The sequence below is a fragment of the Terrapene carolina genome, unplaced genomic scaffold, assembly GCF_002925995.2.
Source record: "Terrapene carolina triunguis isolate 2854851 unplaced genomic scaffold, T_m_triunguis-2.0 Scaffold838, whole genome shotgun sequence".
Taxonomy (NCBI): Eukaryota; Metazoa; Chordata; order Testudines; family Emydidae; genus Terrapene; species Terrapene triunguis.
Genome location: NW_020665189.1, coordinates 7,345,366 through 7,417,454, shown reverse-complemented (window position 1 = coordinate 7,417,454; position 72,089 = coordinate 7,345,366). Strand labels below are relative to the sequence as shown.

At 47.3% G+C, this 72,089-nt stretch overlaps 1 protein-coding gene across 1 annotated transcript; it reads right to left on the bottom strand.

The window, feature by feature from the left end:
* Window positions 1-26,286: 26,286 nt before the first annotated feature.
* ETF1 (eukaryotic translation termination factor 1) lies at window positions 26,287-65,497 on the bottom strand. The gene is made up of 11 exons (XM_024206156.3): window positions 65,461-65,497; window positions 65,266-65,373; window positions 42,433-42,608; window positions 41,140-41,279; window positions 35,897-36,035; window positions 34,654-34,844; window positions 33,963-34,092; window positions 32,533-32,688; window positions 31,833-31,897; window positions 30,301-30,448; window positions 26,287-28,457 (listed from the first exon to the last, which is right to left on the bottom strand). Exons 2-11 carry the CDS (start codon window positions 65,349-65,351, stop codon window positions 28,375-28,377), a joined length of 1,314 nt encoding a protein of 437 aa, XP_024061924.1. The 5' UTR covers window positions 65,352-65,373; window positions 65,461-65,497; the 3' UTR covers window positions 26,287-28,374.
* Window positions 65,498-72,089: the final 6,592 nt, after the last annotated feature.

The following is a 72,089-nucleotide window of genomic DNA, read 5'->3' as shown; positions in this document are numbered from 1 at the left end:
GTGCAGAAATGGCCAGAATGTCAGGTAGCCGTAACTGGCTAACGCCCTCCCACCACACTCACACTCATCCCTCTGTTGCACCAAACTGTCACAACAGAGAATCTGGGCTTTTATTACATTGGCTATGGCTGCACTTCTAGCTGGGAGTGTAATTCCCTACATGGCTCTCTACACTCCCAAGCGGTGCCTCCCATATCTACACTGCTATTTTTTAGCAGTGTAGCATCTTGCTGCCTCCCTATTGCCACAGCCTTTCCTCACGACAGCAAAGGGGGCAGCCGAAGCCTTTCCCTGGTGGGTGTCACTGCCATATGCAGCTACAAATGTGGATGCAGCCTGCCTTTCACTGCAGCATGTAGTTACACGTGTAGTGCCTGTACTCTACATGTCCCCATAAGTGTAGACACGGCCCTAGTGAGCTTCAGTAACATCACCTTACACATCGCCTCTGAATTTGATCCACTAAATGGAGATGAGCCAGTTCTAATAAACAAGGCAGAAGCGGAAGATCAGCAAGGATCAGATCATATCAGGATTGAAATGTAAAGGAGGGTCTGCAGAAAGGTCAGTCACACACATTGGACTTAAAGAAAGCAGATGTTTAAGGAATGCAAAGTGAGCTACAGCAAATTGGATGGAATTTCATGCCTGCAAGAAACATGAAATGCAGAAGAGGGAAGTGTTTACGATCCAGCTGGGGAAGATGAAATCAAAATCCAACCCAGTCAAATAAAACAAAAACCTATCAAGGGACTAGAGACTTAAGTGGCCAAGTAGGGAGGTAAAGACCAGCATGGAAAAGACAGAGGGCATTTCAACATATGTTGAAGCTGGGCGAGTTACAAAAAGAGACATCACGATAGCCAAACAATTGAGGAAATACATTAAGCCCAATTCACCCTGGTGCAACTGTATGGATTTTAGTGGAGTCATGCCAGGAATGAATTTAGCCCTTAATGTTAAACAAGCTCTTGTTTAACATGGCTGCTACTCTGAAAGCTCTTGTCTGAGTGTTTCCCATTTTCATTTATTTCTCAGAGCTCTAGGCATTTGCACAACTTAGAAAATATCTAGTCACGAAAGGGTCAGATTTACAAAGGGATTTAGGTGCCTGAAGATGCAGCAAGGCATCTAGTGAGATTTAGAGAAGTGTCCGAGTCCCATAGATGTCAATGGGAGTAAAGCACCTGCTTAGGTGCTTTTGAGTATCACACTAGGTACCTATCTGCATCTTTAGGCATCTAGATGTCCTTGAAAATCTGGCCCAAAGGGCATAAAAATGTAAAAAGCCCCAACCCACTGAGCTAAGCCACAGAATATAGAAACAATCAATTCTCTTCTCCCTCTACATCTCAACACCAAGACCTCTCCCCTTTCCTCAAAAGCCGGAGGAAACAGATGGGCTCTACAGTGCGTCCTGAATGGCAAGAGTTTCAGGTTTATTTGGAATTAAGCCAAGAATGAGTTCCAAAGTCCTGGGCCCTATGTAGAAAATACCTAGCAGCAGCCACCTCCTTGTTAGAGGCACCTCTGCTGAGGCCAATATCAATCATAGGGAGAGGGGACCTCCCAAGTAGATAGGACACAAAGCATTTAAGACCCATAAACAGAACTCCACCAGGAAATCAACTGGCAGACAGTGCTCATGGAGATGCCACACTTCACAAACAAGCAGCCATGTTAGTCCAAGTCTCTGAAGTCTTAAGGTGTAGTCCCATGTAGAGCACATCAGGTTCAGATAAGACAGGCATGGATGTCATGGGCATACGGAAGGCACCACAATCCATGGCTTCTCACTACAACTCCCAACCTAGGAGTCTGCAGTGCCCTCAGACAATAATAAAACTTGGCCCTTCCATAGCAGTTTTCACCCAGGGACGTGAAAGTGCTGAACAAACATTAATTAAGCCTCACAACACCCTGAGAAGGAGATGAGCCTTATCCTTCTTGTGCAGATGGAAACACTGAGGCACAGAGTGGTTAAATAACTTTCCCAAGTCAACACAGCAAGTCAGTAGTAGAGCTGGAAGTAGAAGAGGAGGTTACTCACCAGTGCAGTAACTGACGTTCTTTGAGATGAGTGTCCCTGCAGGTGCTCCATTCCAGGTGCTGGTACATCCCTGCGCCTTCGCTCGGAGATTTGTACAGAAGTACCCACACGGGCCACATGCACACAGTGCCTGCCTCATGCGCTGCTGGTGCCTTAACAGCGTGTGTGCAGCCGTGATTCCTTAGTTCCTTCTCTACAATGGAGACCACTCCAAACTCTGAAGTAGAGGGGAGGAGGGTGGGTAGTGGACAGGTAAGTAACCTCTAAGAGAGAGAGAGAGAGATATGTCCCTGTGGGTACTTCACTCCAAGTGACTGAAAAGCAGTATCTCTACGATGGCAGGGACTTCGAATCTGGTAAGAAAGCCATGGACAGCACAGCTCTGGCCATTCGAGTGTCAGTCAAGGGTCCCTGAGTAAGGGCGTAGTGTTTGGCAAAGGTGTGCTCTACAGCCCAGAGGTGGCAGCCTTGCAGATATGGGGAATGTTACATAGGAATACAACAGACATTGACACAGATCTGGTAGAGTGTGCCTTAATAGAAGTTGGAGGATGTATCTTCTTTAATTGGTAGCATAAACAGATGCAGTCTGATATCCAGTTGGATATTCTCTGGGTGGATATCGATTTGCCCTTAGATCTCTCTGCAATTGAAATAAAAAGTTTAGGGGAAGCCCTGAATGGCCTAGTCCTAGCCAAATAAAAAGACAATGCTCTGCGCACATCAAGTGTGTGCATTGCTGTTTCAAAAGAGTTTGCATGCAGTTTAGGAAAGAAGATTGGTAAATGGATAGGTTCATTACGGCGGAAGGATGAATGTACCTTTGGGAGAAATTTGGGATGCGTTCAGAGCGTGCCTTTATCCTTAAAAAAGATAGTGTAGGGTGGGTCAGCCATGAGAGTTCCAAGTTCTCCTACACATCTGGCAGATGTAATTGCCACTAAGAATGCAGCTTTCAGAGATAGGTGTAGTTGACAGCAGGATGCTAGTGGTTCAAATAGCTACTGTGTCAAACATGTGAGGAGCAAGTGGAGGTCCCAGGGTTGAGTAGGTAGTCTGATGTCCGAGTACAGGGTCTGGATGCCTTTGAGGAATCTTTTTGTGATAGGGTGGGTGAAGATAGTGGTGTCACTGATCTTCTGGTGAAATGCTGTGATTACTGCCAGATGTACCTTTATGGAACTGAAGGAGAGCCCAGATTGTTTGAGCTCCAGAAGGTAGTCCAGTATGACTGGAAGAGGTGAGGAAGTAGGAGCGGATTGCCAGGCAGAACACCACGCTATGAACCCAGACCATTTATGGATATAGGTGATGCATGTAGGTTGTGTCCTACTGTGTAATACTACAGTTTGCACCTGCTCGGAGCAGCCTAGTTCTTTGTAGGAGAACCATTGAGGAGCCATGATTTGAAGTGGAGCATTCCTATATTTGGGTGGTGTAGATGGCCCCTGCATTGGGACAATAAGTTCAGGAGCGGGGGAAGGGAGATTGGCGGACAAGTGGACATTGTGTTAGAAGTGGGTACCACAGCTGTCTGGGCCATGTAGGGGCTATCAATATGATTCTGGCCCTCTCTGTCCATATCTTTAATACTACTTTGGAGTGGTATCGGTGGGAATGCGTATAGTAGGTTGTCATTCCATCTGATCGTAAACACATCACCCATGGAATGTTTCCCCAGACCCACTCTGGAGCAGAATTGGAGGCATTTCTTGTTGATCGCGGTAGCAAAGAGATCCAGTTGTGGATAACCCCAGGTTTTGAAGATGTTGTGTAGGATGGTGTTGTTTATCTCCCATTCGTGGTTGAGTGGGAAGGATCGGCTGAGCTCGTCCGCTGTGGTGTTTTGTGCACCGGGCAGGTATAAGGCGGAGATATCAATATTGTGTTGGAGGCACCAATTCCAAAGTTTCATAGCCTCGGTGCAAAGTGAATGGGATCGGGCTCCCCCCTTGCCTGTTTATATAAAACACAGAAGCAGTGTTGTTGGTCATGATCCTGATCTTTTGGTTCTTGATGAGTGGGAGAAAGTGGAAGCAGGCGTTGCGGACCACTCAGAACTCTAGAAGATTTATATGTAGTGAGGTCTCTGTAGGAGACCATAGTCCTTGAGTGGTATGGTGTCCCATGTGTGCCCCCCAACCAGTGAGGGATGCGTCTGTAGTGATTATAATTGAAGGAGATTCCTGTAAAAATGGGACCCCGGAACAGAGGTTGTATGGTCGAGTCCACCATATGAGTGAGTCCTTGATATCGGTAGGCATGGTGAGAAGTTTGTGTAGTCTGTGTACATTTGGTTTGTAGACTGTGGCTAGCCAACCATGGAGGCATCGCAAGTACAGGCATGCGTTCTTGACCACAAAAGTGCATGTGGCCATGTGGCCTAGAAGTTGTAGGCAGTCATGAGCTGTGACCTGTTCTGCAGTTTGGCAACCAGATTCTTTATGGTGATGAATTTGTCAGTTGGAAGAGATGCGAGGCCAGTTGTGGAGTCGAGGTGTGCACCTATGAACTCCAGATGTAGAGTAGGGATTAATGTGGATTTGTTTGTGTTTATTTGCAGGCCAACGCCCTGAAGGCAGTCAATGGTCATGTGTGTGGATCAGATGGCTTCCTCACGAGTTTGCGATTTGAGGAGGCAATTGTTCAGGTAAGGGAAGATTATTATTTCTTTTTTCCTGAGATGTGTGGTAACCACCATGAGGATCTTGGAGAAGACACAGGGTGCTGTTGAGAGGCCAAAGGGTAGAACCGTGTATTGGTAGTGGTTTGTTCCCAGAACAAATCTAAGAAAACGTCTGTGGGCAGGGTGTATAGTTACGTGAAAATAAGCATCCTGCAGGTCGAGAGCTGAAAACCAATCTCCCTGCTCCAGCGCTGGAATAATGGTCATTAGGGTAACTATTTTGAATTTTTGCTTTTTGATGAACTTGTTGAGTTGCCTGAGGTCAAGAATGGGTCGCCATCCCCCACTTTTCTTTTCCGTAAAAAAATAATGGGAGTAAAAACACTTTTCCCTCTGCTGATTGGGTACCCACTCCACTGCTCCTATTTGCAGAAGAAGTTGTACCTCTGGGTGGAGCAAGTGGTCATGAGAGGGGTCCCTGAAGAGGGACAGGGAGGGGAAGTGGGTGGGGGGTATGGACACAAAAGGGATGGCATAGCCCAATCAGATAACCTCTAGGACTCATCTGTCTATAGTGATGGCTCGCCAGTTGTTATAAAATGGGAGCAAACGGTGACCAAAGGGTTGAGTAATTAGTGTGAGCGCAGGAGTGGGTGGGAGGTCTTCTATGTCCTCGACCAGGGCTTCAAATCTGTTTGTTAGGTGGAGGAGTTTGGGATCCTGCTGATTGTGGGGGGAGGCGGCGTTGAGGCCTAGGTCTCTGGCATTGATGCTGTTGCTGATCGTATGGCCGTTGTTGTTGTTGTGTGTACGCCGGGTATCGCGGGCATTGGTAAGGCTGATACCTATATTGTCTCTTTCTAGAGGCTGCTGTATGGATGCCTAGAGATCTCAGCGTAGCCCTGGAATCCTTCATGGTGTGCAGAACCTCATTCATCTTTGCTGCAAATAATTTCTCATCATTGAAGGGGAGATCCTCCACAGTGTTCTGTATCTCACGTGGGAAAGAGGAAGAGTTGAACCATGAAGCCCAATGCATAACAACGGCTGTACCGGTGGACCTGGCTGTGGTGTCCGCAGCATCAAGGGCAGCCTGGAGTAACGTGCAGGAAATTATTTGTCCTTCAGAGACCACTGCCTTAAATTGCGGTCTCTTTTCTTCTGGAATATTGTTAATAAATTCCATTAATTGCCCATAATTTCTATGGTCATATTTGGCTAGGAGGGTGGCAAACTATGCCACACTGAATTGCAGTGTGGAAGTTGCATAAACCTTGCAGCCAAATAAATCCATTCTTTTACTGTCCCTGTCAGGAGTAGTAGACCAGAAATGCTGCTTCTTGTTTCTTTGGTTTGCCGCTTTCGCTACCAGTGAGTTTGGTGCTGGATGTGTGAAAAGAAACTCTGAGCCCTTGGAGGGGACATAGTATTGCCGATCTGCCCTCTTGCAGGTCGGGGGTATAGTGGCTGGAGTTTGCCAGATATTCTTGGCCGGGTCCATGACAGCTCCATTGATTGGGAGGGCAATCTTGGAGGAGGCCGCAGGTTGCAAGATGTCTGTCACTTCATATTGAGTCTCTGACACCTCCTCCATAGTGATCTTGAGTTCACTAGCCACCCTTTTAAATAGATCTTAAGAAAGGGTAAAAGAAAATAAAACTTATCTGACTAAAATACTATACTAACTGTACTAACAAATGAAGTATGCGAAAGCGAGAAAATGTTGAGCAGGACTGCTGAGCTCCATCTCAGGCCGGGGCAGTAGAGAAGGAACTGAGGAGTCACGGCCATGCATGTACTGTTAAGGCACCAGCAGCGCGTGCGCAGCCCATGCGGGTACTGCTGTACAAATCTGAGCGAAGGTGTGGGGACGCACCAGCACCTGGGAGTGGAGCACCCACAGGGACATCTCTCGAAGAAGAATCCAGGATTCATGACTCTTGACTAAAGTTGGTTGGGAATTTTCTGTCTGAATGATTTTCTGTCAGAAAAATGCAGTTTCTGCAAACTTTTGCTGAAATAGTTTGATTTTTCTTTTGGGCAAATTAAAAATAAATATTTTGTTTTGTGGCAATTTGAACCAAATCAGAATATTTTGTTCTCTGAAACTGACCCAAAAGGTTTAGTTTCTAATCTATTTTCCTATAAGCACATTGCCTTATGGGAGTTGTAGTTAAGGCCCTCATTCTCTAACCAAGCTGCGTGGTGCAGCATGGGAGATGTAGTCCAGCCAGGGAACCTGACCCTTAGGGAGAATCACTCTTGAACTATACTCCATAGGCATCGACTCCGTGGGTGCTCCAGGGCATGCTTGCGGTTCGGGGTGGAATTAGGTGGGAGGAGGCGGGCAGGGTTGGAGCAGGGGCAGGAAGAGGCAGGCGGGGGGGGGGGGGGGGGGGGGAGGGGGGGGGGGGGGGCAGGGCCTGGGGCAGAGCAGGCTGTTGAGCACCCCCTGGCCCGAAGGAAGCCGGCACCTGTTATACTCCCATGAGACAATGCACCACAATGGGAAAATGCTGCTTTTAATGTTGAACAGACTATAAAAAATCTTGGCTAAGTTCAACAAATTGAAATCAAACATTTAAATTTCAGAAATGTCTAAACGTTTCATTTCGTTTTGAGCAAAATGAAATATTTTGGAATTTCTGTTTTATGTAAAATTTCAATGTTTCATCCCAATTTGGGACAAAAACCAATTGTCAGAATTTCCACCAGGACAAAAATTATGAATTTTGCTCCACTCTGCTGACCCATACTTTAACCCACTAGGCCACTCGCCCTGCATTTATTTCACAATTGTTTCCATTCCAGGTTTTACCCACTTATTGATGACCATCTGATCATGGAATTTGATAGCCTATTTTGACCTGATCGTAATTTCCTTCTGTATTATTTCTTCCATCCATGAAATGAGTTTTATTATGTTTATTTTTGTTTTTAACCCCCACCAAGCCCGTGTGAAAAGAAGCAAATGATTTCATTTTATCATTCTCTCTCGCTAGTCAGTAAATTAGCCTCGACATTTCCTGAGCGCCTCCAGGTGAAGTACCACTCGGGTTTGCCATCAGCAACCAACAAGAGAAGAGGGGCAAGCAATGAGCAGGAGTTGCTGCTGAGCACTACTCCCTCTCATGCTGCTAACTGTGGTCACTAGAGACAGACAGCTGTGCTAGGAGCTGTGCGGGGCAGCTGCAGGAACAGGCAGAGGGAGGGATGGGCAGGGAGTGGAGTTTGCTTACTGTAAGAGGGTCTGGGGAGGAAAGAGAGCACAGGAGGGAAAAAACTGGAGGGAGCTGGGAAGGTCGGCAGGACAAAGGGATGTCCGGATGGTAAACCTTGGTCATGCTAAGGCAGGGGCATGGCCATGGCCCACCCACTTAGCATCCAGGCCCACCCAAAGTTGGGGCAGAGCCTCCCAATCCACTGGCTGGGGACTCCTGATCCTAGCTCAGTGTCCAGCTGTGTCCCTCTCCTGCTGGTCCCGTGTGCTGATGCCCTGGTCTCCCGCCCCAGCTAGGGGTGTGGCTCAGGGGAGTGGGTCTGGTTCCGGGTCCATAGCGGATTAGCCACTGGCCCTGGGCCAACGGGGTCACCCCAATCCGCTCCCCCTGCCCGGCGCTTCTGCCAGGGAGTGGGTCGGGGCATGGGAAGAACACTGGGCAGGGGGAGTGGGGCAAGCCCTGTGCCTCAATCATGCTCCCCAGCAGGAGCGCCAGGTGGGGGAAGCGGGGCAAGCCCCCATGCCTGGATCTCACTTCCCCGGCAGGAGGGGGGGCTGCGGAAGGAGTGGGGAGGGACCCCCAGTTGTCATAGCCCAGCCAGGTCCCCACAAAACCTATTCTGCATCTGTCATTGCCCGCCCACCTGAAAGCTGGGACCACCCAGTTTTCCTGTTGTAGCTACACCACTACGCTAAGGGGATGTTTGTTTCTTTGTTCTGGGGGGGGGGGGGGTTTCACCTTTTTTTAATCTGACTATGCTTCAAATTGTCAAGGTGAGAAAAGTCCAATAGCCAGACACTTGAGGCAGCATCCAGCCCCTTCCTCCCTCCCTCTCCCCCCCCCCCAAGAGAATCAAGGGCCTGCTATTGTCACCTGATCCCCTCTAGCCTGTGTTTGTGATGCTGAAGGACCAGCATTCTAGTCCCAGCAGCCCTCCTCCCAACTATGTATGGTAAGTCTCACACCACCTTGTCAACCATGTCAACCAACACATTCTCTCTTCCCTTGCTAGAGTTCAAGTGCATTATACAGTATGCCATACACAACGTATTATGCTAAGGAACATTGTGTAGATAGTTAGACTGCTAGATTCTCGAGACAATTAGTAAACAAAAGCTTTGTTAAGCAGCAGCTAAGGTTGGTGCAACAATGGAGTTCTTCCAAACCTAGACAATCTCATTCTATAGAACAATTCTTCTACCTCAACGGTATGAAAATCTGGAAATGAACAGCAAGCATTTCACTCTTGCCCACAGCCCCCCACCATTTGCTGACAACTACTGTACTTAGGCCAAGATTCTCACAAATGACTGGTGATTTTGGGTGCCCAACTTGAGACCCCCTGTAAGGAGCCTGATCTTCAGAGAGCAGATGCTCAGCACTCTCTCATTATCAGGGCTCTTTAATGTATCTAAAGTTGGGCACCCAAAATCACTAGTGTTGCTCTTAGATATCCTCTGTTCTGCTTCATTGAGGGTAGGACCTTGGCAGAGTGCATGGTGCTCAGAGCAACATTAACTCACTATCAGTTTTCTGATAGTAACTGCCTTTGATTTTTTGAGTATAGCATTTGCAGTAGTTTGGCTTAGACCCTACTCCTCACACATTTGTTCAGACCATACATCCCCTTTTTGGAGCTGGAGAGGAGAATCTTTTGTTAGTGTTTCCCAAAGTCCAGAGGACATGCACTGATCTCTTGGTTGTCCTCCAGAGTCTCACCTTTCTTTTTATTTTTTTAAGTAAATCTTTCACTGTTATAATTGCAAAGAAACCTTGAAAACATGATGTGTGTGTAACCAATGCAGTGCTTGTCTGCCTGAGTTTGCAGAGAGCCTGAAACAATAGCTGAGGAATAAACTACCCCATTCAATACAATGGGTGTTAACTTAGATGACAATGATCAAACTTTGCACACCAACATTGTTAACTATTTCACTGCTCAAAGGACATAGCAAAGGAGAAGAAATGGGTTATTCTAGAAGGAAGTTGATAAGCTGGAGAGAGTTCAAAGAAGCCCCACAAGAATGATTACAGGACTGGGAAACATACCTTATAGTGACAGACTGAAGAAGCTCAATCTATTTATCTCAACAAAGAGAAAGTTAAAGGGTGACTTGGTCCCAGTTTTTAAGTACCTACATGGGGAACAGAATTTTGATAATGGGCTCTTCACTCTAACAGACAAAAGGTTTATCAAGATCCAATGGCTGGAAGTTGAAGCTAGACAAATTCAGACTAGACATAAGGTGCAAATTTTTAACAGTGAGGGTAATTAACCATTGGAACAATTTACTAAGGGTTGTTATAGATTCTCCATCACTGGCCATTTTTTTAAAAAAGATTGGATTTAAAAAAAAATCTGCTTAGTTCAAACAGGAATTAATTAATGAATTTCTATGGTTATATACATCAGACTAGGTGATCACAGTGGTCGCTTCTGGCTTTATGATAGATGAATTAGGAAGATGGACACAATCTACTGAGAGGGTACGTCCAGACTACCCGCCGTATCGGCAGGTAGCAATCGATTTATCGGGGATCGATATATCGCATCTCGTTAAGACACGATATACCGATCCCCGAACGCGCTCCCCGTTGATTCCGGAACTCCACTGGAGTGAGCGGCGGTAGCGGAGTCGATGGGGGAGCCGCGGCCGTCGATCCCACGCCGTGTGGACCCCAGGTAAATCGATTTAAGATACTTCGACTTCAGCTACGCTATTCACGTAGCTGAAGTTGCATATCTTAGATCGATCCCCCCCAGTGTAGACCAGCCCTTAGTGACTAATTATTTAAAAACAGGGGAGGCTGAAGCAGAGTGCTCTTGGTTTCATCTTCCTGAACGTCAGCTCAGCTTTTGGGAGTTTGGGCAACACAGTTCTACACAGAATCCACTTTTGTACCACTGCTTATCTTCTGTGTGGGACCATTGTTACAGCATCCACACCTTGTCACAGGTTTTAACTCATGCACAGAACTGAGGCAGGCTTTGTAGTAAGCTTCCTGGCATGTAAGCCACGGGAACATATAGCCTTAAGTTTTTCTTGAGTTGCTGAGAAACTGGATAGTTCACCTGTTGGGCTGGTTCTTAAGATGGTTAAATCCCCATGCAGAAGATCACAAAAAACATAAATATACAATTATTAAAATGAATAATGAAAGAACTGCTTGTAAAAGAAATTGTGGCCAGCACTTAAAAAGCAGATGCAGAGGGGGCTTGTTCCTCCTTGAAACGAGATAAAACAAAGGACAAGAGCAGTGTGGAGACTTAATCTAGTGCTATGCATCCTGGTTTTGGAAGTGAACCAACAGAGCAGCTTATTGAACTTCTGGAATTAAAAAAATATGCTGCTGCGTATGTTAAAAAAGAGGAGATCTAGCGGCAGCTGCTGAGCAGATTCAAACTCAGAAGAATGATCCCCTCTAGGTTTGCTTGGAAAATGCCAAAATACCTTGTGAGCAAGGAACACAACTGGCAATTGCTAAATTGTCTTGCAGATCTCTGACTTTGAAGAGACCCCAAACCAACCTGGCTAGCCCCCCCAAATTACCTCCCTTCCAGCCAAGTGAATCCTGTGTGCCACATCACCAGAGGATGCTTAGTTACTGCAGATTTTATTTTTATATAATCAGCTACAATAGGCAAAAATCTTAAGTAGCTATTATAAGGTATCCCCAAGGATTCCTGTATAAGTGTTTGACTTTTAAAAGCCAGCCTCAAGTAGAACCCCAACTTTTGCTGCTCACCGAAGATAAGCTTCAGCATATAGGGTGACCAGATAGCAAGTGTGACAAATCTAGACACTTTTTCAGGGGGGAGGGATGGGGGAAGTATAGTTGACGTGTACAAGACAAAGGCCCTAATATCAGGACGTCTGCTATCAGCATCCAGTGTTCGTATTTTATTTGTACATATAGTCTTGCAAAATTGGCAAGAAAATGTACCAGCCAGGGCAAAAATCTGCTAGCCCATCCCAAACATCAACACACAACTGGCCCCCATATATACATGCATACCCAGACATTGACTTTCTCACAAGCATGTGCACACACACAATTCAATAGGTGTTAAAGTGCTTGTTACACTCCCAGACTAGGGGCAGTTTTAAATTTGTAGTTTTATTTAACTTAGTATGAAAAACAAACACACCCAGCTTGCATACGCCCCATTGCTTCTCAGGTCTTTCAGGGTACGTCTACCCTGCAATTAGACACACGTGGCTGGCCCATGCCAGCTGACTCAGGCTCCAGCTAAGGAGCTGTTTAATTGCAGTGCAGTGCTTGGGAGACCTCTGGGACCCTCCCATCTCACAGGATCCTAGAGCCCAGGCTCCAAGGCGAGCCCGGATGTCCACACCACAATTAAACAGCCCCTTAGCCTGAGCCCCGGGAGCCCATCAGCTGGCACACACCAGCTGCGGGTGTCTAATTGCAGGGTAGATGTACCCTTGGAGCACACCCAATTCTGCTGCTACAACCAGAGCTGCCCGCTTTGGCCCCCTCAGCAGACCTTCAATCCTTAAAGAGAGGGCACAGGTAAACCTGACCCTGTATAACACACACACCCCTTGCCTTGCACACTCTACTCAATCCCCTTGCTCAGCCAGACCCTGATTGAGTCACCATTCACACCCCCCCCAAACCAAATTCCTCTACTCTCCCCTCAGACCAGCAGTAGCTCTTCGCAGCTGCCTCCTCTTCCCCAGCCAGGCCTGGTCTCTTCCCCTGTGCCAGGTGCCTCTGTGCTCCCCCTGGACACCCCAGGCAGCACCACGGCAGCAGCTGCTGTGGAGAAGCCCAGGGCTCTAGCCCTTCCTTGCTTAAGGTGGGGGCCATGGGAGTTGCTGGGATCTCTTTTCTTCCTTTCCCTGTGCCTGGGTGGGGAATGCTGTATCTGGTCATGCAGACTGTAGTGTGGCAAAGCAGCAGCTTTCTGGGGTTTACCTTCATCTGGCTGGAGGCAGGAAACAGGCCTGGCCCAAGGGAGGGGAGTTCGGAGGAGCCCAGATGGAGGATGCAGCCAAGGTAATGACAGATGCCCCTCCCTGCTGTTGGGGAGTGGAGACAGAGTGAGTGAAGCTCCCCCTATAGGCCGAGCCGCATAACCGCAGCAGCTGCTGCATTGGTTGTACTCCATTTTTTTTTTTTTTTTTTTTTAAGTTTGCAACCGAAAGTGGCAGAAACTCAAAGGAAGCTGAGGCTAGGTCTACACTACAGCGGGGGTCCGACCTAAGATACGCAACTTCAGCTACGTGAATACCGTAGCTGAAGTTGCATATTTTAGGTCGACTTACCTGGCTGTGAGGACGGGGGAAAGTCGACCGCTGCCGCGCTGCCGTCGACTCCGCTGCCGCCTCTTGCCGCGGTGGATTTCCGGAGTCGACGGCAGAGCGATCAGGGATCGATTTTATCGCGTCTTCACTAGACGCGATAAGTCGATCCCAGAAAACCGATTGCCTGCCGCCGGACCCTCCGGTAAGCGTAGACAAGCCCTGAGATTTTGCAGGACTGGTTCTGCTCACCCAGGGAAGCATCAACTGAGCAGGGTTTCACAAAGCTTAGCTTATCCTCATTGCAGAACGACTGGTCACTGACACCTAGTCCAGGCGGAGATTCAGGCTTAAAATACAGTGGAGGAATATACAATTATGTGATATCCGCACGAGTCCAGGAGCTGTGAATGTATGAGTCAGGGCTACTCATAGTTAGGGTTGCCAACTTTGGTTGGACAAATTCCTGGAGATTTCATCACATGACCATCTTTAATTAAAGATTAATGTTTAATTCCTGGAGATTCCAGGACAATCCTGGAGGGTTGGCAACCCTACTCATAGCTGCTCCAACTTGGTGCTGTTGAGTGAGCCAAGAAGAGCCACACTGCAGCGTGCTCCCTAGCCACTCCCTCCCTCTGCTGACAAACTAGTTATGGGGCCCCGTTACACCACAGGAGCAGCTCAAAGGGGCCCCAGTGAGACCATCTAGAGAGCAAGAACACCCCCATTAGTGACCATTCATTCCACCAGGTGAGGGGACTCGTCTCCTCCCCAGCAAAGCAGGGATCCTGGCAGTTTGAAAGCTGCACACAAGAAGTGTTAGCAAAAGGAAAGAGCATCAGAGGTCTGGAAAATGTAGGGTGACCAGACAGCAAATGTGAAAAATCAGGACGGGGTGGGGGGTAATAGGAGCCTATATAAGAAAAGGACCCCAAAATCAGGACATCTGATCACCCTAGGAAAATCCCAGGCACTGGCTGGCCAGCAAGGGGGTCCCATCATTTATAATCGTAACACAAGGCTGTGGGCCAAATTGGCTTGGAGATAGCAGGCCCAATTCTTTTGATTGATTTCAGCGGAGCTGCCCCTGCCCTGTTCGGCCTGTATCTTGCAACATTAGCAAACCTCGAGTGCTATAGAACAACAAGAGAGCTTTGTGGGACAGACACCTGCTTCCTGGAATGGAGACACGTCTCTTGTGGGTGTCCACACTTTGAAATGCTTTGCTTTTAGAGCTGTATCTTTGGCCCCATCCACCTCTATACCCTTTTGTTTAATTGTATTCTGGATGCTGCTTTTCATGGAGCCTTTCCAAAGTGGCTTAATCCATCAAAATCTATCAAAGTCATATCCACTAATGTTACATCTCAGTGAAGAGACCAGGACCAATTTAGCAGCCCTTGGGAATGCAGCAAAACAAATTAAGTGCTCAAAAATTGCCTACTAGTGCAAAAAGAGAGAGGCACTTCCTCTAGGAGAGCAGCTAATTGGAACCATTCAGTCTAGAGACCAATCTGTTTTTATGTCATGGTTGTTATTTACATAGGATCTTTGGACTTACCACACCAGGTCAGGTTGTCTAGGCGGTGCTCCTGTCTCCAGCAGCTTCCAGTGTCTGTTGTTTCAGGGGATTGCAAAACCAGCACTAACCCACATTACAGCTAGTCAGTGGGGGCAATTATCTACATGGTGGGGAAACAGGTTCCTGAGCTTGGCAAGTGATCAGCCCACACCCGACTATACGATTCCAGACTGTGGCCCATGTCCAACTGGGGCTCTGCCGAGCACTTGCTGGTGTGGTTTGCAGAGAGCTGGCTGCACTGGTTGCTTACCCGTCTCTTGATTTGTCTTTGGTCATAATGCCTCTGCTCTGTAGTTGCCCAGTGGAGCTTCAGCAACATCCAACTATCAAATCACAAACCACAGACACCAAGAAATTGAATGATAAAACAACAAATCATGTCCGAACCCTCAGCACTATATTAAAAACAGATACTGAAGACAAAACCCTCACTCCATGGACTCCTCCCACTTCAGTTATTTACTCTTTTCAAAAGACTGAATTCAAGTCAGTCAAATGTCAGTTAAAATTGTCAATAAGGAAATTAAGAGCTTCCTAAATTAGGGACTGACTTGCCCAAATGCAATGTCTCCAGCACTGCTTGTGTGGCAGAGCCTACAGCCTCCTTTGCAGGGCCAAAGGAGAACAAATCAGGCATTTGAGTCAGTAGGGGCTAGCCAAACCAGAGACAAAGGGCTTGATTCTCAGTTACACTAGGCCCCTCAACACTGCCACCATGGTGTAAAGGGGCCTTAGTGTAAATGGGAATCAGACAGTTTTAAATAGCCTCATGACAAATTAAGCCCTCTGTATTAGAGAGGTTTAATTGCATGGCAGCTCTGTTGGCACAACCCCGCCAGTTCAGCTGTCATCCAGAGAATCTTACCAACAAAGTAGAGATAAAACTTCTATTTCTATTGTAACAACCAACCCAACAGAAGCTCCCTCCAGCAGTTTCTGGACTTAACTGAGCCCCCGTGAGACGCTCCTGAGTGTCATGAGGACGTGCTGTTCACTCGGGGGGGAGAAAGAGCGGAGTGGATTGAGAGAATGCCAAGGCCTCTTGCAGGGGAGAGCTGGGATGGTAAGGCTTGGCTGATACAGACGGAGTAGAAATTTATGTATCGGAGATCCAGTCATTCATGTCCCTGACCAGAAGAGGCTTTAGCAACAGAGAGGATGGAATCTGCCTTTCCCTTTACCCCATGTTCCCAGAAGGGATTAGAGAGCAGGCCAGCCAGGTTATTGCTACTGCTTAGCATGTACATGCTCATGTGCTGGTTCACTAAACTGCTCTAGATCATTTAAAAACCAAGCCTGAGACCAAACCCCATTGAACACCACCTATTCCCAGTCCATGTACGAGCAGGGGACATGGAAAAGGGAGGTGGAGCATTAAAGGGATTGGTTTAATGGGAACACCGGCAGTGAGAGCATGTAGACAAAAAATAAATAGATTTAAAAAAAAAAAACCAGGCATTTCAATATCCTGTTCCAATGTATTGCAGGGAACATTTTAGTTCTGAATGTTCATAAAAAACAAGTACTCCCTCTGGTGCCCTGCAAGATATTTCAAACACTCTCCAGTGACCAAAGCATGCTGGCAGTTTCTGCATAATGCTTAAATTCAATGGATCCCATATTAACTTACAATATAAAAGCACTGGCAACACTCTGAGCTAACATGATAATCCAGAAATTGACTAATAAGGAGCAGACTGATTTGATAAAGGACAACACAAACAGTTAAGCTTTTCTGGGGCCTGACCATATTTTCATCTGGCTTTGTACTGTACCTTGCAAAATAGGGGCCTCTGGCTGCTCCTGTAGTACAAGTACTGTGGATAACATACTGAATTGTGATTCAGAGTCTCTACTTTCCTTGGTGCTCACAAGACCCCTCAGCTGGTCAGATCATTACACCCGCTGAAGGCATGTGATGACCAGAAAACATGTTCAAGGGCCAGCATGAGTTCAGTTTCATTCTAGGGGCCTGAATCAAGACAGAGGAAGTGATTCCTCTGAAATGCAGGGAGATTCCACATTAAGCTGTGTTTGGGGGAAGTGAAGCCAGCAGCACGGCCCTAACACTCCCTCTGCTCCCAGGGCATGGAGGTCAGAGACCCGTTTCAGGATTAGACTTGGGCAAAGGAGAGCTGTCTACATCAGGCCCAGGACTGTGGCATTCGGTTGCCACAGATGGTGTCTCACAGGAGGTGAAACCACAAGGTGTGAGGGGAAGGGGGGGTGGGGGGGAGTCCCTTATCGCCAACATTTTGTTTTGCTGTAGATGCACGGTGCAGGATCATGCAGTCTCACACCTGGGTCTCCTCCACCCATTGTTTCCAGTGTGGTTGCACCTGGGTTCACTGGAGACTCTGCAGAGGAAGAGTAACTCAGACAAGAACAAAGCCACGCTGAGAGGATGAGTGCACACACAGCAGAGTTTAATACCCACTTAGTTCTGTGATTAAAAATACAATCTCGCTCACCTATGGCATTCTATCCACAGAAATACAATCAACAGGAGCGAAAGCCCGAGAACACTGAAGTTTCCATGCAAAAGGCATGGAACTGGGTGTTCCAAGGGTGTTTATGGAGCATTAATCTGGGTCAAAGAGGACTGCTGCTGCAATGGGTTGAGACTCTCATGTAGAATAGGTGCTGCCTTGCATTCCCAGCCATTGCGCCTCATCTCCCACTTAGCCTGACAACCAGGTCAAACCAGCAGTAGGGCGTTCACATTCAGGCGAGGAGGACTGGTATCAGGCAGGAGCTGGAGCACTAGGTCTTCTGCGTGTGGCCAGGAAGCAATTAGTAGAGGAGCCTACATCAGCTGGTATTTGCCTGTGCAGCTTCCTGAGGCGTTGACTCTTATGACGGTACTTCCCAGCTGCCACAAAGGTGAGTCTGTCTGTCCAGACTCCACCTGGATGACTCGTGGGAGTTCCCCTCTGCTCAGCTGAGGATACTGGACCTAACCAGGCAGTGTTGTCCTACTTACCTGCTCAGTATTTGAGGAGAAAATATTGAAGTTGGTTGTATTCAGCACTGGAGAATTGCCATTGGGTGGGGAACAGGAATGTCGAAGGGAGATTGCTTTATGGCAGCTGCATGCAACTCACGCAGCGTCACGAACACGGGAAAACTCAACGAGGGCTGGGACTGGAGAGGGAACAAAAATAGGCCCTTGAATAGACAGAGGCCCGCCAGCTGTCTCAGCCACAAAGGAATGTTCTCTTCTCCTCCCTCTGGCTGCTTAATCTTACCCTTCTACCTGCGCACCCAGCTGCCTCTGTTCAGTGCAGTGCTGCTCCATTCCACCTCTGCCATCTAGCTCCTAGACCATGGGTGGCCAAACTTTTCAGCCTGAGGGCCACATCTGGGTATGGAAATTGCATGGCGGACCATGAATGCTCATGAAATTGGGGGTTGCAGTGTGGGAAGGGATGAGGGCTCTGACTGGGGGTGCAGGCTCTGGGGTGGGGCCAGAAATGAGTTGTTCAGGGTGTGGGAGGGGACTCCAGGCTGGAGCTGATGGGTTCAGAGTGCGGGGCCTCTGGGTGGGGATGAGGGGTTTGGAGGTGGATCGGCGCTGGGGCAAGGGATTGGGGCATGGGAGGAGTTTCAGGGGTGCAGGCTCCAGGCAGCGCTTACCTCAAGCAGCTCCCAGAAGCAGCATGTCCCCACTCCAGCTCTTATGCAGAGGTATGGCCCAGGAGGCTCTGCGCACTTCATCCGCACGCACCGCCCTGCAGCTCCCATTGGCCGCAGTTCCCAGGCAATGGGAGCTACAGAGGTGGCGGTTGGGGCGGGGGCAGCGTGTGGAGCCCCCTGGCTGTCCCTATGTGTAGGAGCCAGAGGGGGCATATGCCACTGCTTCCGGGAGCCGCGCGGAGCCATGGCACGCACAGAGCGGGGCAAGCCCCTGACCTTGCTCTCCAGCTGGAGATTGAGGGCTGGATTAAAAGGTCTGACGGGCCACATCTGGGTATGGAAATTGCATGGCGGACCATGAATGCTCATGAAATTGGGGGTTGCAGTGTGGGAAGGGTTGAGGGCTCTGACTGGGGGTGCAGGCTCTGGGGTGGGGCCAGAAATGAGTTGTTCAGGGTGTGGGAGGGGACTCCAGGCTGGAGCTGATGGGTTCAGATGTGATTAAATGTACCGCATCTTGTTGACACCTGCAGTGGAGTACAAACTCTGAAGCCTTCTTCTGGAGAGCAATAGCCCATCAACTACATTTTCTAGGATCTGACGGATTTGTGCTGATCTCATCTTGATTCTTCTACTCTGCGCTATGAAGTCAATTGTTACTCAGGGTTCGTAGATCAAGACTAGCATAGCCAGGTGTCCTTGTGGAACAGACTGTCTTGTTTGTTTCCATTCAAATATCCATGCTGTTGCCAGAGTCTTCCTAGACCCACATACTTGAAAAAGACAAGGACTTCTAAATCATCCCTGAACTGGAAGATAAGTGGTTGATTTAAGGATGCTGCCATCAGGCTCAAGTACCAAGTTCTCCAAGGCAATAGTGGAAAGTGGGATGCAGGCAGAATTGGATTTTGATACTGCCTTAAGAGTGGGTGAATGTGTGAAGTAGGAGTCCATCTTTATAGCTCCCACAAGGAAGCATGAGGCAGCCTGGCTTGAGCAGGCCACATGTGGCCCCTGCACGTGTGTGGCGGGAAGGCAGCTAGAAGGGATTAGGGAAAGCTGTAGGTATACTGTTGCCTGTAAGAGGTGACCATGAGCCATTGCAGTCACCTCTGCTGATGGGGAGAGGACCAATAAGGAACAGCTCATATCCCCAGCCAGAGATGCATTGGCAGCCAGCAGCAGCATGACCAGAGGGCGAGACAGGGCACTACTTGAGGCACAGGTTTGAGTTCTATGGATTAGGGGAACCTCATTTATATGTTTGATACAGGAGAGGGCTGGTGGCCTACCAGAGCTAGGATCCAAGGAGCAGCTGGTGTTGACTGGGCCACCAAGTCCTCCTGCTGATCCAGCACTGACAAATGCCTGCGCTTGAGATCTCAGCTGCATCTTCCCCTGTTTGTTTTTGCTCTGCTGGGTAGCAGAGGGTGAAGCAGGGATAGTGCTCGTCATCTTATGGAGTTGCCAGGCACAGGCGGCAAATGCCAGGAAACTGCTCCCAGCAAAGAGTGGGTGGGAATGAGTAGGGGCTAAAATAAACTGGTGGAAGAAAAGTTGCAAGTCTCCTTACCTGGCAAGGCTGCTTGGAGTACAGCAGGCCATAAGCACAAAGAGGTGCCTCATGGTGGGCATGTCTGCCCAGCGTGAGGAACAAGGCAGCCCGGCAAGTCAGAGGGTACATTTCTTTGCAGGAAGAGAAAAAAAAGACATTTTGGAACCAAGCTGGTAGTTTAATAGTTTCTCTGCTGCTCTAGAGTTGGGATCAGGGGATTGGAAATTACCTGCTGCCACCAGGAGGAGGATCCAACTGGAGAGTTCTCTAGAAGTGGGAGCCAAGCCCTTACTGGCAACTCACAAGTCTGACTCTGCCTCAGATTACAGAGCAGAGGAAAAGCCCACTGCAAAACAGGAAGGCTGGGTGAGTGAGATTAGTTGGATCAGCAATGCATGGTTTGGAGTGCTGATATAAAGGAACCATGACGCCAGTAGTCTGAAGTCACCATTAGTCTGCCACAAGAGGCTGGTCTAGCAACCAGTTTTGATGGCTGTTAGTGGTAAGGGAAAAGTTACTGCCAAGCTGAAGTTCAGAGGCCAGCCCTAGCTCCCTTAGAGATGTAGCTCGTATTTTTATGACAAGGAATCACTAAGAACTACAGTGTGATCTCTTATTTCCAAGGTAAGCCCCCCAGAAGTTTCAGGCTACCACTACAATGCACTTAAGAAACATTAGATACTCACTCAACAAGGCATGTTATTGAAACGTTTCAGCGCTGTACAGCCAGCTGCTTAGTTGTGAAATGCCCAATCTCACACCTGGCCAGAGGTGTGTCAATGAATAGCTGGGGAAGACCCAACTGGCTGCTGTAATGCCATGCCTGACAATGAAAGCTGTTTGTGCTGTTTCTGCTCATGCTGCTTTCCCTTCCTTGAAGGTATAATAATTTGCACAGTCTCCTTCCACCGTCAGACAAGTTCCACAGCAGTGATGCATTCTCCCCTTCATCTTCTATTAAAAAATGATCCCATTTTCCACTATTCCAAGCTATCGTGTCAATTACTTGGTATCTGTTCCTTAAACCTTGCTGTGCTAGGAAAACAAGCCTCACTCACCCAGAGATTTGTAGGTGATGAGGTCAGTAACACAGGACAGCAGTCCTGGCTAATGAACCCCAGCCTGCCAGCTCATCTTCAATAGGGAAAGCACATTGCAGTAAGGTAACTAACGCATGACAATAGTACTACTCAAAAGTTACAGTGCAGCCTAATATCAAAACAAAGCTGGCCAATGCTAGTAACTGCAATTGCAGTTACACAAAAAAGTTTCTTTAACTCAGAGTACAACACAAACTCCTGAGGCCCCTGCATTTCATCATAAACAGGGAAGCTTAAATGAAGGCACCTTTCAACCAAGAGTACTTATGCTATTTTACAATCCACTTCCCCCTCTACTGAAAATGTGATCACCTACGGGGAGGTCCCGTTTAACGTAACAATTTAGGACAGAAAGTGAACACTGCTGACCACTGGAACAGGATGGCCCACAAGCAAGGATGGGCACTATCCTGAACTGAATTTACCTTACTCAGACTAACACACAGGGGAAAGCATTGATAGTTTGGTTTGATACAAGACTAGTAGGAATATGATTTCTGCATCTCTTTCAACAAGATGACCAACTGTTCTGCAATTGTCCTAGGCACTGCCCAACACTTACCATGCTCAGTTCACGGACAAGCAGCTAACCTTTAAGAACGGCATTTTTCAGAGTTCCAGAGTGCTTGAATTTGATTTGGTTTTTCCTCTCATGCTTCTTAGGGTACGTCTACACTACGCGATTAATCCGAATTTAGATAATTCGAATTTGGGAAACAGGTTGTATTAATTCGATTGTATGCGGCCACACTAAGCACATTAATTCGGCGGTGTGCGTCCATGTACCGGGGCTAGCGTCGATTTCTGGAGCGTTGCACTGTGGGTAGCTATCCCATAGCTATCCCATAGTTCCCGCAGTCTCCCCTGCCCATTGGAATTCTGGGTTGAGATCCCAGTGCCTGATGGGACCAAAACATTGTCGCAGGTGGTTCTGGGTACAGCCTCACCCCTCCCTGCATGAAAGCAACGGACGGCAGACAACCATTTCGCGCCTTTTTTCCTGGCTGAACGCAGCAGACTCCATACCACGGCAAGCATGGAGCCCGCTCAGCTCAGCTCAAGACAGCAGTTATGAACATTGGAAATACCTCGCGCCTTATCGTACAGTTTATGCTGAACAAGAACCTTGAAAACCAGGCGGAGAGGAGCAGGCTACAGCAGCGCGGCGACGAGAGTGATGAGGACATGGACATGGAATTCTATCGAACCGCGGGACCCGGTGCTTTGGAGATCATGCTGTTAATGGGGCAGGTTATAGGCATGGAACGCCGATTCTGGGCCCGGGAAACAAGCACAGACTGGTGGGACCGCATAGTGTTGCAGGTGTGGGACGATTCCCAGTGGCTGCGGAACTTTCGCATGCGTAAGGGCACTTTCATGGAACTTTGTGACTTGCTTTCCCCTGCCCTGAAGCGCCAGAATACCAGGATGAGAGCAGCCCTCACAGTTGAGAAGCGAGTGGCAATAGCCCTGTGGAAGCTTGCAACGCCAGACAGCTAACGGTCAGTGGGGAATCAATTTGGAGTGGGCAAATCTACTGTGGGGGCTGCTGTGATACAAGTAGCCAAAGCAATCACTGAGGTGCTGCTACACAAGCTAGTGACTCTGGGGGATGTGCAGGTCATAGTGGATGGCTTTGCTGCAATGGGATTCCCTAACTGTGGTGGGGCGATAGATGGAACCCACATCCCTATCTTGGCACCGGAGCACCAGGGTACCCAGTACGTAAACCGCAAGGGGTACTTTTCAATGGTGCTGCAAGCACTGGTGGATCACAAGGGACGTTTCACCGACATCAACGTGGGGTGGCCGGGAAGGGTTCATGATGCACGCGTCTTCAGGAACACTAATCTGTTTAAACGGCTGCAGCAAGGGACTTACTTCCCGGACCAGAAAATAACCGTTGGGGATGTTGAAATGCCAATAGTTATCCTTGGGGACCCAGCCTACCCCTTAATGCCATGGCTCATGAAGCCATACACAGGCAGCCTGGACAGGAGTCAGGAGCTGTTTAACTACAGGCTGAGCAAGTGCAGAATGGTGGTAGAATGTGCATTTGGCCGTTTAAAAGCGCGCTGGAGATCGCTACTAACTCGCTCTGACCTCAGCCAAAGAAATCTCCCCATTGTTATTTCTGCTTGCTGTGTGCTCCACAATCTCTGTGAAAGTAAGGGGGAGACCTTTATGGCCGGGTGGGAGGCTGAGGCAAATCGCCTGGCTGCTGATTATGCGCAGCCAGACACCAGGGCGATTAGAAGAACACACCAGGAAGCAGTGTGCATCAGAGAAGCTCTGAAAACCAGTTTCATGACTGGCCAGGCTACAGTGTGAAATTTCTGTTTGTTTCTCCCTTCATGAAAACCAGCCCCCTTCATTCTCATTCATTCTCTGTAAGCAACCCACCCTCCCCCCAGCTTTCTTTCAAAGGTAATAAAGTCACTATCGTTTAAAAATCATGTATTCTTTATTAAGTGATTATAAACATAGGGAGAGAACCAAGAAGGTAATCTGGGTAGGTTTGGGAGGAGGATAAGAGGGAAGTCTAAGGCCACTGATCAAATTCAATATAATGACAGCCTTTTGGTTGGGCTCTCCCCTGGGGTGGAGTGAGAGGGTGCACGGAGCCTCCCCCCCCCGCGTTCTTACACGTCTGGGTGAGGAGGATATGGAACATGGTGAGGGGGGAGGTAGGTTATACAGCGGCTGCAGCGGCAGTCTGTCATCCTGCTGCCGTTCCTGAAGCTCCACCAGACGCCGGAGCATGTCCGTTTGCTCACGCAGCAGCCCCAGCGTTGCAGCCTGCCACCTCTCATCTCGAGCATCCCTCAAGACCTCACGGTCACTGGCATCTTTCCTAAATTTAGATACAGTGTCCTTCCACTCATTCAAATGAGCTCTTTGATTGTGGGTGGATTTCATTATTTCTTTGAACATGTCGTCTCGCGTCCTCTTTCTACGACGCCTTATCTGAGATAGCCTTCTGGACGCAGGAGGGAGGCTTGAAACATTTGCAGCTGCTAGAGGGAGGGTTGAAAAAAAAGTAGAGAAGTTTTTAAAATGATACATTTTACAGAACAATGCTTGTACTCTTCATGGTGAACACTATTCACATTACATAGCACATGTGATTTCAGTACAAGGTCGCATTTTCCATCTTAATATTGAGTGCCTGTGGCTTTGGTGTTAGAGATCACAGACGCAGGTCCGGGCAACAGAATTCAGCTTGCAGGCAGCCATGGTAAGCCATTGTCTTTCGGCTTCTGCACCCTCCTTTCCAACATACCAATCAAAGCCTGTTGACTGCTGAGGTTTTCCTGTTAACCTTCAGCAGCAGAAAACAAACTAACCCATCCGCCCCCCCCTCCCGCCATGAATTCCCTGGAATGCTCAATGTACCCCTCCCCGACCGCGTGGCTGGTATCAGGGAAAATCCCTGCTGAAACCAAACTAACCCATCCGCCCCCCCCTCCCGCCATGAATTCCCTGGAATGATCGCTTTACCCTTCCCCCCACAGCTGGTATCAGGGAAGATCCCTGCTAGCCAAACGTGAAAAGCTCTGGGCCAATTTCCCCCCCCCCGCCCCTGCGCTTGGCTAACTGCAGGGAAGGATTTCTTATCAGCCACAGGCAAACAGCCCAGTAGGAACGGCCACCTCTGTCCCCTTAATTAAGTTCCCGTATTTCAAGCAGGTTACCATGAGCGATATCACTCTCCTGAGGATTACACAGCGAGATAAAGAACGGATGTTGCTTGAATGCCAGCAAACACCGGGACCATACGCTGCCAGGCTTTGTCAGGCAATGATACCAGATTACTTGCTGCAAGCATGGCATGGACAAGTGTCCTACCATGGAGGACGGAATAAAGCGGCACTGCCCAGAAACCTTGTGGCAAGGCTTTTGGAGTACCTCCAGGAGAGCTTCATGGAGATGTCCCTGGAGGATTTCCGCTCCATCCCCAGACACGTTAACAGACTTTTCCAGTAGCTGTACTGGCTGTGAATGCATCCCAAGTCCTCAGGGCAAAATAATCATTAAAAAACCTTGCTTTTAAACCATGTTTTATATTTTAAAAGGTAAACTCACCTGAGGTCCCTTCCATGGGGTCATGGTCTTGGCTACTGGCTTGGGAGGCTTGGGAGGGTACTTCAGTCAGGCTGAGAAAAAGCTCCTGGCTGTTGGGGAGAACGGAGTGCTGGGTGCTCTCTGCAAGATCCTCCTCCTCCTCCTCCTCTTCCCCATCCGCAGAATCCTCAGGTGTAGAGACTATCCCAGACCCGGTTTGCACGATCACAGGTGGGGTAGTGGTGGCGGCCCCCCCCTAGAATTGCATTCAGCTCTGCGTAGAAGCGGCATGTCCGCGGCTCTGACCCGGAGCGACCGTTTGCCTCCTTTGTTTTTTGATAGGCTTGTCTGAGCTCCTTCACTTTCACGCGGCACTGATCTGAGTCCCTATTGTGGCCTCTCTCCATCATGCCCTTGGAGATTTTTTCAAAAGTTTTGGCATTTCGTCTCTTTGAACGAAGTTCTGCTAGCACCGAATCCTCACCCCATACAGCGATCAGATCCAGTACCTCCCGTGTGGTCCATGCTGGTGCTCTTTTTCGATTATCAGCCTGCATGGTTACCTGTGCTGATGAGCTGAGGTATCTGTGGTCACCTGTGCTCTCCACGCTGAGCAAACAGGAAATGAAATTCAAATTTTCCTGGGTCTTTTCCTGTCTACCTGGCCAGTGCATGCGAGTTCAGATTGCTGTCCAGAGCGGTCAGTGGTGCACTGTGGGATAGCTCCCGGAGGCCAATACCATCGATTTGTGGCCACACTAACCCTAATTCGGATTAACAAAATCGATTTTGACGTTACTCCGTTCGTCGAGGTGGAGTACAGAAATCGATTTAAAGGGCCCTTTAATTCGAATTAACTGGCTCTGTAGTGTGGACAGGTGAAGGGTTAATTCGGATTAACGCAGCTAAATCCGAATTAAAGTCGTAGTGTAGACCAGGCCTAATATTCTACATTTCAGCTCAACATTAGGGAAGCCAAACAAAGACCTGTGCACTCTGGGCTGCCAGTTGGGGAACCTTTTGTGCTAAATGGAAACAAGATGCTCTCTATCTAGGTTTGAGAACTGAGTAAGGTTGTTTGACTAGGTGGCCTCTGCTGAGAGTTCATGAGGCCAGTAAAGCAACATCGCCCCCTGTAAGAGTAATTACTGTACTAAAAGAAAATCAAGAGTCCATGCTATATTCTTAAATATGGTTTAATACTCTTCTCCATTTCTGTACATCACAACACCAAGATATCACTGCTTGGGATCTCTCTGCAGAGGCTATATAGTATGCGAAGGCTAGGATTTCTCACCCACCTTTTAATGTGTTTGTATGTGTAAGTGTAATACATATCAGTATATATTGATATACACATCAATATATAATGCAATATATATCACCAAAGAGAACACATTGATTAAAGAAATACAAAAATTTGGCATCATTTCCAAACTTAAATAGTAAAAATAAAAACTACAAAAAGGAGCTGCATACCCTAAATGTATCATGTGAAACAACAAGCAGTATATTCAAAAATGTAAATTTACATCCAATTTTTCTGGTCTTGTCATGTCACATTAGACCCATTTACAATGGCAAAATCCAAACATACTGCTTTGAAGACAGCAAACTCACTGGCGCTTGGGTTTTGTGCAAATCTATAGCAGACCCAACTGCAAAACTTTCATAGGAGACTCCAGCTTTGATGGGAACATCTGTTGTAGACAATGGCAAACACTGCCTTGTTTGCTGGGTTATAAAACAGCGGTACAAGTTATATTGCTCACATTGACAGTCATTTTGGACCTCTAGGAGTACAGCGTGACAGTCAGAAGCTATGTTTTAAGACAAACACTCCCCTCCATTCAAGTGAAACAGGATTATTGGAACGATATGCAAGTATGCCACTTGGGAACAAAAAGCTGCTTCCAACCAACATGCTAAAAGTGACTGAGGAAGAATCAGTGAAGGACAGCAGTTTAGGCACTAAAATGTCAGAGTACCCATCAGAAAACCTGCTATCCCAAGAGAACAGAAAGGTCAGCTCTGTGCATTAGGTCTCGTGCCAATGCAGATTTTAACCTTTGGCTCTAGGTAAACGTAACCATTTTTACAGTTTCGAAATGCATTCTATTAACAGGCATTACAAAGACATTGCTTGAGGGTCTGGGTATAATCAGAAGTTTGAACCCACTTCTAAGGCTAGACTAGAGTTCAGTCTCAGATGTACATGACCACCTGCTGATCCATTATGAAGTCCTTGGTGCTGGGGAGCTGGGATTTCCCAATGGGGTACCCAAGTGTTCAACAGTAGCATCAAGTTTTCCAAATCCACCAGTGCCAAGGGTTTAATCACAGTCACATCTTGTTAGTTGCTCCTGTGAAATACCTGCTTCCATTTATGGGTTCACCAACAATCAAATTCACATAATCAAGGAAATTTTATGCAGTCCTAAAGCAAAAATAAGAAAATCTTACCAAAAAAGACCCAAAGGGGTTCCACCTTACTTCCCTTACATCATGTGTTTATTTCTGTCAAGACTGAAAAAAGAGTGAAGGCCACACCACTCAATTCCCAAATTAAGCCTCCTAAGACTCTGGCAGCATTTCCATTGCAATCAAGGAAGTGTGCTTCCTAATTTGTACAAGTAGTGCTTTTGCAAAATGGATTAAGGTAAGAGTTTGGCTTGTCAAAGCAGCTCCCCAAGCTATCTGAATTTTCCAGCCACACCTTGTCAGCTGGCACTCAAAGAGTGCCTTTTCTCTTATTCTTCCAATATTAGAGAGAAACAGTGGCTCCAATATCTCACTACATTTCTTCTTCTGCAGTCTAAGCTGAGAATGCCATGTAAATGGGTCATGACACTGCAAAATGCAGCAATTGATTTTCTCCAATCAAAATAAAAGAAACAAACCAGTATGATCTTACTTCTATTAATTTTTGAAGGAAGAAGGTTTACAGCAGTTAATGTATCATGACGGTTAAAAAAATCATTTTCATAAAATACAAGAGCAACCAATTTCACCATCGAGTAAGAGTAAAAACTGGGATTCTTTTAAATTAGTCCAAAGTGGCATATAGGAACTTAGTAGTTTGCTGCTGTACTGACACTATGACAAATCAAAGTGTAGGGTTTTGTTTTTTTAAATCCAATGCTTATGGATCAAGTTCTGGAAATGTTCCAATTCTAAGGCAGGGATCTGTTGTGTTTTCCACCATTTGCTCCTTGGGTTGGATGCTGGAGGGGTGAGGCACGTTTTGCCGGACCCAGGTCGACTACCTAGTAGTCATCAAGGTCAAAAAATTCATCATCTCCTCCTTGGTATTCCATTCCCTGGAAATCCACTCGGTACCTCAAGATACCTGTAAAAACAAGACACCTTTTAGCTTCTTCCTAGTTCAGTGTACTAGAAAGGGCTTAGTACAAAATATATCTTACAATACACTGTGGACCTATTTAACATATGTGCTAGTCAGCAACTTCTGGATCACGTCATCTCAAACTTTGACTTGCACCATGGAGATGGAGACCATGATTTTTAACAACAGAGAGTCTAGTATTTGGTCTGTGTGGAATTAAGATGCTACAGAACAAGGGTAGTCAATAGGCGGACCACAGGCCAAATCCGGACTGCCAATGGACCATGAAGTCTTTTTATTTACTGATTCTTATTTCAGTGTGAAAAACGTTTCTCTGGAGTCTGGACCTTGACCAAGAAATCTTGACCTTGACAAAAACTAATTGCCTACCCCTGCTATGGAAATTTTAAATTAATATATTTTCCAAATATTTCATGTGCTTCCAAGTCACTAGACTTCCAGGAACAGAATTCTTGGCACAGAGAAGCAGTAGAGCAGAGTGAGCTTCATTGTTAATACAGCTGGAGACCCCGTAACTGAAAGACATTGGGCTAATCAGTACTCGTGGCAACGTGAAGTGACTTGGTAGTCCCAAGCTGGGCAGACAACTGTCAAACCCTACTCCACTTAGCACCATTGCTGGCAGTTTCTGAGACTGACCTTCTCTCCCACCCAACGCCCAGAATATGGCTGAGGTAGACTGTACATGGCAGGGAGCCTAGTGTGGAAGTGACCCCCACTATACATTTTGCAGCTATAAGACAGGGTACACACAAATTGCACCAGTATAGCTAAAGCAGTACAACTCCTTGGCATGGATGCTGTTATATTGTGATAGTTTATTCCCATACAGAAAGGGGAAGAAGCTATACTGGGTGTAAGAAACCTTTGTACTGGCATAAATGGGTCCATGAGGAAGGGTGCAAAGGTGTAACTACCTATAAAAGAAATCACCCTGATAGTTTTTGCTGTATGAAATCGTTTAGATTTAGACCTTCACCTGAGAGTCACCCATCAGCTCTGAATTCATCTCCCCCCCAAGAAGGGACTAGGTAAAATGGCTGACACTGGGGATCATGAGCAGAGTTCTATTTGACACAAAGTAGTTCCCTCCCCACAGTGCTCTGAAGGCCCTCATCCTTATCAATGCTTGCTTAAGTGAACAATAATCAGGAAGTCCATCCTTCTAGGACTATGGGCACTGGTGCACAGCAGTCAGTGGGCAATAAAATCCCACCAGGGAGTTAAGTCTTTAGGTCCATCAAACTTTTAAGAGCTCCTGGACTTCTACAGCACTCCAAACTTACCCAGAGAGAAAACGGCCTCTTTCGCACAGGAGCTGGAGGACTGGGAAGATGGATAGGGGACAGATTTTCAAAGGAAAAAGTGGCAGATACCCAAAATGCAGGTGTGCCTTTGAAACTCTCCCCATTGTCTCAGATACCTTCCTTCCCATTCATGAGGGCATAACATTCCCATGCAACTACAGCAGCTTCTTTGAGTGACAGGGCAGTAATGACATTTTGCAGCTGGATACAAGGAGAGCAAGCATCATGTGACCAGCCAACTCTCCACTGAGAACCGAAATGCGCTTTGTGGACCACCAATTGTTCCTGGGCTGCAGTTTGAGATCCCTGCTATATGATGTAGTATACACAAAGTTGTTTTACTGAATGGGGTCCTTACTATATAGATAATTGAAGACAGTCACTGACTCACTGAGCAGAGAGAAACATGACACTATAGGAATGTAGCCTCTCCTATTCTGGTTTCAGAACCAGATTAACAGCAGGTTACATAGGGCCAATGTTTTCAGCTTAGCCTACTTTTTCCTCTTGCAATTTACCTCCAATTCCTCCAAATCCTTTCACAAACTGGGATCCTTCCTGTGACTTGTCTGTAACAATTTCCAACGTTGCTCCAAATTTCTTGTAGTTGTTAGCAAACCATTCCAGAAGGGGCATACTTTCTATCAGTTCGTGTTCCTGGCCGGTCTACAGACAAAGAAAAAAAAAGTAAGGCCTGGTCTACACTCAAAAGTTAGCTTAACAGCTATGGCGCTCAGGGGTGAGAAATCCACACACCCGAGTGCCACAGCTATGCAGATCTAACCAGTGATGCAGACCCAGCTACGCTGACAGAAGAATGCTTCCGTCAGCCTAGCTACCATCAGTCGAGGAGGTGGAGCTACTACAGCGACAGAAAACCCCATCGCTCTAGGAAGCGCCTGCATTACAGTAGCATAGCTACAGCACCATAGCTGTGCCACGATAGCAGGTATGGCTTAAGTGATGTTTCTTTGACTTCAATTTTCACAGCATCTACTGAGGGGTCACTTTCTTCCCAATTCACATTAACTTTAGAAGCACTCTTTGGTCTCACAAACACAAGCCCTGGTGGTGCTGTCAGAGTCCTGGCTCCGTAGGCACACCATTGTTTAAGCATGTAGCTGATGGGCATCCAGGCATGCTCACGGCACAGGCCTGAAGAGATGCTCTGGTACTGGGCATGCTAGTGAGAGCAGAGAACAGAGCGTCCTAGACGAGCACTAAGGCAGAGGGATCAGTGGTTTAAAGGGGTTGGGGGGGGGGGGGAAGAAGGCGTAATGTGCCTATCCACCACTGACCACTCTCACCACAGCTGTGAGCCTTGTGCCACCATTACCATTAGGGCCCTCAGCATGCACTCTAAACGGCAACCATAACAGCAAAACAAAGCAAGACGGAAGTGGCTATGCTAGCCATGTGGTCAAACTGCAGCAGTTCAGTGTCTTTTCAGTGCTCTCTTTTCCAAGGGGACAGGGTCCTGCCTGACTCACGACAAGAAAGGGGAAAATTATATGGAAGAGCACTTAGCGTCCTCTAGTTAAGGATGGGGAGGCATCCCCAAAGTTGTCCATCAACCCTAGTATATCTAGAGGGAGATTCTCCATTACCCTGCACCTTGTGCAGTCATTTAGACCAGTACAAATGCCACCCAATCAGAATGGTGATGTTTCACACTGGTGTAGACTGCTGCATCAGGTGCGGAGCATGTGCTCAAGGAGAAGAGCTAGGTTCAGTTGTGTTCAACTAGGCCCTTTTACTTCATCTTTCAAGCTCATTTGACCTGAGAATGAAGACTGAGCAGCAAGGAAATCAATTAGGAAAAAAACAACAAGGTGAGACTCTGGAGTAACATTCAAGGCCAACAGGAAAGACTGCAGCACAGCCCATCAAATCGAGACTTTGTAAAGGAGCCAGAGCATAATTTGGTGTGAAACGTTCGAGCATTAGCTAAGTGTGGCGCATTAAGCATAGTTAGAGTCAATCAAAGCCCTGCACCAGTACAGCATAATCATCCTTTCTGAGTGTACTACAAGACCAGGAGTTGAAATACCTCTTTATCTGTGAAGTGGGATTTATCTTTCTCTTGTTCTGGTGTCAAATATAGAATCTTCTCCTCTGAGAGAGAAAAACAGTGTTAGAGATTGATGCAACTAGCAGCAGGCTAGAAACTCTGTAGAAGCCAGTGCAACACAGGGGTCTACAAGGTCTCTGAATCCCTTCCTTTCTGTTTGGGGTCGCACAGTCAAGGCTGCACATGGAGGCACTGAGCACGAGGTGCAAAGTCAGAAAAGGTCTTTGGGCATGTAATGCCCTTGCTGGGGCAGGAAGAGAATTTTGCATCTGGCTAAAAGGAGGATGGAGGAATGTGGGTGGTGGTGGTGGGAAATGGGTGGGTGGCTAGATGCCGCGGGATCAAGTCAATCTCCCACTGTATTATGGAAGTGTAAATACAATCACAACGCAGGGATTAACACTTTCACAAAACTCTATCTTCAAGGCCTGCTTAGCCAAGCCCCCTCCCAGCACTGCTATGCCACCCCACCCAGTCTCTGCTTGTTTTCAGCTTCTCCTCCCACGTCATCATGCAAGTGGGAAGTGACAAGCTAGTGACTGTCTATAGGATTTCTATGAAAAACTCCTTAAAGGGAGGTTTTAAAGCACAGCTCCTGCCTAACAGCAGAGTTCTCCCAAGGAACATTGAATAGCTAATCCCCTCCAGGCTCCTAGTCGAGCTCTGAATTATGACATACCTTCTGTGCCTTGGCAATGGAGAACGTATCTCATTATATCCAGATTTTCATAAACTATCAGTATCTCTACTGCTCCCATTTCCAAAGCTTTCAGTGTATCTTCAACACCAAAGCAGTACTTCCCCGTGTCCTGACTGATTTCATCGAAGTATCGGCCTGCATTCAGGAGACAGCAGAGAAACACTCGTGAACACAGATCATGTCACATGAAATTTTACTAAGCCTTATTTGAAGAAGAGCTACAGTAAAGTGAGACTGTTTTGTGTCTGGCTATAGAGGCCACACACTAGTATGCCAGGCAGAATTAACTATTCATCACCTGCTAGGGAGCTGGCAACATGTCACTCAGAGCTCTTAGCTAGGAAGTCTCAGTGCCAGCTAGGCAGCTCTCTCAGGAGCACTGCGAAGTGAGACAGAGAGGTTAACCTCTGACACCCAGCCACCAACCACAAGCAGGCACTAAACTTTATTCCCCTTCAGTGTAAGGCAGCTACTGTTACCGTCCCCCAGAGTGGGTCTTACTAAGCTTTCCTACTGCTGTGTGACAAGAGGATCATTTCTGTTGCAATTTCAAAGAAAAGCAAAAGTCTAATCCTCATTTTCTTGGAGACGGGAGAGATCAGAGGAGTTGTTTTCCCTGACTGCATGGGAGGCCTGAGAAACTAAAGCTGGCCCTGATGAAAGGATAAAGAATAGGGTGGAATGGATGGAAAGATTGCAATGGAGGCAAACTGGTAGGAAAGGGAGAGCAATCTCCATTATCAGCTCCAGCTGTATTTCCAAGGGTATTTAAGGATCCAGTCATTCCCTACCACTCTATTCACAATATCACGTCAGTCTGTAATATTGTTATCAAGGCAGGTAATACCCAATGAGCCGTTTAGTCTGTACAGGCCGGGACTCCTTTTCGGACACTATGAACAATGTGTTACGGCCAGAAGGGACTGTTTTACGGATGAGGAGCTGAGGCAGAGTTGATGCGACTTTCCCAAAGTCACGCAGCAAGTCAGTAGCAGGGCCAGGAATTGAACCCAGGTCACTAGAGTTCAAGTCCAGTGCCCAAACCACAACTCTCACAGTCCTCCATATGTTGACACACTTGGGGGTCCTTGACTAAAGCAGCAACTGATAGCACTTCAGTGTGTAACAGTGGACCCGACCAGATGCGTATGTACAGAGATACCAGGCCAGCTGCTGCGATGTCTCACTTCACACCACGTGCATTCAGAGGGCACTTTTGTGGCAAGGCAGAAAGAGTGGAGGATTTATTCTAAGCGGAAAGCAGTGTTTGAGGTGTTGCTTGGAGAATGGAAGTCATCAGTGACATCCCCTTTTGCCCAACTTTCACATGAGGACTTAGCTAGGGGTGAGTAGTAAAGCAGGACGGATATCCAACTCATGAGAGGCTAGCTATGTAGGTCTATTCATACCTATTAGTTTCTTCTCTTGAATGAATTTCACATTGGAGAGGACCTCGGTGGACAACTCAATTGCTTGATTGAATCCATTTTCTCCACCATACGAGATATCAACTAGTTTCAAGACTTTGGACTGCAACCGCTACATACAAAGAAAGTCAGTGTTAGCCAACCTATTGAGCAGCACTGCCATAAAACTACTTCAGAAACCCATCAGAATGAAAATGCCTGACAAGCTACACTGGTAATCTGACTTCAGAAGCTCTGCATGCAAGTGAAACAAAACAGTTCTGAACATTCAGTGTGTAACTACAACTTTCAGAGTGCAGGGCCAGAGAGGAGGAGTTGAATTCTACTAAAGCCTCTGCTTTTCGCTTTGGAATATAACCAAAGAACATGAATTCCACTTTTAGCCAGAAGAGACAAGTATCCCATTAGGTACGCTCCATTACTAAGTGAAATCCTAGCTCCTTACAGGTCACCAGGATATAGCTCCCTTTCTAGAAAGGGGCCCCCCTACAGAATACAACAATTTTACATTTTAATTGTATTCTTAATTTAAGATACTTTAGTTGGTTTCTCCTGAAGAGCATGCATCAGCCATGAACCACTGCCACCACTAGCACCATGAGGACATTAGTCACAGTCCTTAAGCAGGCAGGCTGTGGGTTTCACTTAGCACAGGAAGTCCACTTTCGCTTACCTGATCAAACATGTCAGATTGACTTAGTTCAGTTTTGAAGTCAGCTGATCCAGCTAAAACGAGACCAGCCACGTTCACCTTATCACCGGAAATGAACAGCTGCACAGCTGTCTCCGCTACCTTCCTCACGTAGTTGTGTCGCTTTTCCATCCTCAAACGAGCAAAACGCAAGGCAGATTGACCTCCTCTACCTTTAAGGGAGAACAGATGGGATGTAGCCATTTTGAGGTCTACTGCCACAGAAACTGTTGGCATGTGGCCCCAACAGAACCCAAGATATGATGCAAATTAGTCTACCACAAGTAGGGATAAGGGCATTCAATGAAAACAGCAAAGAGTGAACAGGCAGGACCCACCCATCAGGTGACTTTCTACATGTCTTCCACATGAAAGTATGTCACAAGGAATCATTGAAGAACGACTAAAGATCTGGAGATGTGAGGCTTACACCAACGCAGTTTACTTTGGTATGTCACCAGACTATGCTGTACTAATTTAAGCCTTGCTACATACTAGCATGGTGCGCCTCTGCAGTAGAGGTCTGTACAGGTTTGGCTACATCGGGGCAAACTTCCTTAATGTGGATATGATTGGGGCAAAATTAGATGAAACAGAAAGATAGTTAACTAAGACTAGGCAACTGCTGGTTAAGTACTTAATTCACAAATATTTAGAGACAAAAGGAAGATATTTAAGTTAAATATCCTTGCTTACATCACAGACACCAGACTGAACATTTAGAAGTCTGGTTTACTGAACTCGGTACCACTAAACCTTTTGGCATTTCTTGTTGCTTTGACAGTGCAAGGGGCCAAGTCAGTTCCATTGTGGTTCTCATGCAATAGGTCAGTGTCTGAAATGCACACACTTTCAGGGCAAGATTCAAAGGCACTTTCCACTGCAATTTAAGAGCTGCTGGTCTTTGTTTTGGATAATTCATTTGTGAACACCCAAGTTTGGGGTCAAATTTGGCCAGAAAGTGTCCTTTTATATGGGTCATGTTGATTTGCTAACAGTTGATGAGACTAACGTAAGATGGCAGGGAAATGGACTGCAGGATTTGGACGTTACCGGTTTCATTCTTTCAAATGTACCTGTGTCTTAATATTTCATTGTCTAAGTTAGTTTCCTGAGTGTGGAATTACACACAGTCTCGGCATCACTAACTGTACTTTACACTCCTCTCCCTGCCTCCACATTCCCTTTCTGCTGGAGGCAGTTAAGATCTTTGTTACTGCATTACCATGCTTCTTTGGGAGATCCACAGTGAATTTGTGCAGGACTTCTCTTGTGTTTCCTTGAAGAGTTCCGAAGAGTGCGCCACTACCATCTATTACGATAAAACCAAACTTGCTGTCATCAGACAGTAGTGCTGTCAGAGCCTGAAATGTGAACACAACATGGTTAGCAATAACCACTAACAGCCAACATCAGCACTTTGACTACTCAGCAGAGCAGCAGTTCATTAAGGGAGAACAGCAGGCACAATACAGATCACTGAAACAATGGTTTGGTAATCATGGATATTTTTATGAAGCAGTCAAGATAAAATTGACAAAAATACCCGAGAAAATTCTTGATTACTGTCTTGTACCCGGTACCACTGAGTGCTAGAGCAAGATGCCAGTGCTTTGAGTCAGACACAAGTTGTCCCCACCATTTGCAGTGCCATTGATCAACTGTTCATTGCTTAAAGGGACAGGTTTAGCAGGAGGATTACCTCTGTGTATCCAAATTAGCTCTCCAAGTTAAAATCCTATTCTGCTTGGATGTGTGGAGAGGAAGGTGAGCTAGTTTTCCTAATAGTCCAGTCTGGGGGATTATGTCTCATGTAGTCCTCTGATCTGGCTCTATCCGTGCAGTGCTATTAGGTTTACTGTATTAGTCACCAATGCAACCCAACCCAAACTTTAGCTCGGCCGCTATCAAGGAATTTCAACTTTATCACATGTTTACCAGCAAGAGATTCAGAGTGTTGATAGTTATGAAATCCATGACAACTGTGACAAAAACTCAGCCTTACAGATTAAAGGGGGATTCGTAATGATTCTATTGATTTATTAGCTATGGGTGGAAGAGGGACAGACAACATCTACTGGAAGATCAGGTATCTTGAGCCTCCTTCCTACTGCAGTGTTGAAGGTTAAGCAGGGTTTGAGTCTCCAGCATGTTCTGAGTTGACTGTTCCCTTCTGAGCCAGCAACCCTTATAATGGTTGCTCACTGGCTAGACCTTATCAGTTGCTTCCTTCCAAAAGCTGCAGTTTCTGGAAAGCAGGGAGGAATATTTCAAGTAGACAGTGAGCAAAGATTAGCATTTGAAGTTAGACTGTTTCTTGCCCAATCCTAATTCAGGAGTTTCAGAATCTGTAACTGGTACCTGAAATTAAATTTTAAGTTGACAAGTTCTCAGCAGCTTGTTGAATGCTGGAGAAGTGATGCTGTTAACTTGCTATCACAGGGCTTAAGCTGTTTGCATGTGTCTCAGAGTAGACTGACTGAACGGATGGAACAAAAAGCAGCAGCCACCTTTATCCAAAATCCACACAATCAAGCCTGTGGTTTTTGAGCTAAATATCAGGGAAATAAAGGTTTGATGGAGGACTTTGGCCAAACTAAGTATTTTTTAAATTAATTTATGAGAAGGAGTAGTGGCCTATTACAATGTAATCTATTTAACTGGGACAGAGCCAAGCGAATTGTGTGACCAGGAAGAGCATTCCAGCCAAGGTATCAAAAAGTCTTCATAAATCCACTACTTAGACATAGATTTCAGAGTTCAAACCCCCCTTGGGAAGTTACTTCAATTTCACACATGCAATAAAATAGCTTGAGGAAATCTTATCAGATCTCACGATTGCCAAGAGGTAAGTGACTAAAATCTGTGTTCTTGATTCATTCTTATTTTAAAATAAGTATCAAATGGTCACCAGTGATTTCCCCTTCATCACTGCTCTGCCATGGATTCTATTGTTCCTGAACAAAAGCCCTGCCGCTTTTGTTCAGGCTATTCCTTCAGCCTGGGTCTCTCTTGCTACTCCATGACCTGCATCCACTTCTGTTTGCCAAAACAAAGGTGCCACCTTGGATCACAGGAGTCAAGTGTTGCACCCTCCATTTTACCCATCAAAATGAATAGCAATTGTGGCATCCAGACGTCAGTGGCAATTGGCATTACAGAATAGAATACAACATGCTCTTTCATAGGTATACGGATTCTGCACCACAAGCAGAGCTAGGAAAACTGGAACTAAGCACTACTCAGTGGAGACGGGCGAAGCAGACAGGCCAAGGAACAAGGTGCTATTATCATGTCACTGTCTATTACAATTTTCCAAAGTAAATGACATTCTCTTGCTGACCAATGCAACGCCAGCTAAGAAGTTATTTGCTGGGCTGCAGCTACATTTTTCAGAAGGGGTTTAGCCCACTTGAAGCCGAAGGTTCTAACTTTGCTGGAGCCCCCAATGTCTGTGACAGATTGCAGACTACTGTTCCGGTCTCAAACCTCCGGGTCCCCACACAGTATGCTGGAGCAGTTGCCATGTCTCATGCCTTTGTATTCCTGGTCTTTCCCATATCCCTGGGTTTGCTTTTTATTCTTTTTTGTGGTTTCCCTCCCCTTCTTCCATATGGTCTCTGCCCCAGATGAGTGAGATTTGGAGCTTCTAGCAGCACTGCCTCTCTTGGACTGTAGGCTGGTGTACCACCTAGGCAGGGAGACTGCTGCCAGTGCCAGCAACTCCTGGCAAGCCAAAGGGGTGTTTGGGAGTCCTCCCAGGAGTATATCCCCCAAAAGGAGGGGTGGGAAAGATATATCTCACATCTTGTACAAACAGAATAAAAAGACAGTGCCCAGCCCAGAGAGTTTATAATCCACTATGAGGCTGGCAATGGACCTTATCACCATTCAGAAGTGTGAACACCGAGTGGGAGAGCTGCGGTGAGACTCCAGTCACTGATATGTACATGCCCCCAAATACTGACTTCCTACTTCAGATGCATGCTCTCATTTTAGATGCCAGGTAAGTATACCTCAGAAAGATGCATGTACAATTCACAAGTGCAAAGAGCAGCCAGAACTGTACCATGAACTTTAAGGCCTGTGCAAAGTGAAAACAGCCAGGAAGGACGATAAGTTCCAGCATGCCATGCTCCCTCCTAGTCCAGGTGGAAGGGACCCCAGCACTGTTTTCAGAAGGGTGGCTGCAATCTGCCTCCTAAGTCATTGATGCAACTCATTAGGGCAGTTGCCTGAGTAGTAATTAACCCTCTGCTGTCAGAGAATAGAGTGGTGCTTGCTAGAAGTGTAATGAGTTTAGACAGGCCAGGGTAATACTTATGCTAAGCTAACTGGCTTCAGCCTGGTCTTTGCTTGACTTGAGTGTTGCTTGCTAAATTCATCCTTATGAAGCTGTTTAAGTCATGATTACAGCTGCTATGTAGGATAAAGGTGATGCTTTGTAGTGTCTTGAAAGCCATAGATAAGAGGAAGTTAATCAGTATAACAAAAACACAAAAGTTACAGACAAAAAGTCCCTGTATTGGGAAAAACAGGAAAGTCCCTGCACTGAATGGTATGATGCGAGTAAGTAAACCGATTGGGAGAGAGACATGAAAATTGCATGGACAGCAACAGTGATGTAAACTGAAGCCTGCTCATGCATACCGTATGGGTTATGTAAGAATGTTTAATGTTGATTGGCTGGTCAGATAATGTGGAACGGTATAAATATGCTGAACCGTTAGAGGATAGAGGGACCCTCGAAGAATAATCCATTGTGACTTGCCTATTACTCAGGAGAAGGTAACTGATTGATACCTTTTTCTATATATCTGTCATTCATTGCTTTTATAGTAACTGTAAATACAAAGCCATGCTTTTGGTTCAAACAAAGGTTTGAATTAATAAACCTGAATGGCTCGGCCCCGAGTGTGTGGTAATCCTCACCCAACATGCTGCTCCATTTCCTCCAGCAAGAAGAGCAAGGAAAGCTTGGCAGCAAGACATGTATGAGAACTAGTGACATTAGCACAGATGTATCTTGACTCTTTTACTAAACCTCACTTCAAGCATGGCTCAGAATGACTTTAGAGACTTTAAGGTCAGAAAGGACCATTATGATCATCTAGTCTGACCTCCTGCACAATGCAGGCCACAGAATCTCACCCACCCACTCCTATATCAAACCTGTGTCTGAGCCATTGAAGTCCTCAAATCATGGTTTAAAGACTTCAAGGTGCAGAGAATCTTCCAGCAAGTGACCTGTGCTCCATGCTGCAGAGGAAGGCGAAACCCCCCAGGGCTTCTGCCAATCTGCCCTGGAGGAAAATTCCTTCCCGACCCCAAATATGGCGATCAGCTAAACCCTGAGTATGTGGGCAAGACTCACCAGCCAGACACCCAGGAAGGAATTCTCTGTAGTAACTCAGATCCCACCCCATCTAACATCCCATCACAAGCCATTGGGCATATTTACCGCTAGTAGTCAAAGACGAATTAATTGCCAAAATTAGGCTATCCAATTATACCGTCCCCTCCATAAACTTATCAAGCTTAGTCTTGAAGCCAGATATGTCTTTTGCCCCCACTACTCCCCTTGGAAGGCTGTTCCAGAACTTCACTCCTCTGATAGTTAGAAACCTGTGTCTAATTTCAAGTCTAAACTTCCTGATGGCCAGTTTATATCATTTGTACTTGTGTCCACATTGGAACTGAGCTTAAATAATTCCTCTCCCTCCCTGGTATTTATTCCTCTGATATATTTATAGAGAGCAATCATATCTCCCCATAGCCTTATTTTGGTTAGGCTAAACAAGCCAAGCTCTTTGAGTCTCTTTTCATAAAACAGGTTTTCCATTCCTCGGATCATCCTAGTAGCCCTTCTCTGAACCGGTTCCAGTTTGAATTCATCCTTCTTAAACATGGGAGACCAGAACTGCACACAGTATTCCAGATGAGGTCTCACCAGTGCCTTGTATAACGCACTAACACCTCCTTATCTCTACTGGAAATACCTCGCCTGATGCATCCCAAGACCGCATTAGCTTTTTTAACAGCCATATCACATTGGCAGCTCAGTCATCCTGTGATCAACCAATACTCCGAGGTCACAGCACTCTGATGCTAGACAAGGCCTGCCACCAACTCCAAAGAAAAGCCTGTGAGTTATACAAACTCAGCCAAGTTATCCACTTCGGTTATTAAGTTTAGCTGCAGCAGAGTTTGAGGACACGAGAACTCTGGATCTCTTCAAGACAAAACCCCAATCAGCAAATATCATGCATTTCTGAACACAAGCCAGTTATAAGTCACCCCACAGCATTTACACAAAGAGGCTGGTTTCCTCTGTTAAGATCTACTGCTCTAGGGAGTCTGGATACAAGTACAATATGAATTATTTAGTAAGTCTAGCACAGCTGTTTGAAATGCATCACCATGCTTTGGCTACAGCAAGACCTGTGAGCAGTACAGGATCTCTCCTACCTCCGTATGGAATTTGTTGTCGCACAAATACAACGATGTATTGATTGGTTTGAAAGGCTCAAAGTCAATGTTCACTTTCTTTTCTTTTCCTTCTTCTGTCACAATTGTTCCACAGTAAACAACCAGACCATTTGGAGGTACTGTAAAGGACACATGAAGTACCATAGTTTTAGATCACCAAATATTACATTCAGTATTGCTTACAATGAACACCAGGATTTCCAAGATCTGAGGACATATGGATTTAATTTCAAATTTCCCCACACTACTACAGGAGTTCCCCTTCCCCCTCCCACCCCCAGCCCACTACCCACCCCCCACACCTCACTTGTTCCTTCAAGAAACCCAAAGGACTAATTTGTGTGTTCTCATCATAGCTACACGGGGAGCAATGCACAAATGCACTTCTAAAAGCTAGCTAAAAGGAGTAAGCTTGCCAACAGGAGAGTTATTTATTGGCAACTCAATGCAATATGATGACAAAGACTTCCCTGGGACTAAGTTAAGAACATGTACCCAGCTCTTAAACCAGCTAGAAGGCAAATATTTATGGCGTGGAAGAGAGTTAAACAGCATCACTCCATAAAGACTATCAATTCCTACATGGCAGCTCTCCTACAGCTGGCCTGATCCTGCAGCTCTTATTTCTGTGCACAGTCCTACTGGAGTCAGACTACTTGCTTGAATAAGAGCTGCACAATTAGACCCTTCGAGGGTACACCTTGATGGGAGGCTTTATTTCCTCCCCAGATTTGCACATCCGTGTCACATTTCATACACAGAGGGGCTAAAAGATAAACCAAGGCCAAGTTAAGCAGGAAAGTATGGATTTAACATTGAAGAATCCACACCCTTTTAAACTGTTCAAGTTTCAGAATTGAGCCCACAAAGATAGCCAAAGAAAGGCAACCAGGAGCCCACTCATGACAGTGCTCAGAGGTCCTCGCAGTGAGGACTGGGCTCCACTGTGCTGGCCATTGTACCAACACACTGGAGATTGCATAGGTTTACAAAAGGGGCTAGGGTTTCAAAGCAGTGGATTGGAGGAGCCACACCCCTCCCCCCCCACCAAAACGGTGACTTGCTTTAAACATCTTTATGGCAGAGGGGAAATTTACTAGTGCAAAGCAGCAGAAGGATGGTGAGAGGCAGCAATAGACAACATGCTTTAACAGCAACTTACGGTCTGCCTTAGCCAGCCTGCTGCAACAGCCCAAGCAAATATCGTAGTAAGGACAGTTTGCCTTGGGAAAATGTTTAGCAAGCAGGAGTCCCATACAGGCCATGTGTTACCTTTGTTATAGAGTTTGAGTCTTTGCTGTACAGATGTAATGGCTCCCAGTACTGAAAGGCGATTCACTCGAGATTTTATGTTTGACGCGGTACCAAACTCATCCGCTAACATTTTTGCCACTCGTGAAATCTGGTCTTTGGGGGGAATGATCAACGAAATCATGCTGGTGCCATTGCTGAGGAAGGAACAAAAATGGGGTTAATCACAGAAATTAAGACAGCACATATTGCTTAGGGTGGGGAGAATACAGGAATGTCTTTGGTATGAACAATACCCTAGGACTGTGGTTTTCAAACTTTTTTCCTAGCAACCCAGTTGAAGAAAATTGTTGCTGCCCATGATCCAACGGAGCTGGGGATGAGGGGTTTGGGAGGGGCTCTTTCCATTTCAGTTTTTATACAAAAGTCTGAAGTGAAAGTGACTCAGGAAAGAACAGTTTGCAGAGTAACTACAAGCCCCTTCACATTGCACACAACCATAGAAGCCATTTTAAGATAACTAGTTTTAAACAAATATGAGATTGCGAAGCAGCTACTAGACTGTGCGAGCATGTCTGCTAGTTCAGCATTGCTAACTCCAAGCGTTCCAAAAACAAAACAAAACAAAACAAAAAAAAACCATGAAACAGGCCCCCTAAAGAATCACAGATTGGCTTTAAATGGGGTTGGGATTCCTTTTTATTTGGTCTTCTGGGTTGAGCTCTCTGGGGTTTACTTTGAACTTCTCTAGCCACAAGGGCTGAAAATTTACTTTTAAATGAAAATGAGATTCTCATGTAATCACAGGAATCCAGGAGCTGGGGCTTGAAGACAGATACCAAGTATCATGAGATTCAAACTCCTGAGAGTTAGTGCTAAGTACAAGGGGCTCCTCTTTTCTGGAACCCCCATCCCCCTGTTCTTTTTTAAACTGACCCATTAGTAATTGCCTGGGACAAACACGAGATGCATGCAGCATCTAAACGAGTGGACTACCAGAAAATCTGAACATCCCTTTATTTTAACTATAATTAGTGTTACTACTGACTTTGCCAAGCAAGAACAGTTTAAAAGCCAGACTGGTTTTTGCAATTCAGTTTGGGAGGGAAAGTAGGCATGTCATTTTCTCAGCAGCTTTCTCTTCAGTGTCTCAAGCACTAGCATAGTCCTCCAAAGTGCCCAGCTACAAACACACAGGGGAAGGTTTTAAAAAAAGCATACTTTCCATTAGCCTTTGAATGTACAAGTGTCCTTGGTGTTTTCCAAGACCTACATTTTGGGCCAAGTTTGACCCAAGAGCATAAGTTTAAACAAGTCCCCAACCTTAAAGAGGACTAATTGGTTTTAAATATCCATAACCGCCCCTCACAGAATCAAACAGCTGTGAAGAGTCACTTGCATACAAGTTATTCCCCGAAGGGAACGTGAGCGACAGATCTTCAAGTGCAGCTTTGACTTCCAGGTCACTGCAGCCACAGAGTACTTCATACCACTCTTTCAAGCAATTAGCTACCTCACTGAATGGCATGAACCTTGCGGGAGACACAATGGTCGAACACTCCCAGCTAGTTCTTTAAGAGAAAGGCTGATGAGAATGGAAGAGGGGGTTTTCAGTCTTGGGTAGGAGCTCACTCCAGTGAATGCTACCTTTAGAAAAGGTATAGACATCTCCTCTGAAAGCACCCTGAGACACCTGGAGACTAGAAATCTCCCTAGTTCACACTATTAGCTGAAGACAATTTATTTGTGGCATGAAATAAGAATAGTCCTGCTCTAACAGGGGGAAAGGTTTTTTGCCATGTGCAGGTCCATACACTTTGTGCACTCCTTTCTAACAGCAGAGTCCTGGAGATTTCACACAAGTCTCTCTCCCTCTCCTCCACTGAGAACAGCGATGGGAAGAGATAATAGGCTGATGCAGAAAAGTGCCCTGGTGTAGAACAAAATATGGAGAGAGCACTTAGGAGGTTCCATAAGTGTGCTCCTGGCCTGGTACGAGATCATCCATCACTGATGGATCTTCTTGAGTGTATGGCGGAGATCAGCCTTCACATTGTAACTTCATTGTTCTTTCCCCATCAACCCATTGTTCCTCAAGCCCCCCCTTGCCTAGAATTTCACACACTATCTTAGAGCATGCCATTGTTCCTATTCTAGCTTTAGACAAAGATCTGTTATACATACATACATACTGGCACAGCTTGCCCACTTCCTGCTACCATTCCCTCACATAAGCTAGGGCAGCAAGCAGATCAGGCAATCCCACATCTTGCAGGCTTCCCTGAGACAGGAGCCATCGCTGCGTGATGGATTACCCGTCCAAGTTCACGCTAGCGTGACAGATTGATTGGACAACCCATGGTTAAGGGTATAGGGGAAACTACAGTACAGTGCCAAACTACCGTGCCACCTGTAAATCCTATCTCAACATTGCAGCAAGGAATCCTGTTGCAATGAACCACTCGTGGCCACATTCAAAACAGACTAGAACATATGAGACAGTGGGTATCTTCCCACTATCTTTGGCCATAATGGCACAGCCGGCTTCAGAGATCCTTGCAGTCTGCTACTGCAGTTAGCAATACAAGAGCAAAGGCGTCCGAAGAGGAGGGAGAAGGCACATTGAATTGCTCTGCTCAAGCCAGAGTTTGATTAGCATTAATACTCTGCTTTATATCGAGCACTTTAATGAATTCTGCCTTCCCTGTTCACGTGAAAGCATGCCAAGTGCTTTCCTCTGATTTGACATGCTTCACTACCATTCACATAGTGAAGGCCATTTCAGTGTTAAGTGGTTCCTGCAGAATCACATAAGATAGCAGGCTCACGATTTGCCATTAGAAAGGCATGGCACAGTCTGAGATTGAAACTGGCATGGAAAGACAGACAGCTCAGTTATTCAATTGTCATTTTCCAGTTTACTGAGCCATCTCTTTTCAACACTATCACGGCTATTCAGGTCCACTCAGTAGTTTATGCCGAGCATTCTGCTGCCATCTGCTGGGTAAGTGAGTAAAAGCAGCCAAATTATTTTTCATTAAAAGGAAGGCATGGAAGATCAACAGCCAACCCAAACGCACTAAGTTTTAACATTCTGGGTTCAGAATGATTTTCTTCGCTCTGAAGTAGTTTCACTTACCCAAACTGGGATCCATGAATGCTTTTGAGAGACAGGACCATCAGCTTCTGTAACTTAATACTAAGTGGACCTAGGAAACTAGAAATCCAGTAAGACACCAGCTCAAAGGAACGTGTATTAAGAGTCATCCCATGGTGGCTGGAGAGCTGTGGCTGTTACAGTGGTAATAAGACCCTGATGACAAAGTTCTCAGAACTCTCACCTGCATCAGCAATAGCTTACCACAGGAAAGCAGCTTTCCTGTCTCATAGCGATTACATATCTGTAACTTGTCATGCTGCTACATGGCCAAGCTATTCCTGTAAATCTGAAGTCATAGCTGTGAGATAGTCATCTTCAGATAAGCACTGTTCTTTCTACAGTTTAACACACTGAGCCCAGAGTCTGAGATGCACTGAAGACAGTGTTTCTTTCTACAGTGATATGCACTGTATCTGGGCTCAGAAAATCACGTTTGCTAGCAACCCCTATACTGTCACAGCGAGACTGCCCTGGCACCAGAAGACAAATATTTCTGAATACCCCATATCTTACTGGACCTCTGACTGCTATACCAATTGTGTGTTCTAGACAGAATTATTGTGGAAATTATGTACAGGAAAGCGCGTCAACTGCAAATCCAGGTAGGAACGCAGTCTAATCTAAACAGGGGCACAAAGTCCACCAACTGATTACATGACTGTGTAACTGTATTTCCTACCTAGATGGCATGCGGCAAGACATGAACCCCCTACCGTAGCTGGGAATAGCTGTGCTCCACCAAGTGGTTGCCACAATAAAGTTTTCAATACAGTGAAATTTAAGTATCAACGCCATGGCATGAGACATGAAAGTTGTTTGAATTAATGGAGTGTTCAGACTGGTTGCTGAGCATGCACCACTGTGTTAAAACTCCGGCTGACTCTCCCTGTTCCCTTCCCCTCATAGCCGCCCATGAAAGGCCAAGACTGAAGAGAGAGATTCCCTCCTACTTAGCTACACATGGGACTTTTCATTTAACTGAAGACAGTGATTTTAAGAATTCCCCTCTGATTTTAGTGAGCCACAACAAAAGTTTTACTAGATCTGCTAGAAGGATGGTACTAAGGTCCTTTGTACCAGGCATTCGTAAGCTGTTAGAGGCACATTGTCTCCTGTTAACGGGCAGGTCAGCTTGTCTGCACAGCAGCTTTCCTGTCATCCTCTTAATGGCATCTGTAGTCACAGTTCAGCAGTGATATCACTGCACTCAGTCTGAAGTATTCTGGGACATTTGCTCAGCAAGGAGGTGGGCGCTCTCTGGAGCATGCATGTAGAGAAGCAGCAGATGAGGCAATGAACTCAAGATTCCTCCAGCTCTGGGCAGCAGGGTGAGGACCAGCCAAACAGACATACTAGGGGGCTCCTGTCCACACTGCATGGCAGGAAAGCCACCATGTGCCAGCCTCTGACAAGGAGGAAACACTTAAGACTTGATTAGTAACCATAGCATCCTATCACCTGGTGTGCCAACCATGTCAGCAATCAACAATTAACTCATACTTAAGTGTGGCCAGAGCTTAAGTAGATGTCAGCATAAGGAGTTCCAGAGCAGAACCCGGAGAAGGGCCAGAGTTTGAAACCCTTCCCCAATCACTACAGGTTTGAGGATCCAACGTGATCCTATGACACAACTGCCAGGAATTAAGTCACTAGGACAGTGTAACATGTCTTCTATTCTCCCTATACACAGCAAATTGTTTTAAGGTTTTAAATGGTAAGCTCCAAGGGACTGGAGAGTAACTAATCCTGGAGTCTTATTACAATCATGGAATTTCTATATGGCCACATGGTGCTATACAAGAGTCTAATAACTGTAGGAAGACATCAGGGTTAGTGTTAACACTTGCCACTCCCAGTAATGGATGTGCTCTATTTGGTCATTAGCCAAGTTCTGCAAAGAAAAAAAAAAAAAAAAAAAAATGAAAAAAGTGAGCAGCACAGATTTGCGTCCCACTGATCAGGCATAGAGGCATTCAGCAACAGCTTGCACTTAAAGATATTCCTGCTCCCCATAAAATCCTCTTGCACCTCCCAGTCGGAGTATCCTCAAGTGCCTCATCCATCTCGCTGCAACCTCTGGGGGCTGTTGTGGAATCTGCAGGGCCAGAAAAAATGTCTTCTGGGCTCTTTTGTGAAGCAACAGTGGAACTTCCAAACTTCCAGAGCAGACATTTTAGACAACTAGTTTGGCATGGCTGTGCTGAATTGGTCCAGCCCGGGGAGCTGCAACTCCAAGCTGTACTTGTTTCGGTGTCTTTTCCAGTCAGTCTGAAGGAAGAGCACAGCCAGCATATGAACGTTCACAAGACAAGTGGCATATTTCATTGGAGCAAGCTGCCTTCTGTACTTGTAGACGGTTACTTTCATTACGATCGGCATTTGAGCTTCCTACCAGAGGCGGACATCTTGCTGAGAAGGGATTTGGTTTCTAGACAGAGCTGAACAGGTTTTCACATTTTCAAGTTTCAATGGATAAGCCAAGCTGGCAATCAGTTTAGTCTCTTCCAGAAGGGGCGCACAGCCTCCCCGCAAACTGGCTGCCTCTTGCCCTAGACTCCAATGTGGTTTGGTACCACACAGATCATTCGTAGTGACAGCGATTCTCATCTCAGGATCTTTCAGAGTGCTAGGAGAGCAAGTAGCAATCACAGGTGGAAATCTGAGGAGCTAGGCTCACTCTAGACTGCCTTACTGACCTGATGCTGGCAAGGGAGGATTATAGCTGTTTATAACCAACCTTGCTAAATAAATAGGAGTTAGTGGCCTACACTGAAATATCAGAGGAACCTTTGTTAGATACACAGAAAAAGCAATTGAGCAGTAGCTGTTCCACAATAGATGGTTTTACTTTAATATCACAAGGTGTAATGAGCAGATATCAGCAAATGTAAGGAATGTCAGTAGTCAGAGCTGCCGAAGAGCTGTGGGGAGCTCTAAAGTTTGCCCTTTTCACCAACAGAAGTTGGTCCAATAGAAGATATTACCGTCACCCACCATGTCTCTCCAATAACTAAATGCTGTCAGTCAAGTGCAGAGTTGGCTTGCTTTAGTTGAAGGTAGTAAAAGCTGGGAGCAATGTTCTCAAAGGGCTACTCTAAGCCCTTATTTCTTTAACTGTAAGAGCCTGCAGAGAGCCTACCACAAACAAGATATGCAGATAAGTGATCCTAGCTACATACTGTAACTGGAAGACTTCCTATGGAACCATCAAGCCCAGATACTGCTATCAGAAGAGTCACCTTCCTGGATGTACCTGTGTGTTTTCTTCCCCAAAAAAGGACTAGAGAATACAAGCAAAGTCCCTCCATGTTTAATGTGGTGGCAACGGGCTGGGCAGAAGAACTCCCCACTGCCATACATAATTGACTTGCAGGTTATGCCTCACTGAGGCACACGTCCCATAGCCAAATGGGAGACTGAAACTTTTAGTGCACGGCTTCCATCAGTCAGTACTACACATTCATCCAGACGTCCACATTTCTGAATGATCAATAGACACAACTGGCCTCCAGGTGTTTGAGGCTCAACAAGTGTCCATGAATTCAAGAATCCAATACGGCAAAAACAAGGAATGCTACATTAGTGGGGGAGGAAGGCTCAGAAAAGGCAGGATTCTGCACACACACCTCTACCCCGATATAACGCTGTCCTCGGGAGCCAAAAAATCTTACCACATTATAGCTGAAACCGCATTATATCGAACTTGCTTTGATCTGCTGGAGCACGCAGCCCCGCTCCCAGGAGCGCCGCTTTACCGCGTTATATCCGAATTCATGTTATATTGGGTCGCGTTATATCGGGGTAGAGGTGTATACAATATCTGGAAACTCACTGACTTGATACTGCCTTGCCTCTCCCCATGCCATACTGCCACAGCTGCAATGAGGCCCCTGAGCTTGATCCCCTTGCTCAGGAGCTGCTGGTAGTCCTGTAAGGCCTCCTCCTTTCCTTTGGAATGTTCTGGCCCCCCGAAGGTCTGAAATAGCCTGAATTTGCTGACCTTCCTGGCACAAAGTAGAGACTGCGTGAGCAAGGGTTGAGGGCTGGACTGGTGTTTAGTGGGAAAGTACAACGCATGCTGGCCATGTGGCTCAGAATCAAAGGATTTATGGTTGGGTGGGAGGAAGAGGTGCTGCTGCCGCTCTGGCGGAGTTTTACTTTACCTCTACATTCCTATGCTCAGAGTGCTGGATGGGTGTTCTTCAACGTGGATTTTGCAAAAACAAATCTCAATAAAATCATTGCTAGTCTTGGTTTTCTTGTTAAATCTGTCTTATACACATACGCCATTTTACTGAATACCTATAGTCATACCCTCAACTAGGCAATACCCCAATTGTATTCCGTCTGTTTTCTGCACCTAGCATTATAGGATGAGTACCTGACAATGCTATCCTACCTACATGGTACCCTGAATGTCATGCTTTGGGGTGCATGCAGATAGGGCAAGCATTTCCCACATAGGCGCCAGCACTGCCACAGAAACAAGGAGCAGCAGTCTCAAGTAGCCACTGCCCAAACCCATTCAGGGCTTGATAGACCAACATCACTTTGAAACGCACCCAATAATAGAAAGCCCTGGCTCAGTCTTCAAGTAACTGGTATAATCTGCTGCCAGAGAGGAACTAACTCCAAGAAGGGAAGTGAAAATGCTTTCTACAGAACTGGCCCTTCCTGAGATGGTCTCAGTCAATCAGGAACAGGCAAAATGCCATGTGATCCATTCCAAGTAATCAGAATCTTTAAATGTCCCTTGAGCAGTAGACAAATGATTCAAAGATATCTAAAGAGAGCCAAGAAATTAGCTAACAGTTTGGACAGTGCAAGTTTCAAGCAACAACTGATGGGCCCCAAATGCAGGCTGAGCTCAAACCCAGGTCATCCGGAGCATTTATTCACTAAGTGGCAAACATTTTACAACTCTCAATATAGACTCAGTAAAAGCCCCATGTTCTCTTGCATCAATACATTGCCGTTTGTGTGGGTTTCTCAAGTGCACCAAGATGCAGAGCACCACCCCATGTTCTGGACAGCGTCCTTCCAAAGGAAGGTTGCAGGAACTGCTAGCGTTCTGTGCAGCATCTTTGTTGGACCACGTGGAATGCTATGCTCAACTACCGAGAAAAGGGCCAGTTGCTAGGTGGAAGGAAGTTGGGATCAAGTATCCGATAGCAGTTGGGAAAGAGAAGGACCATCTGCTTGGGATTGTGGTGGCAGGAGTCTGATACATTCCTTCTCTAACTGTAGCTCTGGGTATAATGAGGGAGAATGGGAACTTGAAGGAAATGGAATTCCTTGCCCTGAAAGGCACTTCTGATCTGTGCAAAGCTAGTACCCCAGCTGCCCTGTAGTGCCCCACTCCACCCTGTGGCAAACTAGAGCAGCTTAGCAGCACTGAAGGGAGCTGCAATGCTTAACAGCACTGTGGACTGAAGTGACAGCTTGGGCCCAGTCTCTCAACATAGTTCTTATCCCCAGCCCTGTAAACTCGATCCCTGCTCTTGCTCAACCCCATGTGCCAGATCAGGCAGCACTAAACAGATGCCACACCGTGGACCATTGGATTGTCCAAGCTCCCCCGCTTCCTCTGTCCCACCAAGGACTACCTTAGGGAAGAGATGCTCCCCCTACGGAGGGGAGTTCTGGAGGGTAGCAGGGGGAACAGTCACCAGCTGCTGTACAACCCTTGGATGCAAGCTGGGGAGCCAAGCACTGAGACCAACAAGCAAGAGACACTAAGTGGCAAGGCTCTTCTCCCCCAACGCCTTGTCTAGGCAGGGACCTCATTCCGGCCTATGGGAGAGAGCCCCACAAGGATGCGACAGGTGGGTGTTGAGTGAAGGAGCAGAGGCGAGACTGCTTACACTCAGCGAGATGCTACCCAGAGGCAATGCTTCCCCTGAGCAGCTTCTGGCCTGCTGCCAGCATTGACTCCTGCACTCAGCATGCATGGCTCATCTCTGGGGATGGTGGGGGTGGAGTGGAAGAGGTGACAGAAGAACCAGATCATATACCTCCTCATACTTCCATCCGGCAGGAACTAGGCCAGGTGTCACTGCTGGGCTCTTGTGACATGTCAGACCCACCAACTCCCCTCTGCAGCCTCTAGATTGGCCTCTTCCCTTCACCCACCCCTCTGGAGGTCCCTAAGCTGCAACTGTTGCTCTGACAACTTCTGCCACAGTTTGTCTCCTCACTAGATCCCAACTCAGGTAATTCCATTTTGCTGCCCTGAATGCCCTGCCGTTCCAGTGGGCTATGGCATTTTTGGCTGCCCATGTACTGCTGCAGAGCACTGACGTATGATGGTAAGGAACCACTGATCTGCCCGTGGTCACTGCACTTCAGTGGTGGGTAAAGTGCTCTCTCTATATCCCATAGCTCCCATACAGGGGAGCAGAAGCTGAATTAGTTACTGCCACTTGGCTGTATTCACTTTTCAGCCAAGGATTTCAAAGCATCACGGTATGGGCATGTTCCGAGAGGAGCCTTGCAGGCCTGGAGCACCAGGGTTCTCCTGGGGCAGTGAGGCAGATATTGGTAACCCATGTGAACACTTTTATACTTCAGACACGGATGACTCACTAGCAGACTTAGTTCTGCCACCATACTCTGTCACCAATTACTGTACTTTCCAACTTCAAAAGATTTTAGCTGCACTACACTATTAGGCCAGTCAATTTGGTGCAAGATGTACCCTGAATGACTGAAGCAAGGCGGCCAGATTTGCATATTCAGATGTTTAGGCCTCAGGGGTACATGGGGAATAGCGAACTGATTGCAAAGCACTCACCAGTAAGCACAGAAAGTTGTCCCCTTCTCAGTTTCCCACTCCCACCTCTCGCTGTGTCTATCTTTCAGATAAAAGTCAGTTTCAGTGATGATCTGTTCGTGAATAATGCTCTGTGCAAGAACCATGCTGTTTGGTAGTGATTCATGCACCGTTGTGAAGGAAGATTACAGGGCACACAGGTCACTCCAAATGCTTGTCTTAAAGTCCTTTCCTTGACATCATGTGGTGTAGTTTTCCCAAACCTAGAGGCATCAGAGCTTAGCAATCAGATGCACCCAGAGAGTTCTTTACACTGACTGCCAATGCATCAGCTATGAAAGACATGCAACAAGGTGTCCTGGAGCACATCTGCACTGTTAGCATAGCTCAATAGAAAAATGAAGAGCAGGGGAAGGAAAAAGCCTAAAGAAACACTTCTGAAATTGACAGGCAAGAAAGGCAATAGGCAAATGGCCAGCTCCCCTTTACAGTTACAAGTTCCTTCTGGATAACACATGGCACAAGGAAAAGTGCTGTCCTGGAAGACTAGTTAGAACAGGGGTGTCAGACACCCACCCCGTGGATTTATATTTATCCAGCTCCATGACAGACTGCAGAAGGCAAGCTCTCATTTATAAAAGAGTGTAATGCTGCCTTAGACAGAATCAGCTCCCAGCGGTGAATGGCGGACACTCAGCCACTTGCATATTTAACTCCTAAGCCTAAGGACAACACAAGGGCCAGCATCCAAGTAACCTAGGTGCACAGCTAGGTAACAATACACATGACCAAATAAGCTAAGAGCAACCGTAGTACTCAATGTGTGTCACTCCTCCTGAGTAATTGGAGTCATTGTGGATAGTTCTCTGAAAACATCCACTCACTGTGCAGCGGCAGTCAAAAAAGTGACCAGAATGTTGGGAATCATTAGGAAAGATAAGACGACAGAAAATATCATATTGCCTCTATAAATCCATGGTACGCCCACATCTTGAATACTGTGTGCAGATGTAGTCACCCCATCTCTAAAAAGATATATTGGAATTGGAAAAGGTTCAGAAAAGGGCAATAAAAATGGAGTACAGAATGGCTGTCATATGAGGAGAGATTAATAAGATTGGGACTTTTCAGCTTGGAAAAGAGATGATTAAGGGGGGATATGATAGAGGTCTATAAAATCATGACTGGTGTGGAGAAAGTAAGTAAGGAAATGTTATTTACTCCTCCTCATAACACAAGAACTAGGGGTTGCCAAATGAAATTAATTGGCAGCAGGTTTAAAACAAACAAAAGGAAGTATTTCTTCACACAACGCACAGTCAACCTGTGGAACTCCTTGCCATATGATGTTGTGAAGGCCAAGACTATAACAGGGTTCAGAAAAGAACTAGATAAATTCATGAAGGATAGGTCCATCAAGGCCTATTAGTCAGGAGGGGCAGGGATGCAAAACCTTGCTGTAACCCAGCGGTTCTTAAACTGAGTCGGGACCCCATTTTAACAGGGTCGCCTGGGCTGCTGTTAGACTTGCTGGGGCCTGGGGCCAAAGACTGAGCCCCACTGCCTGGTGCCGAAGTCTAAGGGCTTCAGCCCAGGGCAGCGGGCCTCAGGTTATAGCTCTCCCTCCCCAGCACTGAAGCCCTTGGGCTTTAGCTTTGGACCGCCCACCCAGGGCGGTGGGGCTCAGGCAAGCTCAGGCTTCGGTCCCCCGTCCTGGGGTCTTGTAGTAATTTTTGTTGTCAGAAGAGAGTCGCAGCACAATGAAGTTTGAGAACTCTCCTCTAATCTGAAGTCTGGCTACCACAAAAGGGCCATACCCTTTCTACAAACACTCCCTCTTATCAAGAGTGGGCCAGCTCACACAACATACATTTAGCCCTCTCTTTAGCCTGGGGTAAACAGCCTAGGTTTGATGGGCTCTCTGGTCAAAGTTGGCCAACATCAGGTTTCATAAAGCACTCTTTATACACTGTAACTGAAGTAGCTGTTCAGCAATCCAATTAGAACACAGAGCACAAGAGTAACCATAAAGTAAGGAAGTCTACTTCCATTGGTGCCTCTCTTAACAGATCCCTTCTGCTTCAAGCTAACATGACAAGTTTATTAGGAACAAGGGAAACTGACATGGAGAGCACGTGCTGAATGTCAGTTTCTTAGTCCTCTACCTCTTCTTCAAGGAGAAAGTGTCTCTTGCTAACCTGCAACATCTCACTAACAGGACAATAGCCATTGCGCTACCTCCTACAGAGCTCAGTACGCAAAGGCAGAGAGATTTACAGAGATGCCAAAAAGCTGACTGATGGGACAGGAATTAGGTTAATGATTATGAAACTTAAGTTATGGAGTCTAAAGCTTCTCCTTAAGGTTAATAGTCATCACCGTCAATTGTACGACTTTTAATGCACTTCTCTCATCTACCAGAGCAGTAAATATTCAGAGAACTCCCTAGAAGTTAAGCAACATCTCTATTAAAGAACAGATTTAGGTGAGCCTTCAGGAGAAATAGGAAACACAGAACTCTTCTCACATGCTACAGACTTGACTGAGGGACCCTCAGCCCAAAACAAGAGACTTATTTTCCCTTCAGTAAGATAAATCTCACGTAGTATTCCTGGCGGATATATGCATAATATTTGGGACCTAACTCAAGCCTTCTCTCTCAGGTTGAATATGGAGTCATTTACTTTGGAACTGCCCCAACCCTGATGCAAGTACAGGCAAAGGTGGTTTTATTAAAGGTGATCCCACCACCTTACAATTCCGGATTCCTCTGTTCAGTGCATGGGAGGGGTTTCAGTTAGTGAGATAACGATGCCTAAAGCTTGATGCTTGGAAGCAGGCATGCTCTGAGACTGTGCAGATGGGAGTACCTTTATCTCCTTTCTGCACTCCTCTGGCCACACAGACATTCCAGCGTCCCGCTTCCTCCTCCTTCCCCCACCCTGCAAGCCTCAAGACAGATTGTGATGGGGGCTGCAAATCCCTCGAGCCCAGAGAGGGAGACAAGGAAGACTAGAGGGCTTGGAAAGTAGCCTCAGTGAATGTGCATATTGCCGCACTCCTCTCCCAAAGTCCTGCTGCGGGATGACAGTTGTGTCCTGTTTGCAGTCAACTTTTTACTGCATTTTTAAAATCTAGCCTGTTCCAACCACCCCACACATGCCATTAGATATGTTTTTCCTTCCTGCCTTCACATCTTGGTACTATCTTTTCCTCTGCTATTTCCAGTGTCCATCCTTCCTCTCCATCACATTAAACCCCTTTTGTTCCACGCCATACGTTGCCTTCTACACCTCCCTCCACTGAATTTTCAACCCTGCTCTTCTAACTTTGCTAATCTCTCCCCCTCCATCTCCCACTCAAACCCACCCCTCACACAGAGAGTGCAGTTTGTCACCTAATCTGCACAAGATTACATTGGAATAAGGGGCTATATAGCCCAGGAGCAGCGCCTAGGTGATAAGCCAAACCACACTGCCCTAGGAGTGGTGGGATTCCTATCAGACAATTTTGTAGCCTCTGTGATACAGATACCTCCCTCCCACCTCTGGCTGCTGTTCTATGTGATCCTCTCCCCTCCCAAAGCTCTTCCACTCGCTGCATGAGGTGTCTGCAAACCCAGCCTTCCCCAGTCTCAGATTTCAGGTTCTCCTCAGTGAGCAGTCTACTGTTGGCCTCTAGTATCAGTGGGGTACCCATGTTAGTCTGGAGCTGTAAAAAGAGACAAAGAGTCCTGTGGCACCTTACAGACTAACAGACATTTTATTCACCCACAAAAGCTTATGCTCCAAAACGTCTGTTAGTCTACAACAGGAGTCGGCAACGTTTGGCACGCGGCTCATCAGGGTAAGCACCCTGGCGGGCCGGGCCAGTTTGTTTACCTGCTGACGCGGCAGGTTCGGCCGATCGCAGCCCCCACTCACCGCGGTTCGCCGTCCCGGGCTAATGGGGTCGGCGAGAAGCGGCGCGGGCGAGGGATGTGCTGGCCGTGGCTTCCCGCCGCCCCCATTGGCCCGGGACGGCGAACCGTGACCAGTGGGGGTCGCGATCGGCCGAACCTGCCGCGTCAGCAGGTAAACAAACTGGCCCGGCCCACCAGGGTGCTTACCCTGGCGAGCCGCGTGCCAAACGTTGCCGACCCCTGGTCTACAAGGTGCCACAGGACTCTGTCGCTGTTGGCCTCTGTTGCTCAGAGTTTGCCCTGCTGCAGCAAGGTAAAGCCTATTTGCTTTTTTAACGAGTTTCACAGCTACACCTGGGGGTGCACCGCAGCAGAACCAATGGACGAGGCTCTGGTCAGTTTGCACTTTGCTGCATTTTGACAGAGCAGCAGCACGGGCACTGGAGCTGGATGGCTGCAGTGCAGGCTCAGGAAGACAGAACTGTTTACACTTCCACTCACCTTTGGGAGCTTTTCCACAACCACAAGGGACGCTAAGAGGAAAGCTTAGATTGTGCAGAAGTGGATGACATTCAGGGAAAGCTGCAGACTCAGGACTGGGAAAGTTTCCTATTCAAACTGATATAGTGAGTTTTCCAGCTCCCGCTCACCAGGATCCAGAGGTGGGGCAAGGTCAAGATGGAAATGAGGATACCAATTCAGGCTGCAAGGGCTTTGGTTGTAGGAGCACTAAGTGACATTGACTTGGTGTATGGCCAGAAGTGTGTGCGCAAATGAGAAAGGATACTGCAGCTTGTTCCTTCTTAGGCCTGGTCAGTATAACTGTCAGTTGCGGGGAGGGGGTGTTACTGAAATAGCGATACCAGTACAAACCCGCATGTGGGTACAATTATACTGATAAAAAGGTGCCTTATACCAGTTCTCCTATCCATCCGCCCAACACAGGAATAGCCAGGGGGGATCCACACTAGGGAGGGCTGTACTGCATTAACTAGACCAGTATAGTTGAGGCAGAATAACGCAGTGTTAACAAGGCCTTATGCTATGCCTGCTATTGGTAGAGTGAACCATTTACAGCCAGGAAGAGCTGTTTCAATAAGTAGTTTAAATACTCATGTTGCTGAATTTTGATATATTCTTTATTATATTCATCAAAACAGACACAAGACTGTCTCTCCACTGCACACTAACAAAATGCCAGCATGCCCCTACTGAACCTTTTCCTTTAGCTAGAGCCCTGTCTCCACACAGGACAGGAACTAGGCCAAAGTGTAAAGGGACATCTCTCTCAGAAAGGAGTGCCCATTCATTCATACAGGAGCAGAACGTGAGCCGTTCAAGGTTAGTACTATGCAGCATAATCCCCACTACTTAATAGAAGTTATGGGTCATTTGTTAAGAGGCCTGTCATGCCAATATCACACTATTAAATCTACCTTTTCTCCAGAGCCAGCAGGGTATGTGAACTTCCAAAGGGCCCACAAAGTTTTGCCAGCTCACAAGACTGGCATGGTAGAAGCATGCACCAAAACAATGCATGTAAATCTGATTTAAGCCCTCCCAGCTTTGACAGTGTGCCGTTACCCAGAACGGATTTCAATTAGTGTCGCACAGGGCTGGAAAGCGATGGCAGCCTGAGGCTACTCCTGTAACTGGGCCATTCCACATGGGTCAGTAAGTTGCCTGATGGGCCACAGGAAAATTCAGAAACAATGGCAGCTTTTTGCAACACATTCTGGGTACTACCTTTGTTAAGTTATAAGTCACCCAGCTAGTGTTCAAGTATAACCAGTTTTGAAACAGGTCAGCTCTTAAGTGTGGTATTTTGCAGACATTCCTGCATGCACCTTTGAACCTCAATCTTTTTACCTCACTTTGTATTTACCCTGTGTTTATTTTCCTACATGTAAGACACGAAGAGACCTGCTGGATAGCATCCATCTTCCTGCAAGAGCCTGCACTGCTTTGCCTTCATGGAGTTGATACCGATCACTAAGCCTCCTCCCCTCCTCCCCCCCCAATGGTTGGTTTAGTTCTTATGATTAGTTGCAGAATTGCTTCTGAACAGGTCAATTTCTCTTCTTGCTATGAAAGGAAGTATCTGCTTTAGTTCCCAAGTGAACCCCTCTCTTTAAGGCTATTTACTTAATTTGGAAGAAATGCAAACCTGAATCATGGGCCAGTAAAGCCACTATACAATCCTGGTAAGCCATGGGTATTCCAGGCACTTCACCAGCTACTGCCCTCAACTCTTACCCACCCATTTGTCAGCCTTACTTGTGTTTGCAAACCATATCAGCCCCCACAACACTCCTTCCACGTTTCTGCTTTGCCCCCCATTTCAACAACATTTAGTAAGAACTATTTCCCCTGAAAGGGAATCCCTCTACTTGGGTGCAGAGCTGCACAGATGTTTGGCCGGAGCAGAGCTTATAAGCCCTGCAGGAGCAATTTCACTACAGCTGTCCCTCCATCACCCTTCTCTTCCAGCCCTATAACGATGGATTCACACAAGGGCTCACAGGCTCAGCAGTCCTGCATGCGGTTGTTGAAGATGATTTGCTAGCTAGTCAGTGTTCATCCTCACAATCATCTCCCTTCCCCCAAATACCCTCAGTTTATCTGATGGTTTTAGGTGGCCAACATGCTCATGTCATTAGGCTCTGCTGTACAGGCACCATTAGAAGTGCTCCTGCTTTCTATAGGAAGGACAGCTCCTCTATCAGTCCTCCTTTGTACTCCCTTACTCTGGGTTTGAAAATCCATTCCTCCTCCCCCCCCCCCCCCCCCCCCGGAGGGGACGGCGGCATCACCTAAGTTTAATAAGAGCGTGATCAAGATGGTTTGCAGAAACTGAGCCACTATTCAGATTTACCAAGAAGCAGCAGTTGAAGTTAATGAGTCTGGCAGTTTCACAACTATCTAGTTCAGTACCCTGGTCACCAAGAAAATTCAAATATCGTATCAGCTTTATGCTGCTAATGGGAAAGCTGTGAGCAGCAACAGAGGCAGGCAAGGGAATTATTCAAAGGGGGAGGGATGAAAGAGGATCAACCAAATAAAAAGAGGCTAGGGAGGAGTACAGTGGCCAATACCATTTCTCTTCTGCCCTCTGCAGCAGCCAGACCACAGAGGATAGGAATGGCTAGAGGAGTGGAGACACTGTCCCACTGCTGCAGCAGCCAGGAGGCTCAAAGAAGAGAGCTGCTCTCCCAGCACATGGAGGATGTGAAGAGTCAGTTATACAAGAACGCAATAGCCAAAGATGATCCAAAAAGATGACCAAGCACTGCACCTTGGTAAGAATTTCAGCACTCTCCCCTTCCCTTGCAGCTGGAGATGACTAGGGGCTGGGTTTCTCTCCAGGATACTGCACTCACCTTACTGGCCCCCAGCCCCGTCTGCCATTGGCTAGAAGAAGTTTAGTCACCAGGGTCACAAGTACCTAGGTTTTCAGGCCCTGCCTGCTCTCACTCACAATAAGAAGCAGATAGCTACTCTCCCTCCTTCATCACTCCCTAAGGAGACTGCCTCATTAACTTTTACAAGATCAATCTGCAGCTCATCTAACTTGGAAGAAAGGGGTGTAACTAATAATAAGACATGGCTAGTTTGGACTGTCAGGGAGTGTCTGACCACAGCTGTTCCCTTCCAGCAGCAAAGGGAAGAGAAATTTGATTCAGTGGGTACTTACTAGCCAGATGCTGATGAGAAAGAGCAGGGTCCAGGGACAGCACCTTGACAGGAATTCCACCACCTTCCCAGGAGCTGGTATTCTCTGGAATGTTGCCCCAGACCTATCTGGTGGGACCCCTCTTTTGTACTGGCCTCTGCCTAGTCAGCATCTGGTAAATATGGAGTCCTGTGTTCCATTCCCTCAGTTTTCTGGCCACATCCCTGCTGCTTACCTCATCTATTCCATAGACATGATAAAAGTATTCCCTGGCATCTCACTCACTTATTAACCCTTTTGGAAACACCCTGCAGATTTCACTGAGCTGTTACAAGTGGTCAAAAAAGAGCCAGAATAGCTTTGTCATCATGTGTCTACTTATTACCTTGTGCTGTACAGACCTAGACCCACCTCAGTAACACCCAGCACGTGGAACTAGGACATTGCTTTTGGTTACTGTTTACCGCATCTCCACCCTTTCTTACTAATGCACTTCTGAGACCCTGCCCTTTGCATCACCCTGTTTCTCCAGGACTATGCCTGCCACCCACCCATCCTAGAATTCTCAGAGCTGGTCCTCCAACTTCACAAAGAAAGGAAATGACTCCCGAGGACAGGAAAAGCCTGTTCCACTGGTTCAATTCTCTTGTGCTGAAGAACTTAGCGCTCCTAGGTCGAGAAGAGTTGCTGAGCCTATCCCCATCTGAGGGGCTGTATAAGATACAATGTGTTCAACAGGGATCAACTTATGGGTTCCTGCAACCAACACATTAGAGCATAACTTGTCCTGGCTACACTAGGCTCTTTACAACACGATGTTAGTTAACATATTTTTAAAAGACCTATCTCAGTCTCAGACCCTCTAGTTAACATGTGGTAACACACACACACACACCATGGGTATGTCTATACCAGCAGTTCTCAAGCTGTGGGTCAGGACTCCAAAGTGGGGCGCAACCCCATTTTAATGGGGGTCACAGGCTGGCTTAAATTTGGTGGGGCCTGAGGAAGAAGCCTGAGCCCCACCTCCTAGTGGGAAAGCCTGAGGACTTCAGGCCTGGGCAGCAGTGGTCAGGTTACAGGCCCTCTGCCTGGGGCTGAAGCCCTTTGGCTTCGGACTTTGGCCCTCCCCCACTCAGGGCGGCAGGGCTCAGGCTTCAGTCCCCCTTCCTGGGGTCGTGCAGTAATTTTTGTTGTCAGAAGGGGGTCGCGGTGCAATGAAGTTTGAGAACCCCTGGTCTACACTATGGACCCTATGCCAGCATAGCCGTCAACATACTCATAGCATAGGTACAGCCTACACCCACAGAAGTTTGTCAGCATAGGAACAGCACCTCCCTGAACAGCGTTAGCTACATCAACAGAAGCCCTCTTCTGCCAGCACAACTACACCTCTACCTCGATATAACACTGTCCTCGGGAGCCAAAAAATCTTACCGTGTTAAAGGTGAAACCGCGTTATATCGAACTTGCTTTGATCCGCCAGAGCACGGAGCGCCCCTCTCCCCCCGGAGCACTGCTTTATCGCGTTATATCAGAATTTGTGTTACATCGGGATAGAGGAGTACATCTGCACTAGAGGGTTTGTTGGCATAGCTGTGTCGGTCAGAGTGTTCTTTTTTCCCCACCCGCCTGACCAGCGTAGCTATGACAACAACTTTTAAGTGCAGACCAAGCCAAAGTAAAATCCTAATGAAGACATGGTAGCTGCAGTTCTAACACGTGTTGCAGAGCTAGATGAATCCTAGAATCCGGTGTTTCCCTGACCTGCTAGCACAAGTTTAACTTAAACTACCTTGTCTTCACTAGGATTTTACTATATATTAGCCAACACAACACGCTCCTCTTCCTCCATCCACTGCGTCCCTTATTTCTCTAGTGCACAGCCTGGTGCTTTGCACCAACACTTTAGTTAGAGGATATTATCCTTTGTGAAAAACTCTTTTCCTTAACTGCATTCACTCTGCTGGTTTCCACGCTGCCTTTTTTCTGAGGCTTATGGTTTCTGTGCTTAGCTGAGATCTTTCACTACTAACCCTTGCAACAGCCATCTACTGCAAACAAAGAAAATCCAAAGAACTGCCTTTCTGGACTAAACCTGCTTATGCCAACATACTTTGAAACTCTGAGCACCAGAATGCTAGTAGTACATGATGGCTAGTAAATGTTCCATGCAGCCCAGCTATGATCAGCATCTCTCTAAACAGTGAGGGACACTAAATCACAGTGGCTGACTTCACAAGCAGTTTTACAGGAAACTCTAGTGCCCACCTGTACTACCCCCCATACCTGCTTAGTTTCCTACTGCATTCTGAATTCAAAGAAACAAGCTGTCTTCATTAGCTACACAAGAGCTCTAATAACCATAGCTCTCCCAACCATGCAGGGCTTGAGCTAGTGTGTTAAAAATGCAGCAGAGACTTGGATTGGCCACCTGAGCTCAGACTCTGGGGGGTTTGTGGGCTTGAGCATCCAAGCTGCCTGGGCTGCAATGTTCACACAGCTAGCACTAGTGACTCCCCCTGAGCTAGGAGGCTTGCTCCAAGCTGCACTGTAGACATAGCTCAGGCTCCTAGGGAGCCAGACTATATAATCAGCAAAAATATGCTGGTTAGTCACATTAACCCAGGACCATAACAACCCCCCACCCCCAGGTAAACATACAGCTCTGAATAAGAGCTCAGTATCAGCTGGTGATACTGGAACAACTGGAAGGGAAAGTATCCTGCCATGCGGGCAGGGGACTGGACTCGATGACCTCTCGAGGTCCCTTCCAGTCCTAGAATCTATGAATATGAATCTATGAATCCTACAGATTCCTGAACTGGAACAGACATTCAGTGTTCTAGATGAGTGTGGGTATGTAATGGCTACTTCACTACACACACCTAAAAGTTTGTCTCTTCTACCAACAGTAGTTGGTCCAATAAAAGGTATCACCTCACCAACCTTGTCTCTGTAAGATCATCAGAGTCAAACAAGGGGTGAAGAACTCTGACTTCTTTTCAACATCCAGGCCAAGCAGCTTCAAACAATTTCCCCCCCCCTTTTTTTTTGCACTGAAATTGTTAAGGAAAAACATTGGAGAAAGGGCCTGAGGCACAGATGGACTCAGTGGCTTATAATATAATATGACCATACATTTCTGAGAAGGGTTAGCTGCCAGCTTTTGGGGGAGTCAGGGGTCCTCGTTCTCTCACAGGGAGTCAGTCACTTTTTGGCTGTGATAGTAAAGAGGAAAGTTCCCATTAGTCACTAACACCAAAGAAAGTAGAGGCAGTATATAAACCTCTACCTAGCTGACCGCAGAAGAACTGAGCAAAAGTCAAGTCCTGAGCCCCCTTTTCTCCTGACTGCCCTTGCATCTAGGGTAAAACCCAAATCAGCAATAGGACTGTCTGCACAAGCCTCCGCAAACCCCACAGACTAGAAGCTGACATTCTTAAAATCCAGCTGACATGACAACTGGGCCATTAGGTGTTCCTAGCTCCACCCCATTCAAGAGGAGGGCTACGCCCCTGGAATGCTCAGCTTGGTGCTCTGCAGCCACCAGGAAAAGCAGCGTTCAGGCGATTCCCCGCTTCCCTTAGATGCGCAGGATTAGTCTTCAGTGCTGAAAAACACAGAGGACCTGTGGTGTTTCCATGGGCAAACAGCTGTAGAGAGCTTTTGCTTAATGAAGCAAGTCACAGACCTACCAACTGCAACACAAACCTATTTCCTAGGCTCACAATGGTGCCTTGAGGAAGATACTGCACTTCTCTTTACCGCTCCCCCCAAATAAATAAATAAATAAATTCCATGCTTTACTTTTGTGATTAAAGTTTTTATCAGTATCTCTCTACAGGGAGCACTTCACTCTCCCTTCCAGCCCCACTTGCTTGCATTTAAAATACTCCAGCCTTTAAACACAGATTTTTATTTTCAGCCCAAATCAACTGAAACATTGAAGGCACCTGCTTGTTTCAACAGTCTGTTTAGACACATTATTAGAGGCTGCTAAAGATTCCCTGCCTCCCTTCCCCCGCCCCCCCACCCCCTTCCCAGCTGGTGATACTGGAACAACTGCAAGGGAAGGGAAAGTATCTTACAGCTCCCTGAGCTGGAACAGACATTCAGTGTTCTAGCTTAGTGTGGGTATGAAATGACTACTTCACTATACACACCTAACATTCCCCCACATTTTAGCTCTGCTGAGAAAATGCCAGCTTTTAGGAACTTCATCTCAAACCAGGGCTGACCAAAATGCATACCACATGGCAACTGCCAGACTTACTCAGTGATATGTGCACATCTCGAGTTACAAGCTACTAATGCTAGGATAGCTTACTTTCTGCCAAGAAAGTATCCAGTTGCTATTAGTATATGCCAGCAGCTAGTTAAGATATCACAGCCAGCTTAAACCTCCTTTCCCCTCAGTTATCATCAAAATGCTCTTTGTATCTGGACTCCCAAAGCATCACATGTTGCACATTTCTGAACTCCTGGGCAATGTGGAGAGCCAACTGTCCTAGATGCCCAACTTTATCTAGACGCCTATACAAATGTTTAAGGGAGAATGCCACGACACACAGGGAATTTACATGGGATCAAACCATGGAGCCATCCAGTCCAGTATCCTGTACAGTAGCGCTCAGTACTTAGTTCTTCAGAGGAAGCTGCAGGGCACCCTTAAAGGATTATTATGGGGTCATTTGTCCGCATGGGAAGACTCATTGATTTAAACTCCAAGGCACGAAAATTTAATTACCCTGATCAATTCCACCTCATGTTTTGTGCCACCCTGGCCGTCCTCACACAGGGACACCTTTGCTTTCAGATCCCAAGCAGTGGTCCTTCCAGTCAGGAAGCCGCCGGCCCGTCAGCAGGGCTCCAGCACCGATGAGCATAACACGATCGCCCCGGTACTGGGCCTTGGCAGAGCTGCCCGCCCTGCTCCCCGAGCGAGGCGGCAGTGCCGCTCCCAGCCCGCGGGAGCCACGCACAGGGAGAGTAGGGCGGCCTAGTAACCTGTCCCCCTGACCCTCATCGTCCAGGGCGGAGCAGCCTCGAGGGCCCACTGCCCCGGACGCCTGGCGCCGGCGAGGCCCCCTCCACCCGGGTGGGGCTCACTCTGCCCCGAGCGATTCGCGCCCGGCCCGGGTTTCGGTTCAAACGCTGCCCCGCGCAGGCCAGCGGCGGGGCCCTCCCAGGACCAGCGGAACGAGGAGACCGAGCCTCCACCCCGCCGGGGACACGCGGGAGCGGCGGCCGCCCGCCTCCTCCCAGGCGGGACAGGGTGAGACCCCACCCGGGCCCCCTCAGCCCCGGCCCCGCACAGGCCCCGCCCGCTCCCCGCCGCTGCTCACCCGCGGGCCGCCTCCAGGCTCTTGATGAGCTTCTTGATCTTCCAGATCTCCACGTTCCGGTCGGCAGCGCTGGGGTCGTCCGCCATCTTCTCCTCCTCCGCCTCCTCCCTGCGGCGGCCGGGCCGGCGGACACACAGAGCACAGCGGTTAGTCCCGGCCCGCGCGCCCCGCGACCCCGCCCGGAGCGGCGCTCACCTCAGGCCCTGTCCCCCCGGCAGCGGCGGCGGCGGCGGCTCCTCCCTGCGCGGCGGCGGGGGCGGCTCGGGGCTCGCGGCGGCTCTGACGTCGGAAACCGGCTTCTCTCCCCCTCTCCGCGCTGCATGTGTTGCAATCCGCTCACATGGGGCCTGTGACATCACTTCCGAGGGACCCCGGAGAGGGCGGGGAGGAGAAAAGGGGGCGGGACCCTCCGGCTCCGCCAATCGGCGCCTTTCAGCTCGCTCTCCGCCATTGGCTGGTCCCGCCAGGCCGCGCTCTCCCCATCACTATTGGCTGGCTACTCAGGCCAGCCTCCGCCCCCTGTGCAGCGCATGTCGGGGTTTGTAGTTCCCTTGGCCGCGAGGGGGCAGAGCTGGTCACAGAGGGAGAGGCCCGGATCTCGCGATGTCTCAGCAATGCCGCGTCAGGCCAAGCGGTGGCTCTTAAAGGGCAAGGCGCACGTGTGGGGAAGCATCAGCTGGCGCGGGAGGGACTCGCTGCCGGGCCAGGGCGGGGTTCTGCCCACGTGGCGGGAGGTATGGGAGAAGAGCCAGGACATAGCAGCCTTGCACGCCAGCCCCAGCCCCGCTGGGACAGTGCCACCCGTCCCACCTAGGTGCAGGCGGGGTCCGATCCTGCGCTGTGCTGCCAGAGCCAGCCTGGCCGCCCCATGCCACAGGGTTGAGAGCAGGTGGCAGGATCGGACTCCCCTGCACCCTCCTGTTCTCCTCACGGGTGTGTGCCTAGCTGAGTGCAGCGAAACCATGCAGCCCAATGGAAATCAGTGAGCGCAAAGCATCTAAATACCTTTGAGGAGCTGGGCCTACCTAGCCCTCCTCACACACACACACACACACACTCTCTGAACACAGAATCATGTTAGAATCACGCTGCTCAGGCAACATGCTGTCACGGGCACAGAGCACATACTTGGAATGCCACTTCATTCTCACTAGTCATTATTTACCATCATTCCTTCCCAGCGGCCTCTGCATGAAGGTCATCCAAGTCTCCCTGCAGAATATCCCGATCCTTCTCCGAGTTGGCAATGCCTCCCAACTTTGTGTCATCTGCAAACTTTATCAGCCCACTCCTACATTTGGTTCCGAGGTCAGTAACGAATAGATTAAATAAAATCGGACCCAGAACTGAACCTTGAGGAACCCCACTGGTGACCTCCCTCCAATCTGACAGTTCACCTTTCAATACTACCCTCTGCAGTCTCCCCCTTAACCAGTTCCTTATCCACCTCTGGATTTTCCTATCGATCCCCATCTTATCCAATTTAACCAATAATTCCTCATGCGGAACCGTATCAAACGCTTTACTAAAATCGAGGTATATTAGATCCACCGCATTTCCTTTATCTAGAAGGTCTGTTACTTTCTCAAAGAAGGAGATCAGGTTGGTTTGGCACGACCTGCCTTTCGTAAACCCATGTTGTAATGTGTCCCAATTGCCATTCACCTCAAGGCCCTTAACTACTTTCTCCTTCAAAATTTTTTCCAAGACCTTACATACTACAGAAGTTAAACTAACAGGCCTGTAGTTACCCGGGTCACTTTTTTTCCCCTTCTTGAAAATAGGAACCACATTAGGAGTGGGCTGATAAAGTTTGCAGATGACACAAAGTTGGGAGGCATTGCCAACTCGGAGAAGGATCGGGATATTCTGCAGGGAGACTTGGATGACCTTGTAAATTGGAGTATTAGTAATAGGATGAGATTTAATAGTGAGAAGTGTAAGGTGATGCATTTAGGGATGACTAATAAGAATTTTAGTTATAAGCTAGGGACGCATAGGTTAGAAGTGACTGAGGAGGAGAAGGACCTCGGAGTCCTGGTTGATCGCAGGATGACTATGAGTCGGCAATGCGACGTGGCTGCGAAAAAAGCTAATGCGATCTTGGGATGCATAAGGCGAGGTATTTCTAGTAGGGACAGGGAGGTGCTGCTTCCGTTATACAAGGCGCTGGTGAGACCTCACTTGGAGTACTGTGTGCAGTTCTGGTCTCCTATGTTTAAAAGGGATGAACTGAAACTGGAACGGGTACAGAGAAGGGCAACTAGGATGATCCGAGGAATGGAAAACCTTTCCTATGAAAGGAGACTCGAGGAGCTTGGTTTGTTTAGCCTGACCAAAAGAAGGCTGAGGGGGGATATGATTGCTCTCTTCAAATATATCAAAGGGATAAATACCAGGGAGGGGGAGGAATTATTTCAGCTCAGTGCTAATGTGGACACGAGAACGAATGGATATAAACTGGCCGTGGGGAAATTTAGGCTTGAAATTAGACGAAGGTTTCTAACCGTCAGAGGGGTGAAATTTTGGAACAGCCTTCCGAGGGAAACGGTGGGGGCGAAAGACCTCTCTGGCTTCAAGATTAGGCTAGATAAGTTTATGGAGGGAATGGTTTGATGGGATTACGTGATTCTAATCAATTAGGCAATAACGGACATCGCTGATAAAATGAGGGTCTGGCTAGAGATTCTTGCCTGTATGCTCGGGGTTCTGCTGATCGCCATATTTGGGGTCGGGAAGGAATTTTCCTCCAGGGTGGATTGGCAGTGGCCCTGGAGGTTTTTCGCCTTCCTCCGCAGCATAGGGCAGGGGTCGCAAGCTGGAAGATTCTCTGCGACTTGAAGTCTTTAGATCACGATCTGGAGACTTCAACAGCAGAGCTAAGGGAAAGTGGGGGGGTCAGCTTCTGTGGCCTGCATCATGCGGGGGGTCAGACTAGATGACCATATTGGTCCCTTCTGACCTTAAAGTCTATGAGTCTATGAGTCTATGAAAACCGGAGCTCTTGTTGCTACTTTTCCCCCTATATGGAGCTACTGTCTCCCACACATGGAGCCATAGAGCATAGGTCCATCAATGGCTATTAGCCAAAGATGCTTATGGACACAACACCATGCTCTGGCTGTCTCTAGCCAGAAGCTGGTAGTGGATAACAACAGGATGGATCACTTGATGATTGCCTGTTCTGTTCATTCCCTCTGAAGCACATGGAAATGGCCACTGTCAGAAAACAGGATACTGGGCTAGATGGATCATTGGTCTTACCCAGTATGACCGTTCTTATGTTCATAAACATCCACAGAAGCGTGTCACACACCCACTCAGTCACTGACACTTGGAGAACAGCTAGTCTGACAGTTAATGTGGCCTGACAGGGACATAGTTGCACCAAGTTCCCTATGTCAAAATGACTACACACCAGCTGGAAAACCATTATCCTTGCACCACAGATTCATTAAGGCCAGGAGTCACAATTATGATCATCTAGTTTGACACCGCACCATACAGTTCAGAGGACTTCACACAATAATTCATCTCCATTGCAGGAGTAAGAGGAATATGCAGCAGGGGCCTGTATTTTCCAGCTGCGCATTTCAACTTATATATGACCAACAAAAGGCTGTTCTACTCAAAGATTCCTTGTCCAGGATTGGCCCTTAAGTTACTGAGCAGAGGAAGAGGAAACTTGGTCTTGCAGTGAAGACACTGGACTGGGAGTCAGGAAATGTTTCAGTTCCTAGCTCTACCTTAGACAACCTGCATAACCTCGCGCAAATCAGGCTGCGTCTGCCCTGGAAAACTGCACCATTGGTAGCTGAACCAGTAAAAGAGCACTATTGTAGGTACCAACCCTGCAGTGTACTGTCACTACATAATCTGCTTTGGGAGACAAATGGTTGCAGTTTTGACCCACATCCATCGTAACACTACACTACACTGTTGCAGTCACAATGCTCTGTGAGTATTTATTCCACACTTCCTGCTACAGCTCCCAGCAGCAGTGGGTTTCATTTAGCCTTTTGAGGACCCAGTGAGAACTGGGAGTGAAACAGCCTAACTCTCAAAATTCCCTGGGAACTCTTATCGGTCTCTTGGTGTCAGCGTCTTTTCAAGCCATTATCTCAAAATGGGAGCCAGAGTAAATGTTCAGTTGCTCACTAGTTGCTCAGAAAAAAAATAGATTTCTGCAAATTTTTTAAAAACCATCCTGAAGTGCCTGAGGCGGCTTTTGCAAGGTGTCATAGACCCAGAGACTGAGGTCAGCTGCTCGTCACACTGCTCACTAGTAGGGGCTGGTCAGGCTCCCAGCACCACTGCTGGAGCCGCTGGTGTGCCGCACTCGTGGCTAATGTCTGCCAGGTGGGGCACTGCTTTTGAGTGTGGACAGTGACCATAGACAGATGGGACCATGTTCTTCTTGAGATCTGAGATGACAGCAGCTTGCCCTGACATTACGCCCCCCAGAGCATCTGGATGAGAGCCCCATGGAAAAGTGTTATGTGTGCTGCTAAGAACCTGGTATATTTAGTAACATACCCAGTACCAGTCCTGGAAGAGGGATGCTGGACAATACAGGACACTGGAGCCAAACATGTATCTTAATGGACTTTTTTATTCTGTAGATCCATACAGCCGGGTCGCTATCAGTTACCAATATTCTGCTGAGCTCAGCCATTCCTACAGGCCGTACTCCTGCATTCTTAGCTTAAATACTGTATAAGAACCACATTTTGCCTTTCAGCTCAGGATCTCAAAACTACTTCTAAACACTCATAATTAAGGGATGCTCTATTCCCAGTTTGTACACTTTTTTAACTACTTTGAATTAAATCGGTGTAACCCCCTCAGTCCTGTCCACAAAACACTTGCCAGCTAGGTTACAACACAACCAGTTCAAAGGATCTTAAAGGTGTTAAATTGCTGGAAGGGGTTCAATGGCATTCAGCTAACTTGACTGAAAAATTCACCTTTTTTGTCAGTGTAGGCAGGCCCATAGTGTGGACATTCTTAAACTGGTTTAATAGTGTCCATACTAGGGGTATTACACTGAGTTAATGTAATCAGTTCAGAAGCCAGCTGACTTAAAGCAATGCACAAAATGTGTAGACCAGGCTCACAACCCCAATCCTATCAGATCCATTTCACAGATAGATGCAGTGATGAATGCCGATGAGGTTTGTCTGTGGGTATATACACACTATGGAGACTATATTGGCATAGCTAGTTCTCCGTAACTATGCCAGCCTAACCCCCTAGTGTAGATGCAGACTACAGTGATGGAAGGGGGTTTTCCATTGGTGAGTGAACACCACCTCCCCGAATGACACGAGCTACGTCGACGGAAGCATTCTTCTGTCAACATAGCTGCATGTATGCTGGGGGTTAGATCAGCATAGCTATGGCGCTCAAGGGGTGTTTTTTCATACCTCTGACCCATGCATCTATAGCGACCTAACTTTTAAGTGTAAATCAGGCCTGAGGTCGTGCACTGAGTCTGCAGCAGAGTTTAGTAATACAACCCAGGAGCCCCAGCATCAATCCCCCACTCTACAAATCAGTCCCTCCCACAGGCTCCCCTCCTTAGCCCCACAGAAAGCCTACCAGAGCTCTGAGTTGTCAGAATACAGTACTGTTTTCGGTATCTCTGCTGTCAGACTGTAAAGTTCCACGGGATACAGGTCAACCTCTATCACCTTTGTCACCTTTGTCTGGCTTGTCCTCGTCCATCCCTCCACGAATGCAAGTCGATGCCACACCATTCCATTTTGTAGAGAGCACGTTCTTTCCATTTCTGGCAAAAGAGTTTTGTCATGGGATCAGCCCAGCGGGTTTTCAGTCTCCCCAGCAGCCCATAATGATTCATGTTAATGAGCTCTCTTTTCTCATGCTCCTGCTTCTGCAGTTCTTACAGATTTTGCAGTTCCTCAATAGCTGCCATCAGCCCAGGCCAAAAGAATACCCCCCTTCTTTCTGGAAGCCTTAACGACTTCCTGGGATAGGGATTGAGCTCTGCAACACTGGATCCTAAATTCAAGGCGTCTGACCTCTTATGGCAGCGGGGCCAGTTTACTATACTATAGCCTGCTGTGAACTAGCCACTGCCTACTGCTTCCCATTGCGCTGTGCAGACAAACTTGCCACAGAGCCTGTGCAGGGTGGCAGAGCGAGTGGACGGAGGGATTTATTCCCCAGATATCCACATTGCACATGTTATTGAACTGCCCCCATTCCTCCTAGATTTGCACCATGATGCATGGTCGTTGTGTGGGCATAGGGCAAGGATGGCCATGGCTGGGCCTGATGGGTGCCAAAATCCAGTGCACTGCAGTCCTTTTGGGCAGTGTCTTTTGCCACTGAGCACCTCCGTGGAACGCCCCCAGATCGGACGGCTAGCTGTGACATAAGCAGGGGAACCTGTCAAATGAGCAGTCATGAACAAGTGACGCCAGTACTAACAGGGTGCACTGGAGCAAAAGATGCCACTGCTGTCTCTATAAAATGGCACAAATGTCCAAGGCTGGCCCTGTGACACAGCGAGTGCAGGCTGCCATTCAATAAGCCGGCTGTGGGGCGAAGAGTAGGGTTCAAACCCCAAAAAACTGTCTACACTTGATTCTTGGGGTCCTTGTGCAGGATTAGCCCCAAAGTTATACTGTGATAACCTGATCTAGTAATCCGCAACTGCCATGCAAGCTGATTGGCCCTCAGTGTGAACCAGATGTGTGAATTTGGCAATTACAGGGATCGCAGAAAAAGAAGATCTTGGATGGACGAGGTGGTAACTTGGGTGGATCAAAAGAACCATTCATCCACAAAGAGATTAG

Coding starts and splice junctions, on each gene's coding strand:
- ETF1 (XM_024206156.3), bottom strand. CDS start 65,351: ATGGCGGACGACCCCAGCGCTGCCGACCGGAACGTGGAGATCTGGAAG. Junction 34,845..35,896: donor GGATCTCCCAAAGAAGCATG/GTAATGCAGTAA, acceptor TCTCCCTTAAAG/GTAGAGGAGGTCAATCTGCC. Junction 28,458..30,300: donor AGGATTTGGAGGAATTGGAG/GTAAATTGCAAG, acceptor TTGTTTTTACAG/GTATCTTGAGGTACCGAGTG.